Below are 60,948 nucleotides of genomic sequence, written 5' to 3' on the forward strand. Positions count from 1 at the left end.
CAATACACTAACTCCTATGATGTAGTCCCTATAATGAATAATGACGCAATCAGTAGACTAACTACTATGATGTAGTCACTATAATGGCTAATGAGGAAAGTGATACACTATCTACTGTGACGCAGTCACTATAATGGCTAATGACGTAATCAGTACACTAACTACTATGATTTAGTCACTATAATGGCTAATGAGGTAATTAATACACTAACTACTATGATGCAGTCACTATAATGGCTAATGAGGTAATCAATACATGAACTACTATAATGTAGTCACTATAATGGCTAATGACGTAATCAATATACTCGCCACTATGATGTAGTCACTATAATGGCTAATGAGGTAATCAATATACTAACTACTATGATGTATTCACTGTAATGGCTAATGAGGTAATCAATACACTAACTACTATGATGTAATCACTATAATGGATAATAAGGTAATCAATACACTAACTTCTATGATGTACTGACTATAATGGCTAATAAGGTAATCAATATACTAACTACTATGCTGTAATCACTATATTGCTAATGACGTAATCAATACGCTAACTACTATGATGTAGTAACTATATTGGCAAATGACGTAATCAATACACTAACTATTAAGATGTAATCACTATAATGGCTAATGAGGTAATCAATACACTAACTACAATGATGGATTCACTATAATGGCTAATGATGTAATCAATATACTAACTACTATGATGTAGTCACTGTAATGGCTAATGAGGTAATCAATACACTAACTACTATGATGTATTCACTATAATGACAATTGACGTAATCAATACACTAACTACTATGATGTAGTCTCTATAATAGCCAGTGAGGTAATCAATACACTAACTATTAAGATGTAATCACTATAATGGCTAATGAGGAAATCAATACACTAACTACAATGATGTATTCACTATAATGACTAATGACATAATCAATATACTAACTACTATGATACAGTCCCTATAATGGCTAATGAGGTAATCTATACACTAACTACTATGATTTATTCCCTATAATGGCTAATGAGGTAATCAATACACTAACTACTATGATGTATTCACTATAATGACTAATGACGTAATCAATACACTAACTACTATGATGTATTCACTATAATGACAATTGATGTAATCAATACACTAACTACTATGATGTAGTCACTATAATGGCCAGTGAGGCAATCAATACACTAACTATTAAGATGTAATCACTATAATGGCTAATGAGGTAATCAATACACTAACTACAATGATGTATTCACTATAATGGCTAATGACGTAATCAATATACTAACTACTATGATGTAGTCACTATACTGGCTAATGAGGTAATCAATACACTAACTACTGTGATGTATTCACTATAATGGTTAATGATGTAATTACTAACTACTATGGTGTAGTCACTGTAATAGCTAATGAGGTAATCAATACACTAACTACTATGATGTATTCACTATAATGACAATTGACGTAATCAATATACTAACTACTATGATGTAGTCACTATAATGGCCAATGAGGTAATCAATACACTAACTACTATGATTTATTCCCTATAGTGGCAAATGAGGTAATCAATACACTAACTACAATGATGTATTCATTATAATGACTAATGAGGTAATCAATATACTAACTACTATGATGTATTCACTATAATGACAATTGACGTAATCAATACACTAACTACGATTATGTATTCACTATAATGACTAATGACGTAATCAATACACTAACTACTATGATGTATTCACTATAATGGCTAATGATGTAATCAATACACTAACTACTATGATATAGTCACTATAATGACGTAGTAAATACACTAACTACTATAATGTAGTCACTAAAATGGATAATGACGTAATCAATACACTAACTACTATGATGTATTTACTATAATGGCTAATGATGTAATCAATATACTATCTACTATGTTGTAGTCACTGCAATGGCTAATGAGGTAATCAATACACTAACTACTATGATGTATTCACTATAATGACAATTGACGTAATCAATACACTAACTACTATGATGTAGTCACTATAATGGCCAATGAGGTAATCAATACACTAACTACTATGATTTATTCCCTATAATGACTAATGACATAATCAATACACTAACTACTATGATGTATTCCCTATAATGACTAATGACGTAATAAATACACTAACTACTATGATGTAGTCACTATAATGACTAATTACGTAATCAATATACTAACTACTATGATGTAGTCACTGTAATGGCTAATGAGGTAATCAATATACTAACTGCTATGATGTATTCACTATAATGACAATTGACCTAATCAATACACTAACTACTATGATGTAGTCACTATAATGGCTAATGAGGTAATCAATACACTAACTACTATGATTTATTCCCTATAATGGCTAATGAGGTAATCAATACACTAACTATTATGATGTATATGATGTATTCACTATAATGACTAATAACATAATCAATATACTAACTACTATGATGCAGTCCCTATAATGGCTAATGAGGTAATAAATACACTAACTACTATGATGTAGTCACTGTAATGGCTAATGAGGTAATCAATACACTAACTACTATGATTTATTCCCTATAATGGCTAATGAGGTAATCAATACACTAACTACTATGATGTATTCACTATGATGACTAATGACATAATCAATACACTAACTACTATGATGCAGTCCCTATAATGGCTAATGAGGTAATAAATACACTAACTACTATGATGTAGTCACTGTAATGGCTAATGAGGTAATCAATACACTAACTACTATGATTTATTCCCTATAATGGATAATGAGGTAATCAATATACTAACTACTATGATGTAGTCACTATAATGGATAATGAGGTAATTAATACACTAACTACTGTGATACAGTCACTATAATGGCTAATGACGTAATAAATACACTAACTACTATGATATAGTTGATATAATGGCTGACGAGGTAATCAATACACTAACTTCTCTTATGTGGTCACTAAAATGGCCAATAACGTTATCAATACACGAACTACTATAATGTAGTCACTATAATGGCTAATGACGTAATCAATATACTAGCTACTATGATGTAGTCACTATAATGACCAATGGCGTAATCAATACACTAACTACTATGATATAGTCACTATAATGACGTAATAAATACACTAACTACTATGATGTAGTGACTATAATGGCTAATGACGTAATCAATACACTAACTACTACGATGTTGTCCCTGTAATGAATAATGACGCAATCAGTAGACTAACTACTATGATGTAGTCACTATAATGGCTAATGAGGAAAGTGATACACTATCTACTGTGACGCAGTCACTATAATGGCTAATGACGTAATCAGTACACTAACTACTATGATGTAGTCACTATAATGGCTAATGAGGTTATTAATACACTAACTACTATGATGCAGTCACTATAATGGCTAATGAGGTAATCAATACATGAACTACTATAATGTAGTCACTATAATGGCTAATGACGTAATCAATATACTAGCCACTATGATGTAGTCACTATAATGGCTAATGAGGTAATCAATATACTAACTACTATGATGTATTCACTGTAATGGCTAATGAGGTAATCAATACACTAACTACTATGATATAGTCACTATAATGACGTAATAAATACACTAACTACTATAATGTAGTCACTAAAATGGATAATGACGTAATCAATACACTAACTACTATGATGTATTCACTATAATGACAATTGACGTAATCAATACACTAACTACTATGATGTAGTCACTATAATGGCCAATGAGGTAATCAATACACTAACTACTATGATTTATTCCCTATAATGGCTAATGAGGTAATCAATACACTAACTACTATGATGTTGTCCCTGTAATGAATAATGACGCAATCAGTAGACTAACTACTATGATGTAGTCACTATAATGGCTAATGAGGAAAGTGATACACTATCTACTGTGACGCAGTCACTATAATGGCTAATGACGTAATCAGTACACTAACTACTATGATGTAGTCACTATAATGGCTAATGAGGTTATTAATACACTAACTACTATGATGCAGTCACTATAATGGCTAATGAGGTAATCAATACATGAACTACTATAATGTAGTCACTATAATGGCTAATGACGTAATCAATATACTAGCCACTATGATGTAGTCACTATAATGGCTAATGAGGTAATCAATATACTAACTACTATGATGTATTCACTGTAATGGCTAATGAGGTAATCAATACACTAACTACTATGATATAGTCACTATAATGACGTAATAAATACACTAACTACTATAATGTAGTCACTAAAATGGATAATGACGTAATCAATACACTAACTACTATGATGTATTTACTATAATGGCTAATGATGTAATCAATATACTAACTACTATGATGTAGTCACTGCAGTGGCTAATGAGGTAATCAATACACTAACTACTATGATGTATTCACTATAATGACAATTGACGTAATCAATACACTAACTACTATGATGTAGTCACTATAATGGCCAATGAGGTAATCAATACACTAACTACTATGATTTATTCCCTATAATGGCTAATGAGGTAATCAATACACTAACTACTATGATGTATTCACTATAATGACTAATGACGTAATCAATAGACTAACTACTATGATGTATTCCCTATAATGGCTAATGAGGTAATCAATACACTAACTACTATGATGTATTCCCTATAATGACTAATGACATAATCAATACACTAACTACTATGATGTATTCCCTATAATGACTAATGACGTAATAAATACACTAACTACTATGATGTAGTCACTATAATGACTAATGACGTAATCAATATACTAACTACTATGATGTAGTCACTGTAATGGCTAATGAGGTAATCAATATACTAACTGCTATGATGTATTCACTATAATGACAATTGACGTAATCAATACACTAACTACTATGATGTAGTCACTATAATGGCTAATGAGGTAATCAATACACTAACTACTATGATTTATTCCCTATAATGGCTAATGAGGTAATCAATACACTAACTACTATGATGTATTCACTATAATGACTAATAACATAATCAATATACTAACTACTATGATGCAGTCCCTATAATGGCTAATGAGGTAATAAATACACTAACTACTATGATGTAGTCACTGTAATGGCTAATGAGGTAATCAATACACTAACTACTATGATTTATTCCCTATAATGGCTAATGAGGTAATCAATACACTAACTACTATGATGTATTCACTATAATGACTAATGACATAATCAATACACTAACTACTATGATGCAGTCCCTATAATGGCTAATGAGGTAATAAATACACTAACTACTATGATGTAGTCACTGTAATGGCTAATGAGGTAATCAATACACTAACTACTATGATTTATTCCCTATAATGGCTAATGAGGTAATCAATATACTAACTACTATGATGTAGTCACTATAATGGATAATGAGGTAATTAATACACTAACTACTGTGATACAGTCACTATAATGGCTAATGACGTAATAAATACACTAACTACTATGATATAGTTGATATAATGGCTGACGAGGTAATCAATACACTAACTTCTCTTATGTGGTCACTAAAATGGCCAATAACGTTATCAATACACGAACTACTATAATGTAGTCACTATAATGGCTAATGACGTAATCAATATACTAGCTACTATGATGTAGTCACTATAATGACCAATGGCGTAATCAATACACTAACTACTATGATATAGTCACTATAATGACGTAATAAATACACTAACTACTATGATGTAGTCACTATAATGGCTAATGACGTAATCAATACACTAACTACTATGATGTTGTCCCTGTAATGAATAATGACGCAATCAGTAGACTAACTACTATGATGTAGTCACTATAATGGCTAATGAGGAAAGTGATACACTATCTACTGTGACGCAGTCACTATAATGGCTAATGACGTAATCAGTACACTAACTACTATGATGTAGTCACTATAATGGCTAATGAGGATATTAATACACTAACTACTATGATGCAGTCACTATAATGGCTAATGAGGTAATCAATACATGAACTACTATAATGTAGTCACTATAATGGCTAATGACGTAATCAATATACTAGCCACTATGATGTAGTCACTATAATGGCTAATGAGGTAATCAATATACTAACTACTATGATGTATTCACTGTAATGGCTAATGAGGTAATCAATATACTAACTACTATGATGTAGTCACTATAATGGCTAATGACGTAATCAATACACTAACTACTATGATGTTGTCCCTGTAATGAATAATGACGCAATCAGTAGACTAACTACTATGATGTAGTCACTATAATGGCTAATGAGGAAAGTGATACACTATCTACTGTGACGCAGTCACTATAATGGCTAATGACGTAATCAGTACACTAACTACTATGATGTAGTCACTATAATGGCTAATGAGGATATTAATACACTAACTACTATGATGCAGTCACTATAATGGCTAATGAGGTAATCAATACATGAACTACTATAATGTAGTCACTATAATGGCTAATGACGTAATCAATATACTAGCCACTATGATGTAGTCACTATAATGGCTAATGAGGTAATCAATATACTAACTACTATGATGTATTCACTGTAATGGCTAATGAGGTAATCAATATACTAACTACTATGATGTAGTCACTATAATGGCTAATGAGGTAATCAATATACTAACTACTATGCTGTAATCACTATATTGCTAATGACGTAATCAATACGCTAACTACAATGATGTAGTAACTATATTGGCAAATGACGTAATCAATACACTAACTATTAAGATGTAATCACTATAATGGCTAATGATGTTATCAATACACTAACTACAATGATGTATTCACTATAATGGCTAATGAGGTAATCAATACACTAACTACTCTAATGTAGTTACTATAATGGCTGACGAGGTAATCAATACACTAACTACTATGATGTATTCACTATAATGGCTAATGATGTAATCAATATACTAACTACTATGATGTAGTCACTGTAATGGCTAATGAGGTAATCAATACACTAACTACTATGATGTATTCACTATAATGACAATTGACGTAATCAATACACTAACTACTATGATGTAGTCACTATAATGGCCAAGGAGGTAATCAATACACTAACTAGTATGATTTATTCCATATAATGGCTAATGAGGTAATCAATACACTAACTACTATGATGTATTCTCTATAATGACTAATGGCGTAATCAATATACTAACTACTATGATGCAGTCCCTATAATGGCTAATGAGGTAATCAATACACTAACTACTATGATTTATTCCCTATAATGGCTAATGAGGTAATCAATACACTAACTACTATGATGTATTCACTATAATGACTAATGACATAATCAATATACTAACTACTATGATGCAGTCCCTATAATGGCTAATGAGGTAATCAATACACTAACTACTATGATTTATTCCCTATAATGACTAATGACGTAATCAATATACTAACTACTATGATGCAGTCACTAAAATGGCTAATGAAGTAATCAATACACTAACTACTATGATGTATTCACTATAATGGCTTATGATGTAATCAATACACTAACTACTGTGATGTATTCCCTATCATGGCTAATGAGGTAATCAATACACTAACAACTATGATGTATTCCCTATAATGACTAATGACGTAATAAATGCACTAACTACTATGGTGTAGTCCTGGGTACGACGTTAAAACTGCATCCGGTTGTGGAGTTTTTGTACTTGGGAGAATGAGGTTACCCTTTGCCACAACTACCTCCAGGTCACCCTTGGTCAAGGTGTAGCACCTGTCAGCCTTGGGTGCCAACTTCCCACATAATAAGTTGGGTTGACGTCAGTAAGGGCATACGGTCATAAAAACCTTGCACCAACTCAACCTCAAATGTGATGTATTACCTGATAAAGGCAACGTGTATGGTCATTTAATTATGTATATATTTATCCTGGGCAAGATTTTAAACTACATCCGGTTGTGGAGTCTATGGACTTGGGAGAATGGGGTTAGCCTTTGCCACAACTACCTCCAGGTCACCCTTGGGCAAGGTGTAGTACCTGTCAGCCTTGGGTGCCAACTTCCCACATAAAATGTTTGGTTGACGTCAGTAAGGGCATACGGTCATAAAAACCTTGCACCAACAGATCCGCATAGGTGGACAATATTTTATGTAAATATGTATATATATACGTTTCAGTTTTCCTTAGCATTTGGCAGGGGGGATCGTAACCTCTTTTAGTGAGAACCAGTGTGACTGGCCTGCCAACGGGATGCTAAGGTTTTTATAGTAAAAGTTATCAGTCACTTTCGTTAATGTAATTTCGTTTTATTTATCCGTATATCAAAAATCACTATGGTGTAGTCACTATAATGTCTAATGACGTAATCAATAAACTAACTACTATGATGTAGTCACTATAATGACTAATGAGGTAATTAATACACTAACTACTATGATGTATTCCCTATAATGGCTAATGACGTAATCAATATACTAACTACTATGATGTATTCACTATTATGTCTAATGACGTAATCAATACACTAACTACTATGATGTAGTCACTATAATGACTAATGAGGTAATTAATACACTAACTACTATGATGTATTCACTATAATGTCTAATGACGTAATCAATACACTAACTACTATGATGTAGTCACTATAATGACTAATGAGGTAATTAATACGCTAACTACTATGATGTATTCCCTATAATGGCTAATGACGTCATCAATATACTAACTACTATGATGTATTCACTATAATGGCTAATGACGTAATCAATATACTAACTACTATGATGTAGTCACTATAATGGCTAATGACGTAATCAATATACTAACTACTATGATGTAGTCACTATATTGGCTAATGCCGTAATCAATACACTAATTACAATGCTATAACTATATACGTAGTGCTGGAATCTGAACGTCCCCCTCCAGGACGATTACATGACAGAGTGGCACGAAATGCTGGGATGAATCTGAGCGCCCCCCCCCCATTTGAACGATTATACGACAGAGTGGCACGAAGTGCTGGGATGGAATCTGAGCGTCCCCCTATTGGACGATTGCACGACAGAGTGGCACGAAGTACTGGGATGGAATCTGAGCGTCCTCCTGTTGGACGATTAAACGACAGAGCGGCACGAAGTACTGGGATGGAATCTGAGCGTCCTCCCCTTAGTGGACAATTACACGACAGAGTGGCACGAAGTACTGGGATGGAGTGTGAACGTGTTCCCACCACTGAACGAGTTCCCACCACTGAACGATTACACGACAAAGTGACACGAAGTACTGGGATGGAGTCTAAACGTGTTCCCCCCCCACTGGACGATTACACAAGTGGCACGAAGTGCTGGAATGTAATCATTAAAGCATCATTGATATGTAGTTGCGTTTATTTGCCACGTATGATATACATATGTGTAGCATAACATACCAGAATTTAGATTGTACATTGCATATCTTGTCATGGTTTATCGAGCATTAAATTATATGTCGACAGTAATGTATATCAGCTTTCATGTTTGTTTTACTTAATTTCTTGACACATTATTCATTGCATTTTTAACAAACTACTCCAGAATAAGGGTTCCTGGCTTGGACTAGCTTTAGTACTTCAATATAGGTGTATACAATGGTGCTCAGGAAGCATTTGGGCCAATATGAATTTTGGGCCCTACACAAAAAATACCAAAATACACACCAAAACCTCAAGTAATAATTCGTCTCGTATTGATTTGTTGTTTAGAACACATGTTCTAATTTTTTTTATTTTACAACAGCAGTTAAATAGTATATATTTATCTATGTTATAAAATACTGCATTTATTATGGGAGATTATATTCTACCTGCCAATTCCTTCAAACATGCCGTCACAAAGCTAAAAATATAGATAGTTATGCTAATTTAACATGCCCTGAAAAACAGTTTGTAACGTTGCAGAAGTCTATTCATCGTGTGGGATGACAACACAGAGAAAGTATTCACTTTCCATTGATATAGTCACCAACACTAGAAATAGGAGAGACAAAACCAGGAAGCATACACAGAAAAATTATCTCAATTTATTTCAAATTAATAAACAATACATAATTAGTATATGCATATGAACACGTTATCCCTGCAAATATATTAATGGAAGAAAACCTAAACTTAGCTAATTACATTTTGAATTCAACATATTCTAATCAGTTCCTCAATAATGTAATTTGCGAATTCGTCCGTAAGCCAATGATATCAACAATAAATGAACTTCAGCAGTGACTATCAATCAATACAAATACACAAATGCAAAACAAGAACACGCATGAATACATCAACATTTTCAGATAGCAGTTATCAAGAAAGTGAGGTAGTAAACACCATCATGTATCATGATCATATATACTTGTATATTGTATATATTATGTCCGGTTTAATAACATTTAGCTCATGTGAAATGTTCCAGTGCATTGATACAATTAACTGGAGTGTTCAATGTGACCAGGTTAAAAGTTGAGGACACGGTTGAACTTAGAAGTTGATTCTTATAAAACATGAATAATAGTCGTAATCAATTTAGAGTTGGTGGTCAGTAGGTCACACGGTGATTACAGATCCCAGTTATAGTTTGAATGTACCCGAGTTAACAGAAAGAATTGCTATACAGTATATCAGCATAGTTCAGCCATCACATGACACCGATATAAATATGAACTGATGTCACCACAGAGTCACTGAAAATCCGAATTGAGACTCTCACTGCATGTGACATCTTGAAATACATTTGGAAGCGTCAATTATTGTCCGGCTTACCGATGGTACAGTTCTTTGAGTTTCCGTTTTCATAAACTAGCTGGATACATCTTAGTGTGAACGATTAAATCGCAGTGTTATTAACCTTCACTTCAGAGGTACCAAGTTCGGGGAATTCTCCACCTTTTTATCGAACAAAGACACACATAGAATCGAATCGATTCACATTTGGTCTCAGCCGCGTTGTTACTCTCTCACGGCCGTATCAAGAATCTCTCGAGACTGCGCCTCGTCGAGAGCTTGCTACAACTAACTGAGATCAGCTTTATTCACATTCCAACTGTTAACCAATTACAGAGAAGTTAAAAGACTCTAAGGCGTGGCCTTCACACATATAGCCAATCACGCAAAGTACTCAACACGCCATAATGTCAGATTAATTGCCCCCGATTCGGGACATAACTCTCATACTTATCGTCGCCACAAGGGCTAAAACAACACTTCATAGTAGACCATTATATCAGCCAGTTGTTCCAATCACTAATTCCCTAACATACGAATGAACCTGACCATGACATGTCACGAGCAGGTGTGGGTCATCCAGGGGTCATCAGTGAAAATCGATATTACTGCAAAAAGCGGCCTCACCGAAATACATGAAAATATAAATCATCACATTAGCATGATTTCATTCTAAGCAGGAATGCGACTGCTTCCCTCAGACCTGTGAGAAAATATGCATGAAAAATTATATCTGTCGACAAATTCTCGTCAAGCTAAACTGACATATTAGTCGAGCGGCAAAACCAATAAAATTACGAGCTTAATGACAGAATACGAGCGTAAATGAAAGATATGTCGAGTAACTTAGCAACACTCTCATCTATATCAAATATCCTTGCCAACAATTTATACTAATCTCGGACGCGTGACTCAATCATTCAAAAACAAGTATTATGGTTCCGCAAATTTGATATTCACATTTTCGAATAGCTAGAAAATAACATATGTATGTTTTTAATTACAGAAATTGTCAGTGTCAGGCTTTGCACATAGCGTTGGCACGCGTACTAGGTGTTTGAGGTATCACTATATTTCGTTTTGTTGAGAGATCCACCACGTTTCAGACATTGTAGTCAAGGGGTAACGGCAAGAAGTGTTCAGACATCGATAGCTTTCAACCTGACTGAGCTGACTATTCACCTCATCATTCACACATTCCAAAGACGCAATGATCGATAATATCTAAACCAGCTTTGCTGTATTTAAATTAGTGTTTTTAAACGCAGTGTCATTTACTAGTTTATTTGTTCTCAAGCCTGCCCGTTTACTAGGAAAGTACTCTTGTATTGTTATCTCTGTTAGCGTTCTTGTAATCGTACTTGAAATATCAGCTGAATGATATTGATGCCATCTGAGATCATCTGTGTAACAGTGTTATTGTATTTAACCACAAGCTTATTATATCTGTCAAAAATACCCATTGAAATTAATAATTTTGACGAAAGAGACAGTCATTAAAACAGTATGCATATGTACTACTTGAACCGTCATAGCGGATAAGCTGGGAAATGTAGGCTATTTGAAGATTAGAGTATTGCTGCAAAGTTGTAGAAACAATGAAGAAAGTAAACTTGCACCTATTTTGTAGAAAACTGGCACCTAGATTCAAACTCAAGACTCAGCGTTTACTATATTATTAACAGAATAGAAGTTAGTGTATTGATTACGTTATTGGACATTATAGTGACTACATCATAGTAGTTATTGTACTGATTACGTCATTAGTCATTATTGTACGTATGTGAAAATGTCATGACTGTATAGTCTGTGACTCCATACAAGATACAACTGTTTTCATATACTCACTTGGAAGAAGAAGGGTCATTACCCAAGCACGATAGTCGAATACAAGAAATCGCTCACTATAGAGTGGTCTGTTAAATTATAGAAAAATATCGAGCTTGGAAAATCAGTCAACGGCATATAGAACGTAATGGATAATCTGTCTAGAGATCAAGTAAAATAAAATCAAAGAAACAAACAATCATCAGAGCTATTATACGATGTTGCTAATATGAATATATACAATTTACAATCTTAATGCTGGCATCTCTTGCATCCACTTCACATACATATATCAACATAATTCAATGACCCTATGGATGACGTGATGGCTCTTTCCATGTACTTCGTACTACTTCTTCGATGTGACTTCCAGGGAGACGTGAAAATTCCGCCCCAGCTCTTCGTTGCACAATGTGCTGTAATTTCCAAGCATTTCTTTCACCGTTATGCGATACACATTCCAGTACCAATGTACCCAGCAGAATGGCTACCAACAGGGGGCGAGCTTCATTGTCATCACGATATTCTAAAATTAAAATAATGTAATTATTTAATGATTGGTTTGGATTGGTTTCAGTTCATGCATGGGTGTGTTCACGCATATCCTTAACACAAAGACAATACATCGCGACGTAGAAATGCATAACAAAGTACGTACTCATCAGAGAAATAATAGCTTACAAGATTCCTCCAGTACATGATCGGCTTTTCCAGCAAGGTGTGGTATACATCATACCGCCCAGAAGTTTTCTCATGTCACAACATCTGCACCTATTTAACGCAGGAATCCTACCAGATTTTCAGTTGTAATTTGAGTGGCATCCGTGTTAATCCTAGAAATACACAGTGGGTGAGTAGGCCTATTTGGGTTCTAACTTGTGCTTGACTGTTCACCCATTGTAACCACATGGTTCCATTACCAGAGTAATATTTGTGAATTTGTATAAAAACTAACCAGGTCTATTTATCATAACGAATATGTGTATGAGTATCGGACAAGGATGCAGTTCACGTATAGGGGAATATAATTTCTGTTTTTGAGTGAGTCTTGATTAAAACCAGAATGGAGAAATATGTTATGATGGCATGGATAAAACTAGATACCATGAATTTAAAGGTATCTCAAAGCAGTATCATACATTCGGCTAGAAGAACTATACAACTACCGTAACGCAAAATATAATGCCAAACATACTATAGATACAAACTTAGAGATTGTGATGTCTACTAATGTCATTCATTCTGAAATGTATTCCCCGCTTCATGTAATGTACCGTTTACTGTTACGAATGTATGTACTATAACTTATTTTGTGTTCACTTACATGCAGTGTATTTGTTTAACGCAGATTCATACAAAGACACAACAGAATACTAAAGCGTGTGTCCATTCCGAATCATGCAATCATCAATTTATTTGGCTTAGTGACTCTGAGCGTGTCTGTGCATTTGGTGATTCTTAGAGAACTATTTACTGAATAATGTCGGTTATTTTTTGTAACTTTATTATGTGTTTGTTTCCTATTTTAAATGTGATATACTAATGTACTTACTAGTTATGTTGTGTTGGAAGTGAATACTTCTTCTGTGTATACTGCAGTGGGCACAAAGTGTATATTTCTAGAACGTGTTTTCAGTGAATGTTTTGCATATGCGATTAGTATGACTACATATATATTTGCGTTTTGCGTTGACATGTTGGAAGAATTTTACTGGTATAATATTTTCACCCAAAATAATTCGCAACCTAAAGATGAAAATATATAATTTTAAATGCTATTGGAAAATAACATTTATTGCAAAAAACAATAAACAACAAATCAATATGAGGCGAATGTCTCGCAAATATAATGTGCATGTTGATGTATTCATGGAACAAATTAATTATTTTGACCAATTATGGCAGGGATTATATGAACTGCTATGAATAATATTCATATGATAGTGTTTACTACACTTTCTTGAAAACAGCCACTGGGTCAGATACCCCTTGACAGCAATTTACTTAATACAATGTGTCAAGGGCTTCGACGTTATATAAATTTGTTTGTTCTGGATAACTTCAAAATTGTAATGAGTTGATGCAGTGGTCACCGGCTCTTCGACCGTTTGGCAGTAGCTTGCACAGAGCTCATAACAGACATGTGAAACCTTCTCTGGTGTAGCTCCACCCTAAAGATAAAACATCTCTAAATAGCTAGCAGCCCATAGCAACCAATTCAAATTCACATATATACGCATGTTACCTATACAGCACAGTGTTGACAAATAATAGTTTTAGTAGTTATAATGGTTCAACCATTTATTGTCCACATGCTATTTTTTTCCGCATTGCTGCTGTACATTGTGGGGTTGTTTTGTTGTTGTGATAGTTTATGCACGGCTTTACCTAGACGTCATTTATGTCTTTAGATATAGTTAGTTTGTGAAGTCAACTGAGGGCGCTATTTATAGCTGATTCTTACTGCCTATGTTTGTAGTTCAATGAGTGATTATAGCATTGAAATTAAACAATGATAGACTCAATGTGAACAATATGTAATATATGATAGCTAGCATTTGTCTAAGACTGACCACGTGTAGTCTATATTCAAGCAATATAAATATTGCTGGTTTACTTGATTAGTATTAAAAATTCTTCTCCAGCCAACTATATCTTCCTATAAAACTCATTTGCTCTAAGCATCTCATTCTCAATATGAATGTTGTACAATTGAATCATTATTTATACCACTTACTCACAAAATTCTTACTGACAGGATACTATTTTATTTCAACATTAAAACCTTCCACTTGGTATTATCACATGAAGGTTTGTCTAAAGTCTGAAAATTTATAACTGAATGGTGAAGTAGATAATTACATCATTCTCTCATAAAAATTAGTACCTTATATGTTCATATTTTTATTGGAAAACATTATGTCAGTTGAAAAATGTTGTACGGTAGTTACAGTAATTTTGTTTCGTATGCCTTTTTATTTGCTTCAATCTGGCAATTACACGAGAGGCATTTTAACTTTGTTAACAATAATAACATTTATTTATTTGATAACGAACAATATTATCTGGGTACAATGTTTAGATTATAGCTTTGACTATTTTCCTCCCAGGTACATAATATTCATATTTGACATGTGCTTATATTATTAGTAAGCATATTTCAGTAACAATGAACGGTGAATTTCTGAATGTTACTGTGAAAAATTAGATATCATTTTTTTATTCATGATTTGTGTCCCAAATTTTTGAGCAGTTTACTAGTACACTTTGTCTGAGGTGGGAAGGACATCAACTTGAGATCTGTTCTAATTTCTCAAAACGTTCACATGATATATCTGCATGTGAAATGTGTATATATTTTCTGACTGATGTATTTATTACTCAAAGATCAATGACATAATACTAATTTAAAAACTTACCGACATGTAAAACAAACAAGATAGATTAATACAAAACAATCAAGTAAAACATGTTTAATATTAAAACATTTTCTCTTGAGTAAAATATAAAAGAATATCAATAATTCTATTCTGTCGAATATTAGAATCAAAAGTCAACATAACGCATGGGATTGGTTATTTTTGTCCTGCTCCAAATATATCAATATTTTTAACCACCTGCTCGATATGGGCTCGATTCACTACATAAAATAGGACGGGTGCAAAACTAATTTAAAATAAAAAAAAGGAAATACATCTGGAAACTATGCTGCAATAAAAAGTTTGCAAAAGATTGATAGATATGAGTACCGTAAAAATATTCTAAAATGCTGTGCTGAGCATGCACAATATACTCCATGACTGTGGACTAGCATAAACACCAAATACAGCAATATTTATGTTGACTATAAACGTAGACGACGTATAGATTCCAATAATGGGGACACCTGAAAATACAATGCAAGTATGTTTGATAGATTCTGATATATTTTTGCAATATACAATGTTGAACAGCAATTTTCTACCAGAACTTGTTATGATCTTCATGATATATTCAAATACATGAAATGTTTTACTGTCATCGATAATCAATCAATCTTAAGCTTATTAATGTGTTCAAATGAATGATTATTAAACGCAATATAACATACAGCACTATCAATTATCCTACACTGTTTATAATTTAAACTTTTCTGACATAAGCATTTGACATAGTATTTAGGAAACCAACTGTAGTTTCCTTTCATAAAACCCATTAATGAATGTTTAATGTTCTTATCGCTCCCCAAATGACCTTCGAGTATAGTCGATGCACAGTAAACCAATTTCTGTCGAAAATTAACGATAGAATTGTAGCACAATATTTTACTCACCTATATCATAAGGTTTTCATACGTAACAAATTGATCTAGATACTTAAGTATGGCGTCGTAGCAGTATGTGTATTGTGCCTATTTTGGAAAAATGTGACAAAATAGTGTCACAATCGGAAACAAAAATGCCAGGATATCCATGCCTTACTGAAAATCACAGTAATGTGATAACATCATAAAATAATGCATTTAAATCTTCAAAACCATACCTAAAGCGGTAGGATCGTCACCTGCGCACGCGCGGGACTTGAGTCCCAAGCGATGATAACAATACACACTAAAAACGCAAAGGCTCATGGGTAGACGCTTGTTTGTAAAATATGGCCTTCTGACGCTTGCGCAGCTTCAATATACCGACCCTTTTTTCAGCGTAAAAACGCTTTACTTACTAATGACTCCACCATGCCAGGACGGTTGAGTCGTAACGTCTTTACAGCTTGGAATATATCGACAGTTTGTTCTCTTCTAATCTTATCACTCACAGCAACCATAGTACAAAATATACCGGTTCTGCCTATTCCATTACTGAATAGGAGAAATGCATATACACATTGTGTCAATATATATGCTGCCCCAGTGTCTCAGCAAATATCTAAAAGCCATTCCACATGCCATAGATAATAAAGTATATTTTAATATTTTCAAGATTATTGTTTTTATTAAGTAGAAGTGGTATATTGTATATTAACTTTGTTTGGTATTGCTGTTCACAGAGAAACAGTGAAATTCTAAATGTTATCAAATATTAATTAAAAAATATGTTTCTGAGAGGCAAGAGCGTTAAATACGCGCATGAATACGTAACATACGTATTTGATTTGTCTACAATAGACAACATTTTATTAGGGTTAGTCGAAAAGAGTCATTATGCTCTGAGAAAAACAAATAGTGGCGGTTGATAGTATATAGTAAATTACCTCTCTGAACTCACCTGCAATGTACAATTACCGGTACGACGTCCGATTGATTTTTTTTCACCATCGCCATTACGTCTGTCATTGCATTCAATGAGATAGGAGTATCATGGTTATTGGGCCAGTTGATTGCTTGAAACTGAGTGATGAAGCGAGAGTTGTCAATTCCCTAGTACAAATAAAACTATGATGTATTAATTTGCAAAAATACAAGTTAATAAATTTGATGTTTAGTGTCACAGGAAAGATGTAAAATTTAGTTTCATAAATCCGTAGTAAATTACAAGTATCTATATGAATGCAGGCTGTGCTAAAAAATATTAAATTATTCGTTTCTGAAATTTAGATAATATTGAATTTCTAATATAATTGGCTTTTCATATTTGTTTTTGTAGTGACAGTTCCAATCTTCGCGTCTTGTCATTGTTCTATTATGTACATGCCTATAGTATAATAAGAGCATCATACCATTTTGTCCACGTGTTGCAAACTTATCTTCCTTTCGATAACATCGCCATGTTGTTGCTCGGACAACACTTCCACACGTAATGGACCGTACTGAATGTGTCCGTCGTCTGGCCAGTATTGTCCGTCTTGCTGAAGGGGCAAAAGTAAGGCGAACATTACATTCGTATATACTCGCCTCACTGTTTATTGTTAAAATACTACAGTGCTGTCAAATATATAGATGCATCGCATACTGTGGATTGTGACGCGATATACATTATAATGTCTCGACCTGTAGTTTATGAAAGAATGTAAGTAAATTGTCACGATGTCAATGATTAGTATAGTTTACTCAACCTATAACCTATTAATGATGTATTATTGTCGATGCAACTATTGAGAAATCAATTTGACAATGCCTACCATATCTTCCGTCATATCGTTCAACATAACAATTGTCAGAGATTTCCAGTCGTACACCATTCTCCAGAAATCCCCCACAGTATCGGGTAATGGCATCTGAGTCGCAATGAATGCATCTTTATGTGCATAAGACTAGAGATAAATATGATTTATATGTAATCGTCAATGATTCTAGTTGTACAGGATTATTTTGCTTTAATACAAGGATCTATGTTTACAATATTTGTTTCCGTTTTAACATAGTCTGGAATCGGTGGCATATTGTTTAAAGCATAAAGCGCAATACCATCGACCCCAGATCAACCAAGAAACGTGGTAATTTGCAATCCACTGTCTGGTAATTATGTATTTTCAACACGGGTCAATTTTTCAGCTATTTGTAAAATATTTAGAGCATTAGATCATAGGTCCTACAATGTACCTCTACACTTTGGTAAAAACAAAGGAGCGATATCTTTACTCACTGAAAGAAAACTTGCGTTGATGTAGTTCGCGTAGTCGCCTTTCTTGGCAGGTGTCATCAAGTATGGTCTGTTACTATCAACTGTAATTAAACCACACGAATAATTATTGGTTCTTACATAATTGTCATTAAATCTGTTCTGAGCTATTTGGATTTTAGCATTCCTATGATGTATCATTGAGAGGAAAAATGTATAATATGTACTGTCCTCGTGCATATTTTGCGGTATCTCGTAATAACCTCATACTATTTAAAGCTGTATAATCAATTTAGAAGCTGGCGATTTAGTTTAATCCTTCTATATAAAAAACACGCAAGACATTCTCTACTTCACTTGCGATATACTCGCACTTGTATGAAGAAAATAACTTATAGGCCATGTTTCAACTGTACCTAAATCGACAATACATACCTCTGTGATTTTTTATTGAATTACTTAAATGTGGACGCAGAGCCGGCTCACTGCACATTGTCTGCTCACCATGGACAAAGTATATTTTTATAAATAAATATTGCATTCTCGTGCTCGTTCCATTTTACATAATTATTAGATGTCCATGAAGATTGGTCTTATCCGACATTCCATAATTCCCGGTTGAAAATGACAGAGTGTACTTACGTGGCAAAATGTCAGGATATCGGTTCTTATGTGCATTGTTTGGCTCGTTCGCAGACTTATATTCATCACTATGTGGGGTTGGACACAACTTATCAAGATTCTGTGAAAAAAACATTAGATTATGCTTTGAATTAATGTACAACTCTTTTAAGCCGGTACACAGCATTTTATACATCTAACAACGAATAGACGTGTTCGAAAGTTATACGGACTCATTCAAATGTCTTCCTTATTTGCGTCACATTTATGTCAGTCGTGGACGTGCTATCATTAAATTCTATAGCAGACAGAAAGTTTAAATATACAGTAACGCATAAACCTCGCCACGCGTCAGTCGATAGGATCACTGTACTACATTCGTGCATACTTTTCAGCATTCTCGTCATAACCTGGATTTTCCATGTAACAGTTTGGAAGTCAATGCTGCCAACGCTCACTATTAGAATTTGTTGAACTCGTTTCAACTTCATGTAACAGACGATTTTTGGGGGGATTCAAGTGCACGTGACATTTTCAATTAACCAATAAAGCTCGTTCGATCACTTGGTGTTATTTAATATTTGTAAGATGTTTTAAGTAGGAGGGGGGTAACAAGGCGGTTAATTGTTAGATATATTGTACACAATGCCACTTGTGTCACAACAACTCATAATTGATCTATTTGGTTACAACAAAATCCGAAAGACCTTTTTTGACAAATTACTGAAACGACTATTATTCTCAGTTGATTTTGATAGTTAAAGCAATTTATAAAAAACAAACAAAAAAACATCGGTAATGATCTCCTGATCATATGTTTAGTAGTTAATTATGATCAATCGCGTGTACTAGTCATTTACATGCGTTTTAAATGGTATCGATTTATGGTATTGCATGTAATCGCTTAAGTGACTTTGCAGTGAGCTTAGAATTATAGCAATTTGTATCTCAAATTGACCATTGACAGCACGGTTAAATGTTTGCTACTATATACTTCTTTAATAATATATGAGCAGTATCGACCTCATTATCTAGCATGCAAGTTGATTATAAACTTAGCTACGCGGCAAATCGAGTGGCCACTTCCTAATTCGTGACATATGTGGTACAAGTAAGTTACAGTCTATGATCCCTTGATGGTTAGTAACATAAACCACTTAAAATAAAGTATTCGCAGTGTATATCCGTAATGCAATTAAAAAAAAATCGATAGTCATTTACTTACCTCAAATTCAAGTTGTAGACCTGTTTTTATTCCGTTTGCACTCCTTCTCTTTAATTGTTCCAGGGTTATTCTCAGGTCTTTGCATGGTATCTCCGTGCTCCCACACAGGGTGGCCTCCAATACCGCGTTGTATATGAAGGCATACTGGTCCTGGAATACCAGGATAGTGGAAATACATTACTTCGTAATTATGTAATTGACAACATACCCTATTACAGCCCGATTTATTTTTTATAAATAGCCAAGAATGATGCACATGAACCAATTTCCCGATATTATGTCTCGCAACTACACTCAGTTTTAGTTATTATGTTTTCCCAGTTCGTTTAAATTAACCAACTATAGTGCTTTATCACTTATTTAGTTATTTAATTAAAATAAAAAATGTCACAAACAATTTGTCATAAACACTGACATAAGGGAAAAACTTCGAAATTTAAACTTTCAATATTATCTTACCGAGGTTTGAACAAAGTTTATTCTGTCTTCTCTACCTTTTGCAACAAAGTTAAAAATATCGACTTGGTCTTCTTCTTTGGCCATTTCTAGCATAGAGTCTATGGTTATAAAAGTACCAGTCCTACCAATGCCAGCACTACAAATATAATTCATAAATCAGTTAAGCACACTTAATTGTGTCTATGATGTGGGTGTTACTTCTGCTCTAATAGTACTTGACCACAACGGATAGCCACCGGGTTTTTATCGATGGTTTCATGAGTTCATGTTTGCATCAAAGGCGTCACATACTAACAGTAACTCTTACCTACAATGAACCACCATAAGCCCAGCATTAGTGGGATTACTAGTTTTCACTCTACGTAAGAACGACAACACATCTGATGTGTAATTTGGCACCCCCATGTCAGGCCATACGGTAAAGTGGAACTGTTTGACTTCTCTTACATCACGTGGTCTATCTATCTGTAATGTTTGAACAAGAAAGAATGAACGTATATGCACAAAAACACGTGTAAACTTTAATGAGCATGCTTACATTACCTCATTAGCATAATAGCTGACCTTGCATTATTAAATCTGAAAGCATAAAAGAAGCAGCTGTTGAACGCTGGATCTTACATTCACACATTTGCAAACATTCTTATAATTTTGGTGTCAGAAGTGGGATTGTAATTGTGATTCAGATTTTGAGTCTGATTTAGATCTTATTGTCAGTAATCTCATGACTAAATTGACTATTTCGTAACTGCTCAGATCTAGAGAACACGGTGTTGTCAGACCAGCTTGTACTGTTAGGTAGTCATTAAATTGCTGTATTTAATACTACTGGAACGTGAATTACATCTTTTCAAGCGAGAGAGAGAGCACGAGAAGAAAGGGAAAGAGGAGGATGAGAAAGCAGACCTTACACTGTGACAAAAGTCTATTAGTTCAAGATAATCAATTTGGTTCCTCTGAGCCAGTATATTTTTATAATTTATTATTAAAAGCACTGTATAATATGTACTAATATTAAATAGTATTTATTTCATGTATATTTAATATCTAGCAGGAATTACAACAGGTTTTCAGTAAGTGTGTGTGATACACTGAAGTTTTAGGTTATATCGACGAGAAGTCAACTCAATACTAAATATAAACAAGAGTGTAAAACAAATGAAAACACACAAATAAAATGTCCAATTAAGGATGTCTTATGGGTTTGACTCTTAGTATTAAGATGTCATGTATTCAAAAACGCAAAACGCACATGTAACACACTTTGCAACTAAACAGAGCGATCATAACAGCTTGGACAAAAAATAAATAAGATATTTACAAACTCGTTTATTTTGTTTTGTTATCTGGCATTGTTTCGCATATCAATGCCCCATCTTATAAACCATTGATATTATGTATAACTGTGCATATTTACCTCGGAAATGTGAAAGGTTCTAATAACCGAATCAGCAAAACGTTCTTCGTGGATGTTTTTCACAATATACACTCCCCGCGATAGACTTTTGTGTAAGTCGGGCCAATATTGCGTACACTTTTTCTGTCAATACAAATACAATATATATGTATATATATATATATATATATATGCAAAGTAACACTATATGAGGATTGCAGCCATGATGTATTTGTCAAAACGCAATGTAGATTATTCATTTCTATTACGAAGTGTCAATAAGAATAGTAAGAAAATAATGGTTACTGATGTATTTCAATGACGTATATAAACAGCTGTCTGAGCAAAGTAGTCCTATGACTTGTTTTTAAAGACCAATTACTGTGTGGCTCACACTTTTAATATTTATAGCGGAATGGCCACTATGTGGTTCTGAGTTCGTAACTACTGCGAATAATGGCTTTATTGTTCTCTGTTCATTGTTGCGTGGTCAAAATGGTCCCAATGACGTGATGCAAAATAATAGAAATATTTGAGTTAGGGATTTGATCAACATATGTAAACTTATTACTAAGATTAAATTAATTAATTAATGTATTAATTAATTAATTAATTTATTGATTGATTTATTTATTTATTTATTTATTTATTTATTTATTTATTTATTTATTTATTTATTTATTTATTTATTTATTTATTTATTTATTTATTTTTTTATATTAAGGTACTTTCTTACTCGTCCTTGTTCAATGAGATTCGTTGCCATCAGTATTGTTCTCGTATTTTCCTGCCAAACCATTCTCCAGAAGTCTGCTTCTGTTTTACTCATGGTACCTGAAGAGAGGATAGTCATTACTATCGCATATCACTGTTCAGCAGATATACTACGGTGAAATGTTTTGTATTCGAACAATACATAGAGTTTACTTATACGTCATCTTAAAAATTAATGTCAACAAAACACAGAAGGTATTTCTAAAAAAGCATTGTACTATATTGAAGATATTATCATTTCACTCCATCTTATAAATGTACAAAATGCAAATAAGCATAAAAACAAGTTGGCAATGTCGAATTAAACTACCATAAAAACCATGAAATTCAAAGATTGGGTTGGCAATTGAATTGATCTATATATAGCTTCAAACTAATGCTAATTTACATAATTACAAAATGGTATAGTTTGCTAGAACAAATTGGTCCTGAGAAGGCAATGGAATTTGTTATGTTGTTACCCACCTTGTGTGGCGATGTATTTTACATTTCTATAACCCTGAAAATCAACAAAATAAAATTATGGAGTTATGAACATTTATCTTTGTTTTATTTGCTTTGAAATGTTTGAGATAATTACTTTGAGATGCCGGAAAAGATTTGAAAAAAAAACTTACATTAATATAAGATGCATTTATGTAGTCCGAGTTAACATCGCCATCAATGGTGGCAAGCACAACACGGGAGTGATCGTCTATGAAAAACAAATGTAATTATTTTACCACTGTTACCAGTTCGTAAACCAAACCATTAACACAATCGGTATAATTGACGTATCATTCTGATAGTCAGTGACGTCACACGATTTTGAACATGGTTTTGGTGACTAAATATGGGGAATTGTTCTTTATGTAGAGAAATCGGGATAGTCGTGATTGTGAGGAATGGTAGCATTAGTTAAACTGTAATCAACTTGAGTGTCTTAGTACGTCATCAGATTCGCCATATTGTGCATTCAAGTTCGTAGCTAGTCCCGTAGCTAGTAATATTTTTTCGATTTGGTATACTTATGGGTCCGTATATGAGCGAATATCTCCACCTCAGATCCCGGCCTCAGATCCATATATACATAAACCCATAAATTAAACAAGGCAATCAACATTTAAACTGAGATTTGACACGTAATAGAAGAGGGCGCAAATTCTTCAGTGAAATAAAGAGCAAATACGGTAACTGTTTTATTTGGAATAAACAGTGATGACAGAAATGGCACTTTGGTATAAATATGGGTATAGATTTTGACACTATCCATGGTATAAAAATGGTCACACTTTTGAGCACTCAGGGGCCCCTTCCTACCCAGCTATGTATCAACTGCCCCCGATAGCTGGTCGTGTATAATCTCACTACTAGATGCATAATTGTTTGAAATATGGCATATCACGTCTTTAATGTGCACATGTAGATAAATTTAAATTCTGAGCAACAACGTCAATACTTGATGGTAATGGTTACAAATATATACTTACACGCCACAACGTCGGTGAATTTATTCTTTGATATATTTGCGGCATTCACACCTACTTCCCATTTTCCAAGCTGACCGTATTTGAGTTCCTAATTTGTAAAAAAACACGAAAAAGAGAAGAGAATACACCACCATAGTTCTGATATATTAAATCTAAACGCCTAAGCTATATAGATTAAATGACTGTACTATCCCAGTCGAATGTAGACAAGACTGTCTTCCTTAATACATTCGGGACATGCAGTGGGTATTGAGACGCGTGTGAATGCGACTACTTGCCTGAATACATTTGGGGCATGCCGTGGGTATTTGTCACCAGCCGGTCGCACAAAGGACCCAATTCTCAACTTAGCAAACACGTTATTTTTGCCACAGGTACAGGCGAAATGTGCCTAATAGTAGTCAACTGTAACTTGCAGATTATTTGTGGCTGTTTCTACCCTCTGTAAAGAAATATGTCTGTACCTCATATTCAGCTTTCAAGTTAAAACCTTCGCCAGCGTCATTTTTTCTTTTTATGTAGTCTGCTAGATCTGCCACGTTGATTGGCTGATGTTTAGTCTTTGCTGGAGGCAAGGCATCACTTGGTATCGTAGTGTCATGAACTGGAGAAGTGTCTATCAATTTTGTCGTCATCAATATATTATCGGCATCACCATTCCTGCTAGAGTCATCGTGCCTAGCGAAACCTAATTGTATTGAACTCTAATATATTACTCTAGACACTTGTGAAAACAATACACGCCCTGTGATTGCAGGGCAGGTTTGTGACCTTAGTATGGTGAAATCAGTATTATTCATAGTGTCAGTCATTTTGAAGAAAGACATTTTTTTTGTAATATTTGCATCCAAAAAATTATTATTTCTTCCAGCCTCGTCACATGATGGCGCTATTTATTGAAAAAAATGGATTGCTTGCCAGCGATAATAATCAACTATTTTCAGATTTGATTTAATCCACATTTGCATGGTTGGAGGTAAAATATTACAAATATTATTTATTTAGAGTAAGATTTGTTTTGTGACATGTGACATGTGATCTCTTCAAATTTGGTTTGGTGATTTTGTACAGAAATACAGAAAGAATTATACCTTTATATTTTGGGATAACTTGTCTCCACGTTTTCTTCTTCCTGAATTGAAAATATAAACTTGTTAATTCATTGAAATGAAGATTTTGTGATGATTAAGTGCCCATTGCATCATAGAGTGGCATAGTGGAGTACACACAAAGAACTATACAAGTTCATAGAAAGTAAACTACCATTTTACCTTCTTAAGTATATGTAGAACACAGCTAATGAGATGCAAATTAATAATAAAACCACGAGCAAAGTAGTCAGGCCTCCTAAAACGATGGAACCCATATCTACAAGGAAAATACATCATAAGAATGAACTTGATTTGCAAATGGCGGCTTATATCCGACTGAAAGCGAGATTGCCAAGTGACACGCGTTTTCCCTCGCCACACTAAAGGTGTATAAATCTCGGAGTTTATTGCGTCTACTGTAATCGTGACCATGGTAACTCCGGTATTGAGAACAGTGAACACAAAGGACGCAATGCTGCTATTAACGAGATCTCGGCGATGATTGATGGTCGTTTTATGATGGCTATTTACAGGTTTTACAATAAGAATTTGTATTTACCCCCTCCCCCGTTCTAAGGAATGACATACTTGTGTTTCATTGTGTTTTATTTAACACTTTGATAAATATTCTGTTGAGTTTTGGAATTGAGCGTAGTGTCTCAAATATATGGTATTGACGATATACGAACAATGCATGCCAAAACAATAAAACGACGATTTAAAAATATGTCTGAAACAAAAACATTATCAAAACTTAACACAGTAATACATAACATACGGTTCTATTTGTTTTTCCTAATTGTTTTATGTATCTCCGTGGTAGTTGTTTTATTATAAGAATGTATATATGTATTTTACAATGTATTTAATCATTTGCTGCGGCTCTTGTATTTAAATTTGTGTCTGTCGTTTTGGTGTATGCTAATTTGTGTTGTTTTCTTAATCGATATCACCCATGCCGTAGAACGTGTATATATGTAATTGTCACGGTTATCAAAAATTATCACATGTAATGACCGTGAAACATCTCTGAAATAATCATGCTCATTTAATTGGAGACTCACTAAGGTTTAAAAAAATGTCGTGTTAATAATATAGATGTATATAGCCAAGGCACAGTGAATAGGCCGAGACCATATATTGCGGACAGAGAGTTGAAAGCTCACCTAATGGTATTGACAGTTGAAATATCCCTTTGTTGTTCGGAAGAACCCAGACAATGTACGAGTGTCATTGCTATTTCGAATAAGATTGTCAGCAACTACTTCTTCATACCAATAGCCATTTATTTATTTATTTATTTATTTATTTATTTATTTATTTATTTATTTATTTATTTATTTATTTATTTATTTATTTATTTATTTATTTATTGATTATTGATTTATTTATTTATTTATAATTCACTCCCATTCACATGCTACGTTTTTGAGAAAGGGTGGTGGGGTCAAATAATTTGTTTTTTACTGAACTCTTGTGAACCCGCTTCCAAAGCGAAAATAAAACTGTATTTATCAACCTTATAGAATCAAATTCACTGGGCTCCCATAGTTCTCGGCTGATTTGGACTGCATAAAAAACTCTCACAGGATCTCATTTCAAATTTGAAATGTTTAAATGGTGGTAATTAGTGTTTGATAGGAGCTTAACACTGTCAAGAATTGAATACATAAACAATGAACAAATAAATGCATTAATCCTGTATAAAATAAGTGTTTACAATACCGTGTTTTTAGTTCAATGACCATATTATACTAATCTCAAATTGTCTCAAGTCATATGATGTCTATCGTATCACATCCGGTACTCCCGACAGGCGAGTACGAGATTGCCATTTCGATCTATATGAACCGATTCAGATTATACTTTCATGTTTGTTTTGGTGTTGCCGTAACAAGAAATGCATTGTTTGAGCGCTCACCTTGTGACTCCGATTCAACGAGCCGGAGTCTCGTGCCACGAAATCAGATTTTCCTGTGATCATGTATTAGTAAAGCTTTCTGTAATTCTTAGTTAACTAAATTAACCGTGTATATTTTATATATGTCTTGTACAATGATGTGTTTATCACTTCCGGGTACAGCTTGAATATCGATTAGACGACTAGATTAGATTAGACTAGATTAGATATTTTCGAAGTATAGAATGTTCCACAATTTGCAGGTTATGAATAATCCTTACCATTTCAGCGATGCGGTAAACAATAGGAACGGTAAACTGGTGTGTATCATTTCTCTCGCCAGAGGTACGCCTGTCCCTGTACCTATATAAAAGGGTTATATGTGAAGGGTTCACTAGTTCAGAGGTCACCGAGTAACCGCTTTGTTACGACGGTTACGTGGTTCGGCGCTACATAACACGGCGCTCGGTGCGTTATTCTACTAAGTTGACAAAGTTTGTGAATTTGTTTATAATTAGGCGGCACTTGATCTCTAAAACAGTGCACACAAAACGAAATCTGGTAACTGGTAACCGCAACTGCCGCTCCCATTCAAAGCAAACGTTCTTCAATGCGTCATTTATGTAAATAAAACACTTACAGTTCAGATCGTGTTTCTAGGTTCATTTGAATACACATCTCATTTATTACATGATCATTTATCCACATTCGAATAGCATAATGTAACACATATGGTGCTAATACATCGAGCGAAAAATATGAAACACTAAAATTAGATAGAATACACTATACAGAATTACAAGAAATTCAACCAAACTTACAACCAGTTCAAAAATATGCCTCCTAAAACAATATATAATGTATATATATTCTGAGAGGGGGTCATACCTTTGAATACATTAAGGAGTTCTGTCAACAATTCTGCAATACATTTGCAAATCATCATCAATATTAGAAACGCATAACAGTCAAAATGTATTTCCAGGTAACAACATTAATTCAGCGCAAGTCACTGGCATAACCTCGTCATCATCAAAGGTAGATCATCAGCCTCTGAATTGGCATAATCGCTATTTCTACGAAAAAATAATATAGATCGGAAAATGAATTCGTGGCAGAATACAGCAAATGTTTGTTATGTCCGTCTAATAAATCAATCTGATTTATTTGGTCAGCTAATGTTTCAATATATAAAGGTCGATAAGCTTATTTTATTTTAAGGGTAAATCTCGTCATAAATTTAAATATCCATTATTTGTTCAAATGAAATTGTGTTGTAATAGCAAAATATAAAGATGAGTTGGAAATCGTCACATCACTTTTCCAGTACATTTATCCAGTCGTATAGAACTATAGTAACGGTAATCATATTCGTCATTAAAATAATACCTCTGCATTATTCTTTATGGAAACTGTACTCAAGGTAGTCAAGATATTTGCATAATAAACAGGCCAATAGCACAAGTTTATCTTGGGTTCCATACACACATTCGTCATGAAGTTAAAACTTAAAGGGCGGTTGTCATCGCGCAGCGCGTATGCGATGTTTGGGTTGATAAACATTGATTTCCCCCAAAATCATGTGTATGCGTTTTTCTATGAGTTTTGGCCTGGGTGAGACGTGCACTTACTTCCGTCTATAACTCATTCGATGTCTTTCAATTCTACACTAGAGTCTCACTGAAATTTCTTATCAATAAAGATTTACATAGTTGGTTTAGCGAATTTGTAATTAATTATTTGTTTTAACTTATTATCTCTTTAACACATCGAGTTTCCAAATTTACAGGTAGGTAGGTTGTTCTTCATCTTACATCGATATAGATGTCGTTTTCTAATAATCGGTAATAAGCCCATATTGAAGAAGCAGGCAATTCTACCAGAGCTGTAATAGATGTCTTGAAAGTAGACCATCATGTTGCCCTTGACTTGGTACAGAAATACAATAAGTTATTCCTAGTTGTATACTTCTAACTGACAAAAAGAACATATGGGAGTAATCGACCTTAATTTTCATCATATATAAAATTTGTATTTGTTTATATCGATATGCGATATTTTCCAAGATATCGGTAATGTAATGGATACCATAATCAATAAGATTCTGGTAAAAACAACCTTTCATTCAATAGTAATATTTTATTATTCTACGGAACAGTCTTTCTTCAAAATAAAAATCGCCAAGATTAACAACAATGCTATATCAAAATTACGGTTTAACAACAATTTTTCACCCACTGAAAAAAAAAATTCCAAAAACAGTAAATTATATTAAGTTATAATATCAGGTGCTTTAAAGGGCTGCAGTCGTCGCGTCGCGTCCTGTTCGATATGGGACTCATAGCGACGTATACAACGCGTGTTAAATACATTGTTTATGTACATGGAATTCGAACACGCGCTGCGCGACGACCACCGCGCTTTAAGACCACCATAGAGAATATCAGACATGTTTTGCGTGCATTATTTCCAGATAATTATTTCCTTATTAATCTTATTTAAATACCTTTTAAAACTTTAGTAATACTCACGAAGAAAACAAACGTAGAGACAGTTAGGCTTTTGAAAACTTGAATTTTACCCACGCTGACTCCAAGAAATTACATCGAAAGGCAACTAAAAAATTTTCCAGCGCTAACACAACAAATGACTGATGACAAAACCCACCATTGAGGGCGCTGCTCAGCAAAATCGGGCGTTATCACAAGTTCATTCGTAGATTTTTCTAAACAGTCACGTCTTAATTCAGAAATAGTATTACTGTTCTTTGTACAGTGATATACACATTAGTTACAGACCCCAACTGATAGTACAGGTTTTGTTGAGCAGAACATTTGAATGTATAAACAAATTGAGTTACTATAAGGTATATCAGTGTGGGGGGAAACTGCCACAAACAGTATAGGATGTTTAAATCTCACCAGATAGACTGTAGATACATCAAGCAGTAGACGGTATACCAGTGTGCAATGTTCTAATGGTGAACACGCATTTATTCAGTTGTACAGCAATGAGATAGAGCTAGTTGAAAACTACATACGCTAGGACGATTTGGAACAATGTATCACTTGGAGTACAAAGGATGAAGTCTGTCTTAATTAACACTCTTTGTCAATTTAAAGACAAGGGTGGATTCACACCTTAGAATTTTAATCCTTGGCGTCAATTAATATGATTGGTTGTTTTTATTGAGCCAATCAGGGAGAATACACTTATGTAAACTCATAGAAATGGCTGAATACAGGCCAAAGTGTGTTTTCTTTGCGTCACGAAAACAGCATAAATCTATAGGAAATTTGGCTACTACTACGCAATCTTGATAACATAACTAAAGATAATAAATACTGATAATTACATACAACAATGAAATAAATCCGATAAAAAGAAGTGAAGTTATGGTTAAATAACATGAAAAATATATGTATCCACATGGTAATAACGATATACTCCCGGGGGCGGAGAAGATACTCTTGTACGATACAAGGCATATGTGGACGATATGAATGTTATTTAAATACTAGAATAAATCAAAAAATGCTGAAAAGAAAATACGAAAATTATTACTAGAACTATAATAATAATAATGTCATCAAATAGTCATTGTACGATAAGGCAATGCTTACAATAGTTATACATTACTTGTTGACAAATGAGACTGATTAGTCACATAACTAAAGAGTCAATAAAGTTTGAAGAAAGTGTTGTTTTCTATATAAAAGTCTCATTTATGTCCTTAGACGAGGTCTTTCTTGATAAGCATATTAATGCGTTTGTTAGCCAACACAGAAGCCTTTCGCTGCTTTTGTTGAAAACGGGAAGTGTCTGCGTGATTCGATTTGCGTTGTGTAAGAAGCGTTCGATTCTTTGAACTGGGACTGGAGTCGTGCACATGACTTCTGGGGATATCCCCATCGTTGAGCGGAGGCGTGTTCGTCGGGACGCCGGCATTTAATTCCAACGGATATAGTTTTGCGATGGCTCGATTTGTCATCCCGTGTCGCGTCTTGAGCTCGACTACACGAACAATACCGTCTTTGCCTGGAAACAGTCGCGTTATTTTGGCCATTTGCCAGTTGATTCGTTTCCGAATATCATCGTGAATTAACACGATATCACCGACTTTGACTGTGTTAGTTGTCACGCCTTTCGTGGTGAGTAGGTGTCTTTCTCGAAGAGCAGTAAGATACTCCGCCGACCAGCGTTTCCAGAAAGTGCGTTGGAGTGAAGCAATGTGTTGATAGCGGCGGTTTAACACGCGGTGATTGCTCGGAATGTCCGTTGCATCATCGGGTACTGCATGTGGTAGGCTAGTAATTGTCCGTCCGTTGATGAGGTGCGATGGCGTTAATGGTGTGAGATCGTCAACACTTGCAGACACGTGTGTTAGGGGTCTGTCATTTATTGAAGACTCTATTTCTGTGAGGATAGTTTCAAGTTCATGATACGTAACACACGCCTTGCCTAATACCTTCTTTAGGGCATTTTTAGTAATTCCCACCATGCGCTCATATAGCCCACCAAACCAGGGACTACGTTTGGGAATGAATCGCCAAGTAGTGTGATTCTTTGATAGAAATGATTGAACTTCTGGGTCTGATATGATTTCTTTAAGCTCGTTAGCTGCCGATACAAAGGTTGTAGCGTTGTCGGTAATCAACATCGTGGGAGTTGAACGTCGGGCGGCGAAGCGTCTAAAGGCTAGCATGAACGTGGTTGTCGTCATATCCGGCACTAGTTCCAAATGGATTGCTCGGGTTATAGCACACGTGAACAAGCAGATGTAAGCTTTCGTGATAGTGTTATTATGTGGGTTTTTGACAAACAGAGCCCCAGTGTAGTCAATACCACATGTTGAGAATGGGGGTGCTTGACGTACGCGATAATCTGGTAATGGGGCGGGTATTGGTTTGCAGTAAGGATGCCCATCGACTCGTTTACACGTCACACATTTGTGGAGAATGGTATTTACGACGCGACGAATAGACGGAACCCAATAGCGTTCGCGTATAGCTGTGGTAGTTGCCAGAGAACCAGCGTGGTTCAGTCTGAGATGCGTTGCATTTATAATCATTGTTGTAAACTGATGATGACTTGGTAGGAGAATTGGATGTATAGTATTGTAATCCAATTTAGAGTTCTGTATACGACCGCCTGTCCTTAGTAGTTTGTCTTCGTCCAGGAATAATTTTAATTGTTTACTCAGAGGTCCAATCTTGTGGTTATTCCGTTTAAGACCGGTGATTATACTAGCGTATTCCGTGTGTTGAATAGCTCGTATCCAAACCGTTTCTGCGTTAATAATTTCCGTTGCTGAAGGCATCGTTGTTTGTGGACGATTATTGGTGTTCGAAACTGGCGGCGTTTTGTCATTGTTTATGATACGTTTCTTCAATAAGTTGACAAAGCGTAACACATATGCTGTTACAAGCAGAAGGCGATGTACGTCATTGTACGCATGAATATCAATAATTTGATGAATGCCGGCTGGTATTCCCTCAGTGTCAGAATTATTACGTTTGGTGTCGTTCATGGTACGTTCGCGGTCATCAACAGGCTGATTAGTATGTGTATAAATCGATTCGAGGGGCTGCTGAGTGGTTTCTATCTGTAAGTGATTGACAGATATATCGCTTTGCACATTCGAATTGAAAAGTTCACTTTTAGGCCAGGATTCACGATTACATAACCATTCTGGGCCCTTCCACCACAAGTGAGAATCGTGTAGTACTGCGGGATTTATTCCACGGGTGAGCAGATCTGCAGGATTGTGATGGGTCGGCACGTACTTGTATTCTTGTTCTGATTTGTTGACTTCGCTGACTCGGTTTCGGGTAAATAGATCTTGTTTGCCGCGATTATTCAACCAATGTAAGACAATCTGTGAATCGGACCATAGTATGCGTTTGGTGATGTTGTATTTAGTTGATAACGCATTCGATACAAACTGACTTAGTCTCGTTGCTATGACAGCACCCATCAGCTCCAGACGCGGTAATGTCAATGTTTGTTTTTTGATCGGCGCAACTTTATTTTTGGCCGTTACTAGCGCAGTTTGACCGTCTTCGGCTGTGATATAAATTACCCCACCATAAGCCTTGTCTGAAGCGTCGGAAAACGCATGTATTTCAATGTTATTGTTGTCCGTGTCAGCAAAATATCGGCGATTGATGTCTCGATTTGTGACTTGAAATAAATCATTGGCGATATTTGTCCAAACAGGCAACAGTTCCGTTGAAATAGGCATATCCCAACTATGGTTTGATTTCCATAATTGTTGGATCAATAATTTGGCTCTTACGTGTACTGGTGCAAATAAGCCTAGTGGGTCGTAGAGGCTGGCGGCATAACTGACAACGTCACGTTTCGATGTGAGCGGACCAAAGTTCGGTGGTTCAAGTGATTTCACGTTGAGCTGGTCAGTATCCGAATTCCAATTCATTCCGAGAATGTTGACGTGGGTTGTTGAGCTCGCTCGATGGCTACTGGTTATGGCATCCCGTAGTGTTGGATCATTGGTGCTCCAAGAACGTAAATTAAAATGACGTGTAGCGAGGAGGTCCGTTGATTCTTTATAGAATTGAGCGGCGTCATCTGAACTATCACAACCAGTGATTACATCATCCACGTAAATGTTTTGTTGGAGATTGCGTGCGGCTGGAATCTCAATGTTGTCATCCGTGAGTGTTTTGATGGCGGCATTAAGGATGAATGGGCTGCATGTCGCCCCGAATAAGACCGAACTGAACTGATACGTCTTGAACTGACTATTCACATCGTTGCTGTCCGATAGCCATAGAAATTTGGTGTATTTACGATCGTGTTCATCAAGTCGTATTTGCAGAAATGCCTTTTCTATATCGGCAGTTAATGCGATAGGGTTCGATCTGAATCTGAGTAGTATTGAAGTCAAGTTATTTAGAAGCGGAGGACCGGTGATTAGGCAGTCGTTGAGACTCGGTTGGCCGTTTCCGGTCGCGGCGCTGCAGTCATATACTACACGTATTGGTGTGGTGGCACTGTTACGTTTTACCGAACGATGAGGCAGGTAGTGTCCGACGGATGTGTTGTCGTTGGTGACTTCTTCAATGAATCCACCATTTAGTTGGTCAGAAATTACCTTATCGTAAATACTGACAATGTCACGTGGTAATTTGTGGATCATGTTACGTGTACGTTTCTCTGCCGACTTGTAGTTTGTAGGCAGAGGGTTGTGATTCGCCTTCCATGGTAGTTTAGCGATGAATCTGCCATCTTGTTGTGATAAATAATTGTCAGTGTATTGTTTATACTGCTCTTGATTGTTAGTGAGTTCGTCCGAAGTGGTTATCGCGTCACGTATACCGATGGCTTCCAGATCCCAATACGATGTAACGTTTGCTTCTAGTTGGTCCTGGGTTGAAGGCAACGCGGTGATGTGGAAAGTTTGCACTCGTGATGATCGAGGTTCACCAGTGGGTGTTGGTCCGGAAAGCAGGTAGCCGAACGGCGATGAAACAGCTGTAGGCCCTGGATCACGAATTATGTGGTCACCAACGAAATTCCAGTATTTGTCGACTCCTATGAGAATATCAATTGTTATCGTTGGTTCGCTTGAAATGGGATGTGCTAGTTCCAATTCTCGAAGGTACGGCAGTTGTAAAATGTCCGCGGTGACATTGTTCATCAGATCATCGGATATTTCGTTGACGTAAAGCAAGTCAATAGGAGCGGCGGTACCATCACGTTTATGTAAATTCAATGTAGTACGCGGGATGGTTTTATATCCGGTACGCGGGTTGCTAAACGCCTTGAGATTGAGAACTTCTGATGAATGAACGTTAGCGCGTAATTTGTTGGCGAACCCTTGAGTAACAAAGCTACGGTCGGCCCCTTCATCAAATAACACTGTGGCGGGTAAAGTATTTCCATTATATGATGTAGGAATTTAAGCTGTTTTCAGCAGAGTTCTGCGTAGTTTGGGCTCAGGCGTAGTATATCTTCTTCGATCCGATTGAATCCGAGATTCAGAATTACGAGTAGCATGCGAGAAATGGACGTTCACTTCGGTTGATTTGGGGTTTGAAGTTGAATTGCTATTGTCCGTATGCAATGACGTGTGGTGCTTACCTTGGCATTGTCTGCACGTAAAACGGGATCTGCATGCTCGCACTGCGTGCTTGCCGAGGCAATTGAAACACAACGAGTTGCGTTTCACAATGTCTATGCGATCTTTGTAATTGTTATACGTTGTGCAATTGAGCGACTTGTGTGGTTCCTCACAGAAAGCACAGTTTTGGTAATTCTTCCCTTTCGAGTATCGCGTCGTGGACTGTCTCGGGCGACGTCGCTGTGAAGATCCGTGGAAGGCAGATATATTCTGAGGATTGGTCTCGTTACATTTATCGACTGGGGTTCGATTTACCTGTGTACGGAACGCAGAGACGGTTGGTTGATAAGTGTCGGGTTGAAACATAGTGGGTTCATGTCCGACTGAAAGTACACTTATCTCATTAATCATAGCTTCGTTGAGTGTTGTTAGTGTCCACGCATTTCTTCCTTTCGCACGCGTTAACTGTCGCTGGAAATCGATAGGTAACTTGTCTAACAGCATTGGTATTAGCAGCTCGCCGAAGTTTTGTTCGTCACGTCCAAGGGCTCTTAATGCTCTGATGGTCGTTTCTAGATCATCGTGAAAGTGGCGTAGGCTTGCTGGGTTGTTTTCCGGTGCGGGTCTGTTCCACAGTGATCGCATGTGAGCGTTTATAATATCTTGGGTTTGTCCATACCTTTTGTTGAGGAGATCGTAGGCGATTGTGTAGTTTACTTCGGTGATCGGGAGTCCGTCGATTAGTCTTCCAGCTTCTCCGTCAGTGAAACTACGCAAATAAGAAAACTTCTGGACCAGTGGAATTTGCGTATCGTTGTGAATAGCGGCGTTGAAACTGTCAATAAATGAAGACCATAGTAGTGAATCGCCATAGAACGTCGGTATCTTGAGCTGGGGTAATTGTATTGATTTATGTCGATGTTGCAGCGGATTAGCTGCCTGGGTTTGCTGGACTGGCTCGCGTTGGGTCTGCTGACCGCGTTGGGCTGTCGCATTTTGTTCCTCCAAGAATAGCGTGAGTCGGGTGCATCGGTGGCTGACATCGACTTCGTACGACTCTGTTTCGTCGAATTCTTGGCTGTCAACATCGACGACGTCCATGACTGCTTTGTTAGCGGCGATGAGATCGTTAAGTTTTCTTTCTATCGTCACTTGCTGCACGCGTATATTTTGATGAGCGGTCTCTTTGTCTTGTAGCTCATTGAACTGATTGACTAGTAGTTCAACTGATTCGAGGACTCTTCGGAGTTGCGTCCGAGCTTTATCCCGCTTCTGGGTGAGTTGAACTGTTCTTGGCATGATTGCTTGCTGTGATCTGACGTTGAGTCGTAGAGGTCTAGTTGAGAATCCTGGTCTCGGCACCAATTTTGTGGGGGGAAACTGCCACAAACAGTATAGGATGTTTAAATCTCACCAGATAGACTGTAGATACATCAAGCAGTAGACGGTATACCAGTGTGCAATGTTCTAATGGTGAACACGCATTTATTCAGTTGTACAGCAATGAGATAGAGCTAGTTGAAAACTACATACGCTAGGACGATTTGGAACAATGTATCACTTGGAGTACAAAGGATGAAGTCTGTCTTAATTAACACTCTTTGTCAATTTAAAGACAAGGGTGGATTCACACCTTAGAATTTTAATCCTTGGCGTCAATTAATATGATTGGTTGTTTTTATTGAGCCAATCAGGGAGAATACACTTATGTAAACTCATAGAAATGGCTGAATACAGGCCAAAGTGTGTTTTCTTTGCGTCACGAAAACAGCATAAATCTATAGGAAATTTGGCTACTACTACGCAATCTTGATAACATAACTAAAGATAATAAATACTGATAATTACATACAACAATGAAATAAATCCGATAAAAAGAAGTGAAGTTATGGTTAAATAACATGAAAAATATATGTATCCACATGGTAATAACGATAATCAGCTATAGTTAAAGCAGCCATCAGCTGATACTAGTCAGCTGTTCTTATGATGAATGTGTAGTCAGATTATCTGTGGCACGCTCTACTGTGGTGACTGTGTTGTTAGATTTCCTGTATTGAGCTCTACTGTGGTGACTGTGTTGTCAGATTTCCTGTATTGAGCTCTACTGTGGTGACTGTGCTGTCAGATTTCCCGTGATGAGCTCTACTGTGGTGACTGTGCTGTCAGAGTTCCTGTATTGAGCTCTACTGTGGTGACTGTGTTGTTAGATTTCCTGTATTGAGCTCTACTGTGGTGACTGTGTTGTCAGATTTCCTGTATTGAGCTCTACTGTGGTGACTGTGTTGTTAGATTTCCTGTATTGAGCTCTACTGTGGTGACTGTGTTGTCAGATTTCCTGTATTGAGCTCTACTGTGGTGACTGTGCTGTCAGATTTCCCGTGATGAGCTCTACTGTGGTGACTGTGTTGTCAGAGTTCCTGTATTGAGCTCTACTGTGGTGACTGTGTTGTCAGATTTCCTGTATTGCGCTCTACTGTGGTGACTGTGCTGTCAGATTTTCCGTATTGAGCTCTACTGTGGTGACTGTGCTGTCTGAGTTCCTGTGTTGAGCTCTACTGTGGTGACTGTGTTGTCAGATTTTCTGTATTGAGCTCTACTGTGGTGACTGTGTTGTCAGATTTTCCGTATTGAGCTCTACTGTGGTGACTGTGCTGTCAGAGTTCCTGTATTGAGCTCTACTGTGGTGACTGTGTTGTCAGATTTCCTGTATTGAGCTCTACTGTGGCGACTGTGTTGTCAGATTTTCCGTATTGAGCTCTACTGTGGTGACTGTGCTGTCAGAGTTCCTGTATTGAGCTCTACTGTGGTGACTGTGCTGTCAGAGTTCCTGTATTGAGCTTTACTGTGGTGACTGTGTTGTCAGATTTCCTGTATTGAGCTCTACTGTAGTGACTGTGCTGTCAGAGTTCCTGTATTGAGCTCTACTGTAGTGACTGTGCTGTCAGAGTTCCTGTTTTGAGCTCTACTGTGGTGACTGTGCTGTCAGAGTTCCTGTTTTGAGCTCTACTGTGGTGACTGTGCTGTCAGAGTTCCTGTATTGAGCTCTACAGTGGTGACTGTGATGTCAGATTTCCTGTATTGAGCTCTATTGTGGTGACTGTGCTGTCAGATTTCCTGTATTGAGCTCTACTGTGGCGACTGTGTTTTCAGATTTCCCGTATTGCGCTCTACTGTGGTGTCTGTGCTGTCAGATTTCCTGTATTGAGCTCTACTGTGGTGACTGTGTTGTCAGATTTCCTGTATTGAGCTCTACTGTGGTGACTGTGTTGTCAGAGTTCCTGTATTAAGCTCTACTATGGTGACTGTGCTGTCAGATTTCCTGTATTGAGCTCTACTGTGGTGACTGTGTTGTCAGAGTTCCTGTATTGAGCTCTACTGTGGTGACTGTGTTGTTAGATTTCCTGTATTGAGCTCTACTGTGGTGACTGTGTTGTCAGAGTTCCTGTATTGAGCTCTACTGTGGTGACTGTGTTGTCAGATTTCCCGTATTGAGCTCTACTGTGGTGACTGTGCTGTCAGATTTCCCGTGGTGAGCATTACTGTGGTGACTGTGTTGTCAAATTTCCCGTGGTGAGCTCTAGTGTGGTGACTGTGCTGTCAGATTTCCCATGGTGAGCTCTACTGTGGTGACTGTGCTTTCAGAGTTCCTCTATTGAGCTCTACTGTGGTGACTGTGTTGTCAGATTTCCCGTATTGAGCTCTACTGTGGTGACTGTGCTGTCAGATTTCCCGTATTGAGCATTACTGTGGTGACTGTGTTGTCAAATTTCCCGTGGTGAGCTCTACTGTGGTGACTGTGCTGTCAGATTTCCCATGGTGAGCTCTGCTGTGGTGACTGTGCTGTAAGAGTCCCTCTATTGAGCTCTACTGTGGTGACTGAGCTGTCAGAGTTCCTGTATTGAGCTCTGCTGTGGTGACTGTGCTGTCAGAGTTCCTGTATTGAGCTCTAGTGTAGTGACTGTGCTGTCAGAGTTCCTGTATTAAGCTCTACTATGGTGACTGTGCTGTCAGAGTCCCTGTATTGATCTCTACTGTGGTGACTGTGCTGTCAGAGTTCCTGTATTGAGCTCTACTGTGGTGACTGTGCTGTCAGAGTTCCTGTATTGAGCTTTACTGTGGTGACTGTGTTGTCAAATTTCCCGCGGTGAGCTCTACTGTGGTGACTGTGTTGTCAGATTTCCTGTATTGAGCTCTACTGTGATGACTGTGTTGTCAGATTTTATGTGGCGCGCTCTACTGTGGTGACTGTGTTGTCAGATTTCCCGTGGTGAGCTCTACTGTAGTGACTGTGTTGTCAGATTTCCCGTGGTGAGCTCTACTCTGGTGACTGTGTTGTCAAATTTCCCGTGGTGAGCTCTACTGTAGTGACTGTGCTGTCAGAGTTCCTGTTTTGAGCTCTACTGTGGTGACTGTGCTGTCAGAGTTCCTGTATTGAGCTCTACTGTGATGACTGCTGTCAGAGTTCCTGTATTGATGTGTTATCAGACTATTCAAGGTGAGCTTTGCAAACTGTGGTTGAATCGATCACTATAATTATTGTTTTCACTGGGGCACTATGCAGGAAATGTAGTTTTTGTTTCATTCGTGTGTTACAAAACTGCTTTTTTTTTCTTGAAATGCTGTCCATTATTTCCTCAATTGCAATATTTTGTAGCTCTCGTTTCTTAGAACTTGTGTGGGATTTCATTAAAAATAAAGTCCGAGGTGGATCTGTATATCTAAAGGAACATACATACATAAATACATGCATAAACAGGGTAAGAATAATTGTGTGCGTTGTGCATAGTGGTCAAAATGGGTTGACTTGTTATTTTCCCCATCCGACACAACACCATTGTTTAAACCAATGCTTGGTAGCCTGTTTTAGTTTTTTTTATTAATTACCAATTTCGTTTATGTGATAAGTTACTTTTCGCATTCACAATATCAATTAGCCAGAAAATGGCACTTATAGTATTATTGAGGCCAGTTGAAGTATAACGTCGAAATGAACAAATTTAAAATCCGTTTCCATGTGGTAAATATTTATCGTTATGGATATACATGCATGGCGACAAACAGACAAACGGAAATACATGTTAGGGATGGTTGAACGATTATATCCCATCACTTCGTTGCACTCTTTTATGTAATCTTCCTGGAGGTGGCATCTCAGACTCCATGCCAACGCTTCTTGCTACTCTGTGATGTAATCTTCTTCGAGTGGGACCCTCAGATTCCATCCCAGCACTTCGTTGTACAATGTCATGCACACGTACTTCAGGGGGAGGTTCAGATCCGCATACCAGTATCACTGTACCCAGCAGAATGACAACTACCAAAAGGGCGAGCTTCATTTTCATAGTGATTTTCTGTAAATGAAATAATGTAAATCGTTAGGGATTGGCTTCATCTGTAAGACATTTCACCTTGACTTTGTTAGTTGTAGCAAATAGTATTTAATACAGAAACGTCATTTGTATTTGTACGTACTACAAGGACATTCGATGAACATGTATAATCAATATCTGGGCATGTTAAGTAAATACATGACACATTGGAATGTTTTCCATTATTGTAAATATTCTTTTGTCCGACTACATATACGAAGTGTATGTATTTTAGTGGCAAGGAATTTGTAAACAAAGTAAATACACATACAAAATGTATTCGCGCTAATAACATGCCTTTCATGAAGCAATTAGTTGAGCATTGTGAATGTAAAGCAATGCGTTCTGTCATTATTGTAATTTCGTTTAGTGTAAATTATAAATTTATTTACTTACCAGCTGTTACTTGTAAATAACTAAATAGTTTTCAGTGGAGTCTCTACTGTGTGTATGCTCAGCTACATTGAATACTGCTGCAACGTGGCGCAATGGTCGAGTATATGCATACAGTATGTATTATTAGCGTTGCCTAGAAATACTGGTATAAAATACCTAACGAAAATAAATCAGTATTTAATACGGCACACACCATGCCAGTATTAAATTCCATTTATAAATTTGAAATGTTTAAATAAAATAAAACAAATACAAATACATCATAGATATGTTATTATATTATTTTAATTTTTAAGGAGCCTTTAAGCATTGCTGAATGACTTCTGCAATTACAATGTTTAAAGTGTGTTTCCTATACAATTTACTATAGCTTTCTTACTAGCTAAGGGAGATAATTATTTTTACCAACTTTAAATGTAAGATACACAATACAGTGCAGCGACTCGGACTAATTAGGATAAGCGTAATAAGAAATTAAAGTGAGGTGATGAATATTAATTTGTCTAAAAATTAATTAGTCAGCTACTTAGCAGCAAGATACTAGTGATAAATCTCTAGATTCTAAATTGTATTCGAACATTCCAGACGGTGTTTCTACTGTATTTTATAATCATTGAAACGTTTAAACGCTTAATTGTGTGGAACAGCGCCATCAACGGCGAATTGTATCGGGTAACCTTACACATAAGCTGACTGCATGTCTTGGTAAACTGTGTCCTGATGCGAACATTTATACTAAACTATTGACAATGTTGAACTATTCATCTGTGTGTGTTTTTTTTATTTGTATATGTTTTTATTCAATCATATTTGTTCCTGAACTTGATTTATTGTAGATAACATTCGTTACTGCTGCTCAGAACTTGATACAATATGTCTGTCGCAACGTGCCATTCACTCCCTATACAATTCATAAATACGTGGTTGTTTTCTTTCTATAAATTTAGTTTTGATATCTACAGCTAAAGGGTTGATATTTATTAAACTAATTAGAATCAAAAACAATGGGGACCAGCAAGCAAGTGAATACGAGCTCTTTTGTATTTTTTTAAACAAATTTAAACTCGAATACTGTAAACACAGAGAATCAAAGCTATGACTGTATGATGTTTGGTGGTTATGTGAGGTAAAAACACTATGAGTTATGTAAACACGATTTATAAGGTAAAGATGACATTTGTCAATTCTCGATACCTGAAAAATATGGTATAACTTTTTCATTTACACGCTTATAAGTTGGAAAATCTTAAACAAACTATTTGGATACATATGTTTATGTTTATGATATCAACTCGCGTTTTGTTCTTCATTTGGTCAGAATGATTACAATGTTATCACTAGTAGCTTCAAACATATTGGTTCATTTGATTTAACACTATATATGGTAGATGAAGTATATGTATTTTGTTCTCATAAAATTACAACATAGAGGGCAGTCGTCATATTAACTTTCTTATTCACCATAAGAAGTTGATAAAGGTGGCATCCTAAACCTAACCCTAAACCTAACCCTCGCCTGCGCCCACACATTTCAATTTTATATGTCCAGGTTTCTAAAGTAGAGACAAATACAATTAAATAAGACAGGGAAAGGTTAGAGTTAGGCTTAAGGAAGTCCTCCCGATAAAGGCATGTAAGCTCTTTGTGATTCTGACGACGTATATTTGATGTGTAACTTCCAGTTCCAATAATCGGATATCGCCACGAAATAAGACCACATTCAAACAATGATTGGAGAAAACATGTCAATCGCAATTATTACCCGATTACTGTGCTTGAAACAATAATTAATTAATTTTCTATACGTAATTATGACGCAAGAAATATTTTACTTAACATTCATTTAATAAATAAATGCTTGAACTACATAGTGAAATTACAATAGTTGGCAAAATAAGCTTACTTGTTGAAATCATAGAAATTAGGCAGCCTTCAGAGAAGTAAGTATAATAAAGTTAATGAAGAACATATTACATACAGGTCATCTGAATTAAAAATGCGTGTCGAATAACAGTTAATTAATGTTAATTCCAGAATTCGTACAAATTTAGGATAAAAATATAAAGATACCTAACTATATGAAAAGTGACGTGAATCATGATTACTTCCTTCTGACGTTCTTTTATCTGTCTATCATAACTTTAAATGTGAGTTTCTTTATTGTCATAAAAACGCTTTGAGGGAATCGCGCCAACATCCGTGAGATCACCAAGTGAAGTCTCATAACTTTCGGCGCTATTCAATGAGGGCGCACTATCGTCATCAGGTACTACGCCCTTCTCGATCAGAGACAACATTTTGACGAGGACAGTATTCATTTTATTTATACTTGTGCTGACTTCAAACCTGAAACATGAAATAAAAATCAAATATTCAGCGACGTGGTAACGCAAAACTGCTTAAAACTATAATATAATATGCATCAGAATATGTTTATAAAAAATAATGTATTCAATGTTTAGTATCCACCGTATACCAGAATCTTCTAGACAGGTCACACAACAAGAGAAGACACACCTTATTTAAGTTTATACATGTGACGATATATGATACTAAACGTAGTCGCGTCACGTTTATTTCTACCTCTAAGTATCTGCTGTATCTCCGAACCAATAATATATGCTCACCAAGGTATAATCTTAACAGTACGCATGACTCAGTGTATCATTATTATTAATGACTGAATACTAGTACGTCTGACAACGTACAGGTCGGTATGTAATCATTATTAAGCACACCTGATTGTCTTAAAATTATGGGATGAATACTTTGCAAAAATGTTATTTCGTTTTTTTCAGAATATCTGCCAAGCATATTTTTGACATTTTTGCTATACCTGAAACTTGACATATCTTGTTTTATCGCCATGATGTCTGCTTGTGTCACCCCTGCGCCTTCTTCTTCGTAGCCATCGGCACGCTTATCAGATATGTGACGTAAAGTCAGCTGACGGAGTACGGCCTGTAAATCGAGATAAAATAAATATATGGGTTTATTTTTTTGAAAAATGGCAACGTTGACTTGAAGATTTATTGATATGCACATATTGCTGGTGCCAGATAATAATGTATTTACTAGTTTACCTCATACTGCGTCTGTAGACTCTCAATAATATCAGAGTTGTCCTGAGAAAAAGGAATATATATATATATGATAATTATATATGTTAATTATAATAATATATATTTCACGTTTATCAAATTCCAAATTAGTTTGTGTTTTCAAGATACAAATTGCCGTTGTTTTTGCTACAATCAGGAGTAATTGTCCCGAGGTAAGATATATATCAATCGTATTTTTACCCGTCTTCGTGGCGCATACTTTGAGGTATCCTCGTAATAAGCTCATATTATTTGCAGTATATCCTTTAACCTTCACCAGAAGACGTATATGGCCGCTTGGTAGAATTGAATCTTTACATTGAAACAGTGTCAAAGTTACGCAATAAATCTCTGCCCAACGTGCTGTATTCAAAATCAAATGTGATTTTAATTGTGGTTAAAGTTTTTGTTAGATTTGAATTTTCTAATTAAAAAGAACACGTTAATGAGCTACTCTCAGCGTCTCATTATATTTTCCACCATTGCATAGTGTACTCATTTTCCTAGACTGCGTAATGTCTGTTGACGCACTGCCTATTTCAATACTGTAACTATCGACGAATGAAGCTAAAAACAAGCAATACATGCAATACAGAGCAGATATATTAAAGTATTGACATGGCATATTCAAAATATATTTATGATATACCTTCTTAGTTTTCTTGTGGAAACAGTCGCAAGACAAGACTCGTTTTATGCTTCTAGTGCTTGGAATTAGATTAAAAGGTGGTGGTAAAACAGTGTCAGATCCCATGAATCCCAGCCACAAAACTGTGCGATAGAACTTCCACTCTGCATCGGCGTTTTCCTATAGACGATAAAGACATGTAGCATACTGAATTAAGTGCCTGTCTGATGCTATTTTGTAAAGTCACTTTCTTACTCTGTTTATCTTAACTTGTTGGTGTCTCCCGGTTATTTCACATTTCCTTGTATTGTCACAGCAACCACATAGCCACAATACTGCAGTAAAACTAGTACAACTATTTAATAATTTAACCCATTTATTATCAACTTGCAGTGAAATTCGCATAACCAAATGGTTACACTAGGTAATTTGTTACCTCGACTATTTAAAAAAATGCATTATATTAGTATAATTGTGTGCCATGTGACATTCTTCACTTAGTTGTCCAATAATTTGTGTTTGTTTAAAAATTTTGAATAATATCCCCAAAACAAGACTCATAATATATACATAAATAACAAGTAGACTATGAATAAAATGTAAAAGTAAAGCATAATATTTATTGTTCACATGTTCAAAAACATGGGATAATAATACACTTACTTCCACCCGAGTGTACGTGTTACTCATCATTGCAATCAAAGCATTGAGTAATACGATTATAGCACATACGTGATAGAGTGCAAAGGTTAATTCTCCAACAGACACCGTGAAGGAATGGTCGGCTTCTACGGAGAGTACTTCTAAATCGATTAGGCCAAACAGAGACCAATATAGCGTCCTCACAGTTTGCATCAAACTAACATGAAAAATTAAAACATGATTTATATGACATGAATTCGGTAAAATAAAGTTCACATCAATAAGCACATTATATATTATTTATTAGCAATATGTTTCAGTTGCGATTAGCATATTGTTTTCGATAATTAATTATTTTACATATGTATAGGCGTAGTAGAATCTAATACTATTTAAACACACGTGCACAGTTGTGTAGTGTCGAATAAATATTGAAAGCATGTGTTGAAAAGAATAATTCACTATCTTAAGATATAACATATCGACTACATGCAATAAGGAATAACTATAGTGAACAGTGTTCTCGGTTTTCTAATTTCCATATTCAACTTTTTAATTGGAATGATTGGTAGCTTGACATCAATAAGTGATAAGTATGGGTCGTCCTGTCATCTGAAAATTTACCAATTCTATAAGTATTAATTGATTTGTTTAACAAAGACTATCCACAAGAAGAGCTGAATGTAATTCTTGTGACACATAACAGTATGCTTACCCATCAAACGGATGCGTACACCTGTATTTAGCTCCACTGTCTTCGATATTTTCAGTGATACATGCAAAGGAGCTATCGCTGGCGTAGAACTTGTAGAGTTGTGTCAAACCAACAGCAAACGCCAATAACATTAAAAAGAATATGCACAAAAACTTAGCAATATCGTAGATCATCCCAGACAATGAAATCTGCAAAGGGCCCACGTGTCGGTTGATCACCATGATGTGGATCAATCGTAGAAAACTCATGATGTTTGCCATAGCAAAGAGAGCCTCAGCAATTAGATTTGGGTCACTTCCTGGCCATTGCATTCTGGTTTCTTCATTATTCACAGCACTGTAAAAGAATTCACTGGTGCTTGCAAACAGGGCTCGGCCAAACGCAATTATATTTTCAGGTGCTAACGGCTCGGACATCAGTTCGTCCGCCCCTTCCTCGAATGTTTCAATCAGGTCATACAAAGTAACATTACTAACAGTTATGTTCCACCATGATGTATCGTTTGCCGGTGTGATATCTGGATCCGCTGTAGCCTGAAATAGAACAAACAATCTATTCCATCCAGTAATATGTCTGGCATAGTTTAGAGTGCGACAACAAATATTTCAGTGGCAATTAGACTCAGAAACAGAACGCACGTGATACGTAGAGAAATGCCAACCAAACAAACAGACGATAGCATGCACAGGATAACAAATAAGTAGGATAGACGGTTTCTTGTGTTCCACGTAGTCCACTTTGGTACGTACCATTAATGTATACACTGTCGACAAACAAGTAAGATTACAACTTCCTATGAAATAGTGTACATTACCTCAATTCCCATTGCATAAAAGAAGAAAGTGAAGGAAGCCCAATAAAGACCAAGCTGTAGAAAATCTAAGACGTTCCATGTGTCACTACAATAGTTTTTTATACCACCTGACCATATCTCCTTGAATTCCCTCCACGTCATTGCTGGAAGAAATTTACATTTTGAAATTATCAAAATAATTGGTAAACGCATGCACGCGTTATGACACATAGACAATGTGTTGGTTAGGTCACACGTTAAATGTTTCTTGGATGATAATTCTTTCCAAGGGTATATTTGTTGGTATGATGATCACACAAGTAACTTGCCAAGGTTAATGTGTTCGTATATTCTGATTTTCGATATTTGCTCTATATATAAAATTTGAAATAAAATACTTCGCACTTCCCATTATCACGGGAATGGGCTGTCTACCCAAATAATGGCCCAACTGCGTTTATTGAACATATCTCCGTTCTTGTCCACGTTTTACGTAATAATGGAGACGTGTCATCCTCTATTCCCTTAACAAACTTACCTAGTATAAAGACAATCATGAGCCATTCAGGTATGGTCGGATCGCGTCCATGTCCTACGTCAAGTTCGTCAAGAAAGGCCAGTGCTACTTTATTGTCAACAGTGGACGTTGGTTGGACAGCGGCAAACCCCACAATAGGCCATAACTCAACACGTAACAAAACAAGAATAATGAGAAAGAGGAAGGCTAGTGAAGAGGCACTATTCATTAGGAACATCACGTACCTGAAAGCAGATATATTTTTATTATGATTTATTTTATTCCACGTGACCGACTCTCTTTCCGTAGTAGAATGAAAAAAACAAAAAAACTTATATAAACTTACGGTACATGTAGTAACGTGTCAAGCTTCCTGAAAGGATACACAAGGTACATGATAGACAGGAACGGACATCCAGCTATGATACCAACTGAAAAGAGGAATCTTTTAGAGAACGTCCATTCGTCCCAGCCAGTAATACCACGGTACCATCGATTGTACATCAATTGTTGAAAACTTGGATTTGCAACAAACTAAAATAAATAAATAAATAAATAAATAAATAAATAAATAAATAAATAAATAAATAAATAAATAAATAAATAAATAAATAAATAAATAAATAAATAAATAAATAAATAAATAAATAAATAAATAAATAAATAAAATGACGGACATGTAGATGGGAGGACATACAGAAATTATTCACCTTCTTCTGTTTATATTTGACTGCTAAGGCGGCTTTATGAGGCATAATGGTATCTACTTCATCAGACTTGGCCCACACCCCGGGATCGTGGGTCAATACTGTAGTTATTTCGTGTTCGCTACGAGTCTGCTTCAATAATTCGGCTGCAAACGTCTGACACTCTTCCTCTAGTTTCTCGTACTCGGGACTAAACTCGACATCCTTCTTGGCCATCTTTTTCAATCTATGACTCAACTGAAAAGCAGTGTTGATTGGATCGTGGCTTGTCAGGCAGATAAACGATTCGCTGGCAATGGCTTTGTAGATCTGTAGTTCGCGCAGTGATCTCTGTAGACCATGAGCGGAAGCTAATGTGACATCGGTGTCTGGATCTTCTATTGTTGCTCCATTCTGTAATAGGATCTGTTAGTCGAGTAGTGAAAACAAAACATAAAAGAGAATCGTTAATTTGCGACTTGATTTCACCAATATTATTTTGTTTTAATTACCAGGAATATATTTAAATTCGGATTTTTTAGTACAATTATATACTTTGCTACACATTTCAAAGTGGTTTAGTCAAGTAATCAAATCTAAATATTTTTTGTTGACAAAACATAAAACCTAAAGTAATTTACTGTAAACTAGCTTCACTCAATGATTAATACAATAATCTATTATCACCCATGAATTTGCACTTATACGCCTACTTACTTTGCATATGTCATAGTTATTCCGATCGGCAGCTAGAATCAATGGCGTCTGACCAGGTGGAAAGTCCTCATTATCTGCGCATGCGTTAATATGATCCACGTCATCCTCCTGGAATGAGGTCGAAAAGAAGGTGCTATAACACAGTAGAACGGTGAAATAAAACCAGCTCGGACGGATACATATTATATAAAATAGGGATATTTGTTAAGTTAATCGCTGTCCTAAGTAAATAGCTATATGTCTCTTTCAGTAGTTATCATTAATAGAATATGGCAGGTTTGTATTAGAACCAATAACACAGACAATCTATTCAGTGTTTGTGTTAGCCAATGGTGTAACATTAACATATGTGACAAGGCAATAGTCTTACGATTTATATCATGATACTACTCGTAAAAGCACTACAGTGTTATACATTTTACAATGATCCGGATGATTGGAAAATACATACATGATAAGTCAATTGTTAAAATAACATTCATAATGACAATAAGAAGCATATGTTAGACTGAAGTTGGAAAGTTCCGTCAATTTACATCAAATGTTCGTATACATATCAACACGTAAGTCAGCACGGTAGTCATTATGAAATGTACAAGCGTATCTCGATTGGTCATTCTCCGTTCACTGCGAGCTCTCGTGTTATGCGTGACAAGCAATGGTCATATCGTTGCAATGACGTCAAAACATCGCGTGGGATTTGATTTTGAGGAACTAACGGATTTTCAACGCAATATCCCCCTTTCAAAAACAAGCATTTCTTCTTTGAAATATTGAGATATGAAGTTCAAAATCAAATCGTTCGATTTTTGAGGCGGATGTTCGGTCCGCGCCTTTCACGCAATGCGCGAGATCTCGCAATGACCGGCAACCACCTGATGACATACATTAAAATTGCATATTGTCATTACTTTAGCATGTTGAAAAATACACAAAATAAACATGAACATACACAATAGTAACAAAAAAATCAACAATGTGACCTATGGCTTACGAACAAATAACATTAAATCATTAACAACTTGCTCACCTTCAGTAATTTAATATGCTGACAAATAACATCAACTGCTTTGACGAAGTTCACATCTACTGCACGTAGCAACGCATCACCCAACTCAACTCCGTGTTGCAGAAGTAGTTTTATAATATCTGTTATATATAATATTATGTCAAGTTTACAGACACAACACAAAGTAATAATGAATTCAACAAGCGTTGCCTTTTTTTGTATATCATGGACGAATAAAAAACAAAACATACCGCTTCTGGGAATATACATTTATAAACACCTTTATAATGAATTTCCTGGTATAATGAACACGTAAAGCCAATGTAATAAGTGCTTTGCTATAGTGAACACTTCACTATAATAAGCTATTGCTATGGTTCCCAACGAATTATATTTGGTAAATGTATAAATTAATGAATAATAATGTATCGCTTCATGCATACTATATTTATCCGCTCTTGGTCTTGTTATACTTTATGTGAAATTACTCAGGAAAATTTATTCATGTCTTTTATTTTATAAGGCAACAATTTCGTTTTTAAACATTTGAAATGTATATCTACAATCTACTGTAAGTTAACGTGTACATCATTTATTTGCTGATTTTTTTTTTTAATATTAAACATATAACAATTTACTTTAAAATGATACTAACAATAGTCAGTTATCTTTTAGAAAGCTTTGTTCGCTTATCTCACAAAAACACCTATAGAATGATATATGTGAACTCTCAATGTCAATCGCGAATAAATGTCCTTCATACCACTTACCTAGTTGTCCGTTGATAATTGCTAAACCCAGTGCATTTTTTCCATTGCCATCTGTAGCATCGATATCAAAGGTTGATTTCTGTCGCATAAATTGTTTAACAGCGGCTGCATCGCCAGACTGGACGGCTTCTATGTACGATTTCTCTTTTGCAAGTCTTTCTTTATTCATGCCTTCTAAATCATCTGTATGTTTGTTTCGGTTATTCATTTTGAACGACATGGTCAACTGTAAATGAAACTCTTTATTTATTTATTCAACAACAAAAAAATGGGCCGGCCTTAGGTGTGACACTGGGTGCTTTCATATCGGAGAATAAGGCCGGCCTTATACACTTAGACAAATTTTGGACCTTAGACAAATTTTAGGCGTGTCTAAATTTCGTGTGTGAATATAGCTATGTTATATAATCATTGTTTTCATTATGTAAAGCATGCCGGCATAATGTTTACATTCGGACAGTCCCTGGGTATTGCTGATTATTATACTTCATGAACATGACAGCCAATCAGATTCACGCATTACAGGTAGACATATTCCTGTGTCGACCTATTGACATACTCGTACGTCTATCTCCATCCGGGCACCTTATTCCCGAATTCACCTTATTTACGCCAATAACTTGTCAAGGAAACACGATACGCGGTAATATTCATCAAATAATTAGTTTGCCAGGTTTGCGTTCACTATTTGACTATCTTTTGGAAAGAAAAATAGGATTTTGTAGCGATTTCGCGTGATTTTTAGTCGCGCTTTCCGTATCGCCAGCGCGACATTTGATCTGCGATTGCGCAGTCTGTCAACCTAAAGAATCTGAGTGGACTTTGCGTGTGACGGCACGGCTTTTTTTTTTATTTTGTTACGTATTTTATGTGTTTTGACAATATATCAAGTTGTATATTTGTGTTCATACAAGCATTCAGCTCTACGAGCGTGATCTGGGAGACTGTGACGATTGAGTAACACAATTTCTGTTTTAAATTTATTCGTTATAATAATACAAATGTTTGCCCCAACAGAGGTGGACATACAGTTTTAGAGACAATGTGCTCTTCGCGTCACTAACACTATATGTCCACGTCTGTTGGGGTGAACATTTGTATAATGTAATCAGTTATACTTCATTATTTATTTATATTATATATATGGCACGTGGTCGAATTTATGCCCTGCGACTACAAATTCTGTTACCGGAAGCGTATTATACTTCATGTTCATGGTTAACCATTTACGAGCCTGGACGGAAACTAGTTATCGAAAGCAACCTAGGATATGTGTGACAGGAATTTAGTGGGGTGCCATAGCCACTGGCGAATACCTATTCGAAAACCATTGGCAGTATATGAACATCGATACGATATATGTTATTGTGTTGGAATAAAAGTCAGTGATAATTATAGACATTGTAATTTTAACATATAATGAAGTATAGTACCGTGTTACTAGTCTGTATTGTCTTGCGTCAATATACACGTCTTATTCACTAGTATATATATAACTGTGTTCTTTACATATTTAACCTGTTATACACCCGGTGTACTCAAATGACAATAGTTATTAAACATCGCATTTACAGTCGCATTCTACTGTATCGTTCCACAGTTGGCATTGCATACTAGAAAGATATGTGTACGATTGGTCGTTGCATACATAAATATGGTGAAATTTCAAGCCAATGTAACATAGCATTAATTGACTTCATTGTATTTCAAAGTTTAGGCAAATGCGCCGGTATACAACATACTATTAATATTAACAAACATATGTTATTGCTTTTACATAAATAGGACAGTGTGATAGCTGTATATGTATACTTGTTAGTTGCTAGGCTATGTCTGTTAAATACACGCAACTGAACGCTTCTATTATTAGTATTCGCCTCTTTGACTGTATGTCCACGTGGCCGTATGGCTTTCTGTAAACTATTTATTTATTTATTTATTTATTTATTTATTTATTTATTTATTTATTTATTTATTTATTTATTTATTTATTTATTTATTTATTTATTTATTTATTTATTTATTTATTTACTTATTTATTTATTTATTTATTTATTTACTTATTTATTTAATTATTTGTTTATTTATTTATTTATTTATTTATTTATTTATTTATTTATTTATTGATTTATTTATTTATTTATTTATTTATTTATTTATTTATTTACTTTATTTTTTTGCCTGCTATACTTTACGCGCACCATGTGTATCGCCGATATACTAGTTTATCAGAAAAATATACGATTATATATATTTCGGTAACTATGCCATGCCTTGTGACGTGTGTCGCCTCATGTGGGGTGAAACATGGTGATACAATATAGATACGACCATGGTTGGTCTTGTACAGCAAGCGCATGCGTGTAGCACAGACAGCTTGAAAGAATTTGGGTCAAATGGCGTCTGTATGTAGTTCTTGTGAAATATAATGATTAGTTACCCTATAACACTGTCGTAAAAAGAGAAAAGTTATCGCAGACAGCTGCGAACATTCATGTGTATTTTTTAAATTGGTTTTATGTGCCCGGACGTCTTTGCATCGTTGATCATTTGAACATCCTTATATCTTATCTAGCTGGTGGGTTGGAAAATATTTCAGAAATGTAATATTCAAAATGTATGCAGAATTCAGCAATCTAGCAGGTGTTGTACGTGAAGCACCAGCGTCAACAGTGGGGATTCTTCGGTCTTGCTGTTTAGTTTAATGTCAGGATAGTTTAATGTCAGCTTGGTTTAATTTATGGATAAAAAGTTCATGAGTGAATAGTAATAACACATCGCTAAAGCAATTACTTCTGTCCTAGAGTAGAATGCCCGGTATTGATCACGTGAATAATGTCACAGTTTGATTTGTTCTACAGTTTACTTATAGTACATTAACTTTCTGACACCTACATGATCCGGGTATAAATATCACCAGAGAACTCATACATTCCCACTGCAATAAGTGTTTATCCGTTCACTGCGAGAACTCACGTAATTGTATGTAAGCTGCGCACCAAATGTTTGTCGCAAAAACGGAATGATTTGATTTTGAACTTAAATTTCTTGTTTTAATTTCAATGTCAAGATGACGAGCTTTCAAAAGGTAATATGGCGTTGGGCCATCCTGGCTTCATCTAAATTGTATAGCACAACAACGGCAGCAAACAAGATTCGTACGGGGAGTTAATACACTCCATGGGAAATTCCCCATCAACATTTCAATATAGCGAGAGACAATCCGTCGTATTTACAAATTTTGTTCGGTGTCCAATGCTAACAATGATATGTAGTGTTAAGACGTCTACATTGAAATAAATTTAAAATATTGGTCTAAGTTATCAATGGAATAATGTGTTTACATTGATTCCTATAGAAAATGTTTCAAAATGGCCGTAAATGTAAAACTTTAAATATGAATGACATACATGTATATGAATCACTACACAACAATTTTGAATGATTTACTGTGATCAATTGTTATGGTAGCAAACTACTTTAAATAACACAGATCAATATAAATATAGATATAAGTACCGTTATTATGTAGCGTGAAGTCTAGAGATTTACAGGGAAACTATTCGCTTAAAATTCCTAATACGTGTTGTGCATTGTGATCCACTAGTTATAACAAGAATGTGTTTTCTGGTAGCAGGTGGGGGATTAAACTCGACATTGTTAATTATACCTTAAAACTATAATAAAATAATAATATCGACGACTAAAAATGTACAACTAATGTACGTAGTTACACCAGATACTAACAGTTCTCGTTCTAAAACACGTGAAAGTATTTACACGCCGTTATATCATATAAATGCATATCCATAAATGCCCAGTTGGGACAATGTTTATAATATCACGTATTAGACAGTGATAATGTTCAGTCCGACGTAAGTAATTCGAAATATTTGTTCAGTGAAATGAGTGTCGATTACGTGTAGTCCAGTTATTCACTAATAATTCGACATTTTCTTAAGAAACACAGACTAGTAATGACTTGAGAGAAATTAAAAATGGCTGCTGTCAAAGAGTATTCACTTCAATAAATCGAAATAAATTAATCTGACCTGAATTTTACCAAAACTACCTTAGGATTCGATGTATCGTTCCATAAGGTGCACGTGGAATACTATACTCTTTAGCGAGCATAAATGGATAAATATTACAACTATGTATTTAGTATCGTAAATAAGATGCAAATAAATGGTTTCTGCGCACGCGTAACGCGTTCGAGAGCACTCGTTTAATTCATACGTGGAAACATACAACTTGACTCGACATAAACTGCCACTGTTGCTATTGTAAATTACACAATAAAACGCATACAGTATAAATTTGTTACCACGAATGTTCATTAGATGACACTTTAATACCGACATTTTATGAGTAACCTTGGGTGATAAAAAGACCGGGCATCATTGTCATTCCCCGGCGATTAACCGGAAATCTAGAACCACATAAACGTATACAGTGACGTCATCATATGCCAACTTGAGTTTACGCGTGAGATGAGTAGATAAAATATAAAAAAAATGTTGATAATTAAACTCTGCAAGCGCAGTTTTAATAAACCAATGAATTCTTTTGGGGGACGTCTCTCTTTGCTTTGCTGTGCTTTGCATTAACTAGAGTTCATGTTCAAAAATGAACGATTTAACGCTTCGGACTGCTTTTAGCAATTTCGAATTATTTTTTTTTTTCGTATACGTAAAGTATTCCAAACATATGTACGTCCGATTGCAGCAACGATAAAACCACAAATAGTGTAGACAGATTCGTAACAAAATAGTTCACTATATGTATGCATAGCCTTTGTAATGATCCAAATAGTAACACAACCCACCCGTGTGACATTGAGATTAATTTAATTAATTTGATATCTTTAAATGTATTCAACCATGCATCTAACAAAAACTCTGTACTGTGTATCGTATGGACGTTGACATTTTTCCAGCTCAGGAATGCTCATAATCATTCATGTTTGAGATTTGTATCCGACACACAATTATCAGCATAATATTCTGAAGCTCAAATGTTGATTGGGTTGATAATTTAGTATTCATTGAATATCTGTTTTAATACAAGTCACGGTGTTAGCGTTAGTCATGAAATTGCAGGACCTAGACTCATTAGACGTAACCCCAATTTATTAAATTTCATCGGCAGAAATATTAACTGTGACAATTATTCTGTAGGAATGTGATTTGATTTGATATATATTCGACGTTCCATGATTGACACATATGGAATGTCACAGTTGCTATATTCAGAACATTTGCGTTACTCAAAATAGTCGCGTCTTGAGTTCCGGACGTTTTTTTATTAAGTGGTATTCTGTTTAAACCCCTGGATGAGTGCGTCTTTCTGTAAGTGTGTATTTGCTTGATCTGTCTTTGCATCATATATTTGTTCAATAATAAAACCACCGAGACTATTCGTCTCAGACAGCTAAATACATGTGTGGGGGAGAGTTGTTCATAATCTTTATCATCGATGACAGTTCTAAAATTGTAAACATAATATTCATTTAAATCAGTCAATTGAGCCAAATATAATCGGATACGTTTTATTCTTTTAAAAAAACAGTATTAAGCTTTAGTGAAATTGTTGACCGACATCTACATGTCGTTGGCCGGGTTATATCGTCTGGGTGGTATTATTTTTATATTGCAATGTTGTACTTTCTTCGTCGCTAATATAAATGCATAGAACCCCCGCCCAGTCCAGTGACATATGAGATCCAATAGGCAAGCGTGGCTAAGAGAAATTCGCTCACAATATGCATATCATAACACGCATGACGATAATATTTTACAAAATGTGAAACAAAATCGACGGCCAATACAGTAATCTGTATATTGTTCGCTTGTATTAAATTTGGTCAACTGAATAATTCACCTAGCATTGCATAAACTACACGTTCCCATTACTATGAGCTCAATATTTAAATATACTTCCACAAAATATTATTTTTCTTCCAATCCATATATTACTTATCCAACTCTAATCCCGGTCAAATGCACTTTTTTAGTTATTTTATAAAAAAAAGAAGAAAACTAATAAAACTGAACTTCATCGTTTTAATCTAGTAAGTATTGCATCATAATGAATACCTCGTTCGTAAAGTAATATTAATTGCACTGCCAGACTGTGCTCAAATTTATTAGTAGGCGTGAAACATTCAACATGCGTTGCATTTCTGAGATATTCGTATAGGACTCAATTCTTCCCCGCGGTCGCAGCTTGTGACATAAATCTTACTTATCATTTTTCTATGCGTCTTAACTTTTGTTGAAATTAAACGAACAAATTAATATATTCGTTACTACGCGTGAACTTAAGTTGTACCGGTAGTTTTTCTCTGTACATGGCTGGGTAATATGTATTAATAGCTTGGACGAGCTATGTGACAATTGCAATAATGAAATGTATCCAAGGCACGGGTTATTGTTATAACCAACTAACCACCATATTGCGTACCATTTGTTTTCCACTCTTTGCCGTTAGCCGTAATCAATACAGACAGTGAAACGTATTATGGAATGGGCGTCATAAGAGAGTGTCTGAAAATTTAAAAGTATTTAAAAGTATTTAATCACGCGAACATGCTTCCAATAAAATAGCAATATGCGGTCAAATATTGTGATCAACGTAAATGATATTGCAAATATCGCCGTTGCATACCTCGATGACAAGCTAGACTCGGGCTCATTTTCTATTAATAATGTGGAACTGAAATCGGATCTAGATCTTAAGGCAATATTGCTACACTTTTCAACCGGTTCCACAGGATTAGTAGCATATCAGTCATTCAGGTACGTGAAGGAATCGTTATTAAATGTGAATTCCAGCCAGTGTCCCTATGAATCCAGTGAGATTATTGTAGATCTATCTTAACATATGTTCTGAATGTACATATATATATCGTTACTAATAATGACTCACTAATGTCACATGTCAATTAGAAAAATCATAGACACCCACCGAGAACAAGTTGCCCTTGGTAATATTCATCCTAAAGCTACACGCTTAAGTAATACTCCTCTGAAATGCAGCACTCATCTCTATACGGTTTAATATACATGTTTCGTGTTTTTATTTAAAAAAATACAATGCGTGTCTGAATACACACGTACGATAATGGTGATCATTGTGGTGAAAACTGTTGATGTGTGGGTCAAACAATTGTTATACCGGTATGTCAGTCAATGAAAAACTGGACAACAATGTCATCTCATTTTTTTTATATTTTGAATGTTGGCAATAATCAACCTGTACTCTACTTTATGAGAAAATTTAAATTAATTTATTTATTTATTTATTTATTTATTTATTTATTTATTTATTTATTTATTTATTTATTTATTTATTTATTTATTTATTGATTGATTGATTGATTGATTGATTGATTGATTGATTGATTGATTGATTGATTGATTGATTGATTGATTGATTGATTGATTGATTGATTTATTTATTTATTTATTTATTTATTTATTTATTTATTTATTTATTTATTTATTTATTTATTTATTTATTTATTTATTTATTTATTTATATATTTATTTATTTCACAATGTGCCCAATGGCTTAGATATGGACTGTTCGTAGAACAGATTTTGGTACAAATCCTATCTGAGGTTAAAACAAAACGGGGTCAAGTTCGGTTCTTAACCCGGGTTATTGTGCCACACTCTTATTAGCGTGCACATTTGACGTTGTCTATAGGCTTGTGTTCGGGATGGCGCATGATATTAAAGAGAACGATGGTCTCATAGCCCTGCCGTGCCACATACCCCCACACATGGAATATGTGACACACTACACCGTGTGTACCGATCACCCTTGAACTTGCCATTTGTTCGTATAACTCAAGAGGAAGACAGTTGTGACACTGTCGAACATTGTCGTCTGGAACCAAAATATTTAACTATAAATGCCCCTCATTCCCCATTTTGGATGATTATACCCATTGATAATGTCACAAACATACACACACACACATTGACATATACATCTTGCCTGGAAGGCATCATGGAAGACAAGACAGATATGAAGTACACTTTGGTTTCGTATTTCCGTGACATTAATTTGACAATGTTTGACCTGGAAGTTACAGCTGAAAGTAAAGTGCATATAGAATCGAGATGTCTTACCTTCTCAGAGGTTTCAGCGCCACTTGATCAGCATCACAATATTCAGCCGAAAATGTTAAGATTTCAAATTCAACTTCAAACGTGGACTGTTTATATGCGACTGATTATCGCAGCGATAGCTCCGAATAACAATAAATCATGACGGTTTAAACGCCTAGATTCTATACTACTCAAAGTGACTGTCCAGGGTAGTATCTAAATCTGATTTGCTGTTCTATCTGCCTTCATATTTACATATACTGTTTAGATGACCGGAATGGCGGCGGACATACTGCAACAGACAGTGCGTTAAGATTTAAAGAGTTGCAAGCCTCGGGTCGTAACTAACTCCGAGGTAAGCATCACTTGTTTAGGGATAGGTCATTTAGCTTCCACGATGGGTAGATAGGTTTCTATATAAACATGCATCTGTCTAGCTCCCTCCAATATGTGATTGTTATTACCATACTTTCTGAAGTTATAACACAGTTATAAAGTTATGTTTATTTTAAGTGGATAATGGTAATCAGACACGGGACAATTATTTGTGGCATGTTGAATTAGCTTTTTAACAAAATTATAAAATGCAATAATATATCTCACCCTGTCACGGTTCGGATTTCTTTCCAACTTACGATATTATCTCATTCTAGTACTTTTGATGGCGTTGTATTACATCGAAACTGAATTGCAGTCATTCTTTCATAGCATGGACCACACTTGTAAGTCCACACATGGAGATTTTGTTGTATTTCTGTAATGAGATAAAGTTATGTCACAGATCCATTCGCGTTAGACTTAGTACTTGGTGGTGTGATGGGTGGCGGTTTCTGTGGGTCTTTGATTATTGTCCCCATCCCCGTACACTGACTGTTATGTCAGAATAACTACTGAATGGATATATTGCCACTGTTACCATAATTAGCAATTATTTTAATTGGCTTTGAAAGTTTACTTTTAAATTTGACACTCATAACATATGAATCGTAACCATGAATCTAGTAGCACATTCATGTCTGCATTCAATGGTGTTCGGGTACGACAAATTCGAGGTCACTGATAAGTTGGTTATTTATTTCCTCCTGTAAAACCGATCATGTCATGTCCCGCAATCACAGAATGTATATATTCGTTTAACACGCATGACACCTCGTGTATGACCTGCACACTTCTGATCATTCGATCCATTGCTAGAAGTTAAAAGTAAACAAGA

General features: G+C 35.5%; 3 protein-coding genes and 1 long non-coding RNA gene across 4 annotated transcripts; all 4 read right to left on the bottom strand.

The window, feature by feature from the left end:
* Positions 1-15,722: 15,722 nt before the first annotated feature.
* LOC102807308 (receptor-type tyrosine-protein phosphatase mu-like) lies at positions 15,723-28,629 on the bottom strand. Its single transcript, XM_078007762.2, has 20 exons — positions 28,465-28,629; positions 26,464-26,560; positions 26,284-26,324; positions 25,657-25,880; positions 25,193-25,280; positions 24,341-24,417; positions 24,189-24,222; positions 23,686-23,783; positions 22,971-23,093; positions 21,861-22,018; positions 21,554-21,689; positions 21,095-21,244; positions 19,891-19,990; positions 19,273-19,352; positions 18,809-18,940; positions 18,407-18,535; positions 17,956-18,107; positions 17,414-17,549; positions 17,025-17,102; positions 15,723-16,598 (listed from the first exon to the last, which is right to left on the bottom strand). The coding sequence occupies exons 2-19, from the start codon at positions 26,556-26,558 to the stop codon at positions 17,025-17,027; spliced, it is 2,031 nt and encodes a 676-aa protein (XP_077863888.2). The 5' UTR covers positions 26,559-26,560; positions 28,465-28,629; the 3' UTR covers positions 15,723-16,598.
* A 3,287-nt stretch (positions 28,630-31,916) lies between these two features.
* On the bottom strand, positions 31,917-37,568 carry LOC146746140 (uncharacterized). Its single transcript, XM_085499005.1, has 2 exons — positions 36,290-37,568; positions 31,917-36,067 (listed from the first exon to the last, which is right to left on the bottom strand). The coding sequence occupies exons 1-2, from the start codon at positions 37,566-37,568 to the stop codon at positions 31,917-31,919; spliced, it is 5,430 nt and encodes a 1,809-aa protein (XP_085355131.1).
* A 3,560-nt stretch (positions 37,569-41,128) lies between these two features.
* On the bottom strand, positions 41,129-42,165 carry LOC144359859 (uncharacterized). Its single transcript, XR_013422088.2, has 2 exons — positions 42,038-42,165; positions 41,129-41,623 (listed from the first exon to the last, which is right to left on the bottom strand). It is a non-coding gene; the product is annotated as an uncharacterized LOC144359859 (long non-coding RNA).
* Positions 42,166-43,863: 1,698 nt separating this feature from the next.
* On the bottom strand, positions 43,864-60,003 carry LOC102803623 (short transient receptor potential channel 4-like). Its single transcript, XM_085499715.1, has 14 exons — positions 59,757-60,003; positions 51,616-51,841; positions 50,867-50,985; positions 49,837-49,944; positions 49,144-49,545; positions 48,780-48,967; positions 48,455-48,678; positions 47,938-48,080; positions 47,124-47,656; positions 46,430-46,625; positions 45,788-45,946; positions 45,121-45,162; positions 44,874-44,998; positions 43,864-44,383 (listed from the first exon to the last, which is right to left on the bottom strand). The coding sequence occupies exons 2-14, from the start codon at positions 51,833-51,835 to the stop codon at positions 44,179-44,181; spliced, it is 2,664 nt and encodes an 887-aa protein (XP_085355841.1). The 5' UTR covers positions 51,836-51,841; positions 59,757-60,003; the 3' UTR covers positions 43,864-44,178.
* Positions 60,004-60,948: the final 945 nt, after the last annotated feature.

This window comes from Saccoglossus kowalevskii, chromosome 5, assembly GCF_978046115.1.
Source record: "Saccoglossus kowalevskii chromosome 5, keSacKowa6.1, whole genome shotgun sequence".
Classification (NCBI taxonomy): Eukaryota; Metazoa; Hemichordata; class Enteropneusta; family Harrimaniidae; genus Saccoglossus; species Saccoglossus kowalevskii.

Coding starts and splice junctions, on each gene's coding strand:
- LOC102807308 (XM_078007762.2), bottom strand. CDS start 26,558: ATGGGTTCCATCGTTTTAGGAGGCCTGACTACTTTGCTCGTGGTTTTA. Junction 25,881..26,283: donor AGTTATCCCAAAATATAAAG/GTATAATTCTTT, acceptor CAATACAATTAG/GTTTCGCTAGGCACGATGAC. Junction 23,094..23,685: donor ATCTCATTGAACAAGGACGA/GTAAGAAAGTAC, acceptor TTGTATTGACAG/AAAAAGTGTACGCAATATTG.
- LOC146746140 (XM_085499005.1), bottom strand. CDS start 37,568: ATGCCAAGAACAGTTCAACTCACCCAGAAGCGGGATAAAGCTCGGACG. Junction 36,068..36,289: donor TACGTGCAGACAATGCCAAG/GTAAGCACCACA, acceptor TACCCGCCACAG/TGTTATTTGATGAAGGGGCC.
- LOC102803623 (XM_085499715.1), bottom strand. CDS start 51,835: ATGTCGTTCAAAATGAATAACCGAAACAAACATACAGATGATTTAGAA. Junction 48,679..48,779: donor GACACGTTACTACATGTACC/GTAAGTTTATAT, acceptor ATCTGCTTTCAG/GTACGTGATGTTCCTAATGA. Junction 44,384..44,873: donor CAAGATATGTCAAGTTTCAG/GTATAGCAAAAA, acceptor TTCATGTTTCAG/GTTTGAAGTCAGCACAAGTA.